The following is a 72,089-nucleotide window of genomic DNA, read 5'->3' on the forward strand; positions in this document are numbered from 1 at the left end:
ATGGTTTCATGGCACCCAAAGCGTGGAAAGTCCTAGCTGAATACTATAGTTCTCTGCAGAAGGACCAGTGAACACAAGACACTGGATGGACGGTATGCAGATATACAGTAAAGTTTTAAGAAAGATGCATTATTAACTACAATCCTGCATTGTAGTAAGTAGTTTTTTTACAAATAAATCTTTAATCTAGACTCATGTTCCATATTTTTAGATAAATGCTATCTATATTTATTCCCTGCAAATGACTTTAAAATACCATACATTTCATTTCCACCCAGCATAAAAGCATAGATGGATCAAATCTTACAGCTACTGCTGTTTCAGATATGTTATATTGTTGTAGTCTGATCAAAGTATGTCTGACAGCAATGGGACCAATATCTTGCCTACCTCAACTGGAGTTTTATTCGGATAAGTGCTTGTCTTGGAAGTTTTTCCACCAGTGGAGAATGCTTGTTCTCATTTTATACACAGATGATTCTATAACATTCATTATATGAATTTAAAAACATCAGTGCTGGCAGCAGAGTATAACCACAGTATTGTCTTGCACTTCCATGTCATTGTACTTCCATGTGCCTTAATGTAAATGTGGCATTACTGTTACATTCCCAAATGAACGAGTTACTGTAAAGAGTGATGTATGAATGTGAAAGATTTGTGCTGAATGCATAAACATGAAACTCTTGAGGAATCCAATGTGAAGGAACAAGAGCATATTTATTGTCTTGCCATTTTCTTATTGGACTAACCTAAACATATTTATTCTCTCACAGGAAATGTGTGTACTGCATTCTACTATTTGTGTAAATTTGTGAGATTTACACTTTGTCATTTCTTACCTTATTTGATATGTGCATCAGGTAGTAATTCCAATAAACTTAATTAAGAGTATGCAATTGTTTTCCAACCCTTGTACAGTGTAAACAAAACATTTTAAATATATTCTGACTTGATATAAACACATTTAAAACGAAGAGACCAATGGACTACTGCGGATTAGGAAACCTAATAACGGAAAAAGACTTTCAGCATTCTAAAATGGTGCATCGATCCATAAACATTTCTTCAGAAGAATGTTGTTTCTTTCCACTTATTCAATACTCCTTTACCCATTCAAACCCCAGAAATAATATACGTAACAGCAGTGGCTTGGCACTGGCCCCAGATATTTTGTGCAAGTATGTTTCGCAAATAAATATTTATACAACAGGCCATTACACTCCCTCTAATCTAGGCTAAATTCAACACTTAAAACATTTTATTCAATGTAAAAAGCCAAAAAATCTATACTCATCATTCAAATCATTCACTTACTGGGGCAAAACAGTTGAAAGTTGTTAAGTGTTACTGATCACACTTCATTCTTACAGATCAGCTGAAATGTTACATGGTTGGTGATGTAAAAAATAATTCTTGCAGGGGAAATTAGTTGCCTTATACATAACTGGTAATATTAACTACACATTTTTGAAGATGTTGCCCATCTTCTTAAACATCTCACGGGGTTCTAGTAAACAAACACAACCCAAACCAAACCTATAAAGACACAATGGACCTCATTCTTGGAACACAAGCAGAAGGAGTTTTATGTAAATAATTCATTCTTTCATAAACAGTCCCATTGACTCAAATGTGACTATTTACGGAAGAATGGTTTACTCAGATTTCACTCTTTTTTTTTTTCTTTTCTTTTTGAATAAGGCTCATTGCTTGAATGGCAAAAACAGAGTATGGAAATTACAGTGCAAAAAAAAGATGATTAGAGAAAAAAAACCTCTATTCCACCATTTGTAAATCCTGAGTTCCCCCTTTTACAAAACATGACATGATATGCCACAAAAAAAAGGACCGAATTTAGTTTTTTTTTTTTTTTTTAAATAGCAGCATCACATTCAGTCCAGTGGTACGTGCATAAATGCCTCTTGCACTCCTGCAGTTTTAGACTTCTTCATTTTCTCAATTGCCTTCTTCATGTCTTCCTGCCCGATGGGACGGATGAAGTCTTCCACTGGACTGTCATGGGATGGAGGAAGATTAACAAGTTAGCAGCGCAGATCAATTTCACATTAAATCAAATGTAAAATATTTACTCTCTAGACATTATGTAATACATTATTAATACAATATTAATAATACAAGCCTCAAATTTCAGATAAAGATGAAAAAAGAACCTGTTGTGTTCTGTGCTATTTCTATATATAGAGTCTGAGGCTATGTCTATATTTAAAGGGATAGTTCACCCAAAAATGAAAATTATGCCATAATTTACTCACCCTCAAGCCATCCTAAGTGTATATGACTTTCTTATTTTAGCCAAACACAATCAGAGTTATATTTTGAAGCCCAAAAAAGCGTATCCATCCTTCATAAAAGTAATCCAAACAGCTCCAGGGGGTTAATAAAGGCCTTCTGAAGCAAAGCTATTCGTTTTTGAAGAAAAATATCCAACTTTATAAACACAATGGACCTCATTCTTGGAACACAAGCAGAATGAGTTTTATGTAAATTGTTCATTCTTTCATAAACTATCCCATTGACTCACTTTTTTACTTAAGAATGGATGACTCACGATTTACATAAGAATGGTTTACTCAGATTTCACGTTTTGCCGCAGGACCGCAATTGTGAGTAATTCTTCTGTCTTCTTTGCAGTAATGTAATGTAATATCAAAGGAACATTTACCTTCTTCAGCAACACTATGAAAGTGAATAGCAGACACAACCATAGATCTCCAAGGGTCCAATATGCATCACGACTAAAGATGTGTCATTGTTTTAAAATACCTCCATGTTAACAGTCTACACTTCGACGTGAAAACAGCATTTTTCAAATTTACCCACTTGGGTGAGCACTTTCAAAAACCTCAGTCTCGTTGTGGACAGAAGGCCCAAACAAAAAATATGCATTTTCAAAAGAAAACGTATTGGTGTGGACAATGCCTGAAGACCTCTGATAAGTGTTTACCTTTCTTGGTGCACAAAGTCACGCACACAAAGCAGAGCAGCATCTCGGCACATCTCTCTGAGGTCACTTCCTGAGAAGCCATCAGTCTGTTTTGCAATGTCACCAAAGTCCACAGCAGACTCCACCTTCAGAAAATAAAAAAAATACTCTTTCAGCATTTGCAACTTTCAATAGAAACAACAATCCAATTAACTGAATACTTACATTTTCATTCTCCAGGATCAGTTTCAATATGTCTTTCCTTTGCTTGACATTCTAAATACACACATGACAAACAATCATTTATAAGAATCACTACAGAGTTTATTGATTCAACAGTAAAAGTGAACATTTCTTTAAAACCATCATATTTTGAGCTAAAATCAGTGGACTTACCGGCTGATTGATGTGAAATCTTGTAGGCATCCTTCGGAGTATAGCAGAGTCAAGATCTTGAGGCCGATTTGTGGCTCCCATTATTATGACCTTTGAGAACATAATCACAACACATCAGTGGGAAAAGGAAACTGACTTGGATCTTGGGTCACTGATCAAACCAGTAAACCTCTCAAGAACTGTACACAGATGCAGAATTGTACCTGGCAGTTGAAGTCAGTTTCCAGCCCATCCCATAAGCTCATGAACTGAGCCTTCATCATGGCAGTGGCCTCATGATCTGAACTTGAGCGATTCCTCAAAAAGGAATCTAAGATATTATGATGAATAGAAGTTAATTTAAAAAATGATAAATATACAGAATCTTCCACTTATTTACATATTATGTGATTGTAAAGGAGCAAAATGAACCAAGTTCAAAAGTAGATTTAATCCATAAATGTGCCATGAAGCTAAACTGCTGCAAAAAGCAAAGCGTAAAATTGATCACTACTGAGATGTGAATATTAGGGGTGGATGAAGGAAATGCAAAGCATAAAAATCAACATAAGTATTTACCAATCTCATCAATGAAGATAACAGAGGGCTGTAGTTTGATTGCCAGAGAAAACACAGCTGCGGCTAGTTTCTGGGACTCTCCGTACCATTTGTCAGTGAGAGTGGAAGGCTGCAGGTTAATGAAGCGGAATCCAGCCTCTTTGGCGGTAGCTTTAGCGATAAGAGTTTTCCCACAGCCTGGAGGCCCATACAGCAACACACCTGAGAAGATGACAAGCAAACCACCTTAGAATAAAGTGTGGAGTTGAGTTTTGAGTTGAGTGAAATTTTCCATCCTAGTGCCTACCTTTGGGTGGCTGAAGAAGCTTAGATCCTTCAAACAGATGCCTCTTCTGGATCGGAAGTATAACAGTGTCTTTCAGTTCAGTTATGACTTCATCCAGACCTGCAATGTCATGCCATGTAATCTGTGGACACACATAAATGATTTGTGTAACTTGAATTCTCTTAAAATACAAAACTAGACTGTGATAGAGAAAATGAACTGCTGGTAAAGAAAGTCAGACGGTGACATCATTCCTCACCTGCATAGTCAACGGATCCACAAGATGAGCTGCAATGCTCATCTCATATTCAGAAAGCTTCACATTCTGCACTCCAATCTGCCGCATAAGCTTCTCTGCCTGTCAGGGACCAACAAAACTTCACATTATTAAACTCCAGCCTTTGGTGATGCTAAAATATACTTAAAACTTGCAACATAATCCATTAAGTATGACTGTAAAAAAAAAACAAAAAAAAACAAGGCTTCCAAGCTTGTAAATAAACATGTGGCAAATAATGGAATGAATAACAATATAATGACTTTAGAAATGTTCTATCTACATGAAAAGGAGATCTGACTTTGTATGATAAAAGAAAAGAATCAACTAAAAAAGGGGCTACATTTAACTTGAGGATCCCACTTTGAGTAATTAATCCAATGTTGTTTTTTTTTATCATTACTGGTTATGTACTTTGAAAAATAATTTTGTACTTATACAAACTGACAGAACTCATCAAACCCTCCATTAAAGGGTTAATTCACCAAAAAAATGAAAATTCTTTAATTTATTACTCACCCTCATGCCGTTGCACACCTGTAAGTCCTTCGTTGATCTTTTTGTTGAAATCCGATGACTCAGTGAGGCCTCCATAGCCAGCAATGACATTTCCTCTCTCAAGATACATTAATGTACTAAAAACATATCTAAATCAGTTCATGTGAGTACAGTGGTTCAATATTAATACTATAAAGCGACGAGAATATTTTTGGTGCACCAAAAAACAAAACAAAATAACGACTTATAGTGATGGCCGAGTTCAAAACAATGCTTCAGGAAGCTTCGGAGCACAAATGAATCAGCGTGTCAAATCAGCTGTTCGGAGCGCCAAAGTCACGTGATTTCAGCAGTTTGGCGGTTTGACACGTGATCCGAATCATGATTCGACACGCTGATTCACAAGCAGTGTTTTGAAATCAGCCATCACTATATAAGTCGTTATTTTGTTTTTTTGTTGCACCAAAAATATTCTCGTCGCTTTATAATATTAATATTGAACCACTGTACTCACATGAGCTGATTTAAATATGTTTTTAGTACCTTTATGGATCTTGAGAGAGGAAATGTCCTTGCTCCCTATGCAGGCCTCACGGAGCCATTGGATTTCAACTAAAATATCTTAATTTGTGTTCTGAAGATGAACAAAGGTCTTACGGGTGTGGAACGGCATGAGGGTAAGTAATAAATTATAGAATTTTCATTTTTGGGTGAACTAACCCTTTAAGAAACTATCCATAATATTTGGAGTCTTGGACCCTCACCTAACAGTTATATTGCATTGCTTTTCCATGCTTGGAAATCACAAAAAAACTCCCTGATATTTCCAATAAATTACATTTAAACTGCATACCTGTTTTTGTGCCTCAACTTTCTGTTTTCTTGTTGGATCAATCGCATCAACCATCCACTTTATTGTAAAATAAGTGACCGCACCAAATATTGTGAGGCGGAAGAGTAAACCTATGACCTCATTCCTGCCCAAAGGACGAGTGATATTGTCTGTTGGAATCTCTTTTAATACCATCTTCTCACATTTACCTGCAAAAGAAACACAACACAAATAGTATTATTCAAAATCTAGCGGGTTTTAAGAACTGATTTATTTTACTTTTTATCTACAAAAAAAAGAAAAAAAAAGAAAATCATCTACAATAAATGAAGCCGTTCAGATGAGAGCATGGGCCTGTCCCAATACTCATAATCGCAGTCTTGGCTACTTAAAGGGATAGTTCACCCAAAAACAAGCATTCTGTCATCATTTACCCATCCTCAAGTTGTTCCAAATATGTATAAATTTCTTTGCTCTGCTGAACACAAAGGAAGATATTTTGAAGAAAGTTTGTAAACAGGCTGCTTTGGGGCACCATTGACTTCCATGGTAGGAAAAAAAATATACTATGGAAGTCAATGGTGTCCCAGAACTGTTCAGTTTCCCACATTCTTCAAAATATCTTCCTTTGTGTTCAACAGAACAAAGACATTTATAGAGGCTTGGAATAATCTGGGTGTCGTGAACTATCCCTTTAAGAGCATGTACACGACAGGTAGTAAGACTGTCCCAGGTCTGAAAATTGCCAAAGCTCAGTGGTCTTCAATCCACACTATCTCAAATACTTCATCGCAGCAGTATTTAGGCTAAGCGTATCCCATCATGCATCATGTTTAGGAACTCACGTGGCCTTAAATTGTGAGATGTCAAGAAAAGACTATTCAACGTAAGTTAAATTAATTACATATTACATATAATTTGATAGTAAAGTGTAGTTGCAAATTTTATTAGTGCAGAACGGCTTTTTATCTATTTAGAAGCACTTCAATTATTAAATTGTGTCTTCTGTTACATAAGGACTTCTAAACAGACATTTTGCTGACAAGTGCAAAGTACAGAAAATCAAACTGTAAATAAAGCAGAGTAAAAACGCTAAGATGTAGTGTCCCATTGGGTTATCAAAAAACGTCTACACACACGAGGGGACTTCACGCCCACTCGAACACTTGGGCCAAATACAGGAAATACATCATTTAAGTAGACAAGTGGCCAAGTGCAAAGACAGCAAATTGACAGATACAAGGACAGGCTCTATGTGATGGCAGAGGCAACAATTTCATCTCCGTGTTCAAAGCATTCAATAAAGTGTTCACACCATGGCACACTATTGCGCTTAATTACCGCTCCACTATTAAAAAGACGTTATGTTTTGAAATGTCCGGAGCATTTATTAAATGAAAATAGATAACGTTACACAGTACAGACGATCTCTACAAACAAAGCAGGAAAATTTCAGTAAAAAAATCACTTGTTATAATAATCAGATGATGTGTCAGCACAGTTTGCTTTCATTTTCACTGAGGAACTGATGTTACTGAAATGAGGATCTTGTGACCTTCCTGTATCTCAAACAGATCACTTACCAGAAGCGTCTTTGTTATTGGGTCTTGGAAATATTGTTTAAAAATGCAGCTTCCTTTTAATCAAACGATTCATTTGCTTCCAGAAATCAGACTTTTTTTTTCTTTTTACCACATATTATACTATTATTCTACCACCTTCTTCGTCGTCGTAGCCTTCTGCCTTCTTCTTCTTTTGTGTTTAATGGTGGTTGGCACACCAGATTAAGGTGCGTTTCCGCCACCTACTGGGATGGAGCGATGTTCTAAATGCCCCACTGAGATTAAATACCACTTAACGTACTTTCTTTAAAAGAGATAGTGATGCCGAACTATATACAAGGTTGAGTAATAAATGACAGAATTTTCATTTTTGGATGAACTAACCCTTTAATGACATTTATCCATGTAACGAATATCTAAGAGTAAGTTTTAATTTTGATAGTAGCCTACTTTCTGTAAAAAAGATGTTGAAACTCAGGAACATCTTTTTTTTTTAACAATTGTACTATTGTTAGGGTAGGGTGGGGGAAAATGCACTCATTAAGAATTGTGTAATTTTTTTCTGTGAAACAAAAGTTAAATGTGTCCAGAATAACTATCATAGTTTTAGTGGCAATGACATAAATTATAACCCAAGTATGAAAAATGTCCAGAGTTTTCATGTTATTAGATTTTTAATAAAAATTAAATTTGTAACAAGTTTGCCCCACAGGTGAGGTAAAATGCCCCCAATCTGACAAAGCAAAGTTGCTTTATAGATTTACAGCAAAATCAGAATACAGGCTTAAATGAAAAAGAATACATTCAATAATTATGATTTACAAAATTATAATATCTTAAAAATAATTGTTAGCTGATGCTAACTGGCTAGCTAATTAGCGACCTGATGCTAACTTGAGGTAATTTTTAAATATTAAGTCCAAATATTTTATTCAACCACATAGGTTACATTTGATTGAAAAACAAAGGGTTTGATTTTCAGAACAGAGTAATACAGTATAATAGTGGAAAGTGGACATTTTACCACACATACGTTCGAAAAAAAAAAAAAAGTCATTCTGAAAATATAATTATATTTTCCTTAAATAACACGTACTCCCTATCTACAGGCCTTACAATTCTCATATCATATATAACTGTGTTCTACAAAACAACAAGCTTTAAAAAACTTTATTTCTTACTGCTGAAAATGAGATAATTTACAGTGAAATCCATTTTTTTTCAGGTACGTCATCAGTGTAAGCTTCACTGTAAATACTTCTACATCACTCTTGTAATGTAGTCCATAGTTGCAACAAAAATGTATCCAGAGCTGGGTAGATTACCTATGAATTGTAATCAGTTACTGATTACAAATTACATGACAAAATTTGTAATCAGTAATATAATCTCTTAGATTACACATTTTTGGTAATGTAATCTGACTACTTTTGGATTACATTTAGATTACTTTTGTGCTAACACTTAACTGATGTCAGATATATGTTGTAGGATAATCTTTTTTCTATTTTGACTGACAAAGAAAAATATATTCAATTCACCACCAAGTGCCACAACAGATTCTTTTAAAAGTGCAATGTATGGATAGTTAATACTTCAAATACTAACAATAAGTTTGAAGCTATTTCATTCTAACAACACTGAACAGTTGAGGTCAGACACATGTACTGTAAGCAAATAAACATATGATTGAATCTTTTTTAGTCTTTTGATTGTTTTTGTGATTATTTAATGATTTAATTGATTATTAGCTTTTCAGCAACTCAAATGAAGCAGAAATTGTCCATTGAAAGACACTGACCATTTTTTCTATTGTATCATACAGGGGTCTAGCCATCATTTCAGAAGTGAGTGGGACAGAAATGTCAAAATTGTTTAACTTTTTTTTGTGTGTGTAGCTCTTACTTTTATTTGACTTAGAAATTAAATACACTGCTAGATCATTACCAATAATTTGTAGGCTATATTATTCATTGCATTTGTAATATTTTTCCTATATTTTCCTAATGCCAGTTTTATGGTTTGTTTATATACTACATGGCTCCCCATTTTTATCACAGAACAAGGCAGAAAATATATTTTATAGTTTCTATAGGCCACTGTAATAAATGCTATGTGAGTTAGCACTGCACTTTACTTTATTTATTACCTGGAGATCACTCGAAAAAAACAAAAACAACATACCAAATATATATTTTCCAATCGTGCATTTTTTGTCTTGATTTTTTTATTCAGTTTAGCTACAGCAATAGCTGGATGCCTTTATCCATATTAGGTATTTCCTGGCACGTCATAAGTTAGGGTGAATACAATAGGTAAAATAAGGTTGTAGCGTCATATCTCTTTAAATTTTTACAGCCAATCACAATAACTGATCTTGCATTGTTGCTTCAACACTTGTTGACATGTAACAATAGTTTTGACTGGTCTGAGTTTTTTAAGGCGGGCATGGCAGAGTGTTAAATGAAGCTTGTCAGAGAAATTGTAAGGAAAGTGAGACTGACAGTAAATTTCATTCATCACTAATAAGGGTACTATAAGGGTACGCTTACTAACAAAGCAAAGGTTTATGAACAATGTTTTGACATGCTCTTTCAAATAAAAAAGTTTAATTAAAAAAAAAAACTTTGATTTTTATGAAAAGGGTCATTTTATTAAGAAATGGCTGGTTAATATAAAATTTCCACAAGTTTCAGCTAAAATGGGCTGCATACACACTTTTACACAGAAATTGAGGGTGAAAATAGGTTTATAGGCCTAGATGTATCCATACAAAATCTAACAGTCTTTTAAAACACTTTGCAGACAGTGTGGCAGGAGGACAAGCAAAGAAAGGAAACAGAGAGATAAGAAGAGAGAAGAGAAAGGGAAAGAAAGGAAGATGTCAGTAAAGTACAATCTTAAGACCTATAGCTACAGGAAATGTGATTTTTTTTTTCTTTCTAATCTTTAACAAAACGTTTGACAGATATTTGACAAGCATATACATACATGCACACAAAAGACACCAATGCACAGAAACACATACCTATACAACATGATCAGTGTTGTTGCTATGGCACTACTAAAGACAATAGTGTCATTTTACTGTTAAAAATAAAATGATTTCCGCCTCTTTTTATATTGGCCCATTTTAACTGAACAGCCGGCCCATTTTAACTGAATGTTGTGCCGTGGCTCAAGAAGGGACCTGCTGATATACTCAACTCTCATAATTTTAAAAATATTATACTTTTTCACATTTAAAAAATACACATTTAAGAGATCCATGCTAATTTATAAAAATATCATTAGATCTCATGCATATCTTATTTGATGGTATTATAAGTCATTTACCAAAACATGGCCCATTTTAGCTGACTTCACCCCTAATACTTCTATGAGTCCATTTTGGACTTTTTGCACGAGAGCGCCCTCCAGCTTCAAATAAAACAGACTCTGTATGAGAGTGTTTAGCGATCCGTAATGTTCACATCTCATTATTTTGGATACGAATAAAACACCAGGCATCTTTTCTCTTAGAATTTAAATCTAGATATATTTACACTGGTCAGAGAAAACCTCTAAATGAACACACTTGCCTGAAAAAGTGTGGGGGATGAATTTACATTTTATTAAAAGTGGGTAGACACATCCCCTGCGTATTCTACGCCCACGGTATCATATACCTGAGTGATTCACAAGAATCACAAACGTATTATGAACAAAATTACAAAATTATAAACGTTAAAAAAAATTAGGAGAATCAATGAATTGTGAACAGCTTTCTGCCATTGTGTAAATAATATGTAATCATGTAGCTAATCCATAAAAAATTAACTGTATTCTGATTAAGAGTATTTTAGTTTACTCTAATTACAAGTACTTGATTTTTGGAATCTGATTATGTAATCCAGATTACATGTAATCAGTTACTACCCAGCTCTGAATGTATCTTGAATTTACCTAGTGGTTATTTTTGGAAAAACAGTAGGGGACGTTTTTATCCCACTCTACCCCCTCTCTAAGTCCTTTAGGGACAGATTGTGAGTGGTTGAAGACAAAAAAAAAAAAAAAAAAAAAAGTAATACCTGCCTTTGACTATCACATTGTTAAATTTGGTGCCTTCTTGGACAACAAAAATATTAAATTTTTGTGTAATATGTTTATCTACACAAATGTAAGTTTTATCTACACAAAAATAGATTTTTGTGTGTTTGTGTTTATGATATGCTGCTTGGTATCATTGTTAATGTGTTTAACAATGATTATATGTTAATGCCTGTTAGTTATTTGAAAAGATTTATTAAAGTTTAAAAAAAGCCTACTTTCAATAACCATCGTCACATGTGACAATCCGATCACTGCGCACCAACACTACCCTCTACTGGCAAAGAAGAGACAACAAAGAATGCAGAAAGACATTACACAATGGCAAATGGCATAGGCATAACAAATATGGATAGGCCTACCATAAGTGAGGAATGAGATAAAAGAAAAATCAAACATATCCAACATACAAATAAAACATAAATAAATTAGATACAGCACCAAATATACTATACAAATATAAAACTGTCTGCAACTGTAACATCTTTTTAAAAATAAGAAAAAAGATGTTTACATACATGTGTACGATTTATTGCATCCATAGATAAAATACGGAAGCAATTATTTATTTAAAATATTTTTTTTATTTTTATCAAAAAGGGAAAACATTTGTTAACATTTCTTTAACAATGTTCATTTGAAACCATTTAGAAAAGGCTGTACTGAAAAAGCATATATGGAAATGTGACATTATCCACGAACTTTCATTCTATATTTTTCTGACAGATGGCGCTGTACAATAACGATTTGCCACCTGAAACGCAGCTAGAACTCTCCGTTCCGTCCTTGGGGGCAAAATGCACGTCCGAGCAAATGGAACAGAACACGCTTATAACACTGATACATGGTTACATTAAATTTACATCATACATTTGCGCAATTAATTTCTATAATTTCATTTCTAATTGCCAAATGATGTGCTTGCGCCTTTATGCAGTAACTTACTTTTCTGCTTGCGTAAGCATTTCAGTAATTTCCTGCCTTCTATTGCAGGGTAGTAGAGGCATTGGTGAAAGGGGGGTAACTAGACGCATTCTGATATTTTCCCCGTATACAGTATTGTTTTAAAAATACAGCTACAGGTTGTTCTTTTCAGTCATGGTGTGCCAAACCAATAAATAATTATTTCAAAGTAAACGAGAATGCTGGTGCGTAATAACTACATTGATGAATTGACATCCGATATAAAATATTGGAAACTTCCCTCATTTCTGTACACACGTGACCCTGGAACAAAAAGTAGTGCGCTGTCTGTATTCTTCCGCTTGCTGTAACCATAAAAAATAGTTGATGTATTTATTAATTTAACGTCATAACAGTTCAACATGTGTACCTAATAATTTGTGTATTTATATTCTGAAATACAGAAAAAATCATTGACGTAATTATAAAATGATGCATTCATGGGACTATTTGTCACAGCGGATGAATATGTTGTCTGAACGTCACCTTTTTTCAATGGGAAGCCATGATGGAAGTTTGAGAGTTTAACAGGGGAGAAGTGAAGGAAAGGAACCGGATTGGAGACCGTTCCTACGCGACATTTAAATATCGAGGTTTTAATTTCTTGGTGGAGGCTGTCACCTTTCATTTCATGTGTTGGAACCTGGGCATCGTGGATTGTTGTATGTTCGATGGCTTTTATTTTTTAAGGATGTGTAGACGAGCTAGCGCGCTAGCCGTTGAAGCTAGCGGCTAGACGGGGCGCGAGCTGAGTGCGAGCGGGGCTCTGACAACCGTGGAAGCGCCCGGAGAGGATCCTCTCTCCGCCTTTGCGCTCAATCACGGCGGCTACGGTGCGACCAGAGACTTGTCGTGCTCTAGAAATTCTGCAATTCGAGACGTGGGAAGTTGCTTATCGTTTTAACCGAGGCTCGTCTGAGCCGAGGAGGGCATTTTGGAAGCCGGGCCTGTGGTGGTTTGGAGCGAGGCCCTTGATGAGAGAGACACAGCAGACTCCATTCTAGCTAGCAGGGGGACTGCGAAACCAGCAGAGCATAAAGACGACGTATCGTCGGAAAGCAACAATACTCCCTCTCACACTAAAAACCCTACAGACTCCTTTCACAGCAATGGCTGCGATCATAAAGGAATTTGTCAGTCGAAACAAAAGGAGATACCAGGAAGATGGGTTCGACTTGGACTTGACCTGTATCCTCTTTGATCAATCAAATGTCCCTGTTCTGTCTATTGTGTAGAAACCAGTGTCTGCATTGAAGGTAATGCCTTGCATCTTGTTCCAAATCGAGAAATCTCAGACGTTTCATCTGAAGATAAAGGGGGAAATTAGCGTTTTCTTGTTTTAAAATGATTGATTTTTTTTTTTTTTTTTTTTTTTTTTTTTTTTGCTGCTTTCCAAAAACTAATGGCACTGGCACCTAGTCGGCGACTGAAGCTTGACATGATCTAGATCTATTGGTTTTTGTTACTGGATCAAGTCGGTGCTGTATAGATTCATGTCAGTTGTCAATTTAACCAAGTTATCGAGTAGACGGAACCAACAGACTGCACGCATACTTATTTGTACAGTTGTCATTTGTACATTTTTTTTCTGGGCTTGTCCGCAAGTTGTATGTGTAAACTACGATAAAAGCAACGCCAGCGGAGGTTGTAAGATGTCATTTTCCCCTTCTTACGTAATCTGATATATCGATTGATGGCGAAACGCGTTCATTTCAACTAAAGGCTTCTCGCTTGAAAACTGCAGTTTGGGGGTTTAAAACAAAAGATGCGTCGCGTAGAGGTCTTGCTGGTTTATATAATGCGATGGATTAGATGAAATACACAAGCAGTGTCACACAAAGAGCCATTGCATCAGCTGCTCGCAGAAAATAGATCTCGCGCTCAACTTGGGTTTAGTTTTGATTGAGCAAAAACGAGTCCGTTCACACGCTTGCGAACAAAAGGAAACGCTTTTGTACGTGTGAAGTATGTCTTTTTCGTAATCGCAGGAAGGGATTCGAGCAGTCTTTTTAAAGAGGACTCCCTCTGTTGCGCTTTATTTTAGTAACGTCATTGATGCCTGCTCGCTGTTCTGTGGCATATGTCAATGTCATTTGTGACTTAAGCACAGCTACATTGTTATTTGGTGCTTTATATTCTTGAAGACAAAGTGCAAAGCACATGTGGTTTGATAGCTTGTTTTATTTCAGCTGGATTCAGTGTTATTGAAGATGCTTGTTGAGGTTCAGTCATAGTCCTTTTCACCTTCCTGCCCTATTCATTGTTGTCCTGTGATATACAAAAAGTCAGGTGTAAAACGTTAAGAAAAAGGTCTGGAAGGACAGTTAGAGGGCAGAATAAAATTATTCCAGAGGTGCTATTATTTCTGTAACACTATAACAATAGCAATAGGAATCTACCATGCTTTTGGTGCATGTTTTGTCAAGAATTTTCAAATGTTAAGTGTATTTAAACAAAACAAGGATGCTGTTTTGCTTTAGATTTAGTGTATTACATGAGTAACCTGTGAATGAATTGATTGAATGGACATTGATTTGCCCCTCTGTTCAGATGGCTTGTGGGTCCACAATATTGACACATTGCGTTGCATCATGCTATGCACTCATTCGGTTTAAAACACAAACACACACTGTCAGTTGAAGTGGAATGCAGGCCTCTAAATTCTCAAAGAAGTTTTCAAAGAAATATGATGAATGACTTCATTCTGTCAGGCCCTTTTTATGATACTGTTAAAGCAACATGGTCCACGACACTTGATAAAATAAAACTTGAATGACCGCAGTTTGTTAAATATGTTTACCAGACTTCAACTTACCATTTTTTTTTTTTTTTATATAACTTGTGTAAATTTATCCTAGATTAGATTAAAATTGGCACAACGCATCTATAGAAGGAGAAACTGGCCTTATGAATGCTGTACAGCTGTTGTTCTTAAATGCACACAGAGCTTAATGATGATTTTTTTTTTTTTATTCATGAATAATAGATTTTTAATTTTCATTAAAAAAATGAATAATTATTTAGATTTCTAATTTTAAATATAAGCTTTACATTTATACATGCTATAGAGTTAGGCTCAATCATGGCATACATTGTCATGATTTGTTAATACCCCCCCATTGAGTCTTACAGGACTTTCACAAATTATTATTGATAGCTGAAAAAAAACCCGCATTCAGGTCATAGATAAAGTTAATTTGGTAACTCCAAATATTAATGTTTGTGAGAAATAACCTTTTTTTTTCTTTTCTTTTTTTATTTAATTGTTGAGCCTTTTATTGTTTTGACCAGTGTGTGCCATGATTGCCTTATTCAGTGTATTATGTTTGTAGCTCATTTACAGTTATTCATGCCATGTATCTTAAGAGATATAGTCAGTTTCACTGTGACAAAAGGTCATGCTGATTTGAATTTGGATAATATTGTGCACATATCTTTGTAAGCTAAGTGTCTTTGGTATGCAGGTTTCTGCATATTTTGGTCTGACAATTTATATAGGGAACGCAAAAGCAACACATTTGTGTTATTGATGAATATCCTGACTGCTTGAATTTTATAAGATCTGGTGTCTACTAAACACATGTGCGTTTCTGTTCAGTGTGTTTCAGGCTTTAGTTTAAAGAATCCTTTTGTCTTCTGGGCCATTAAAATGCAGACCCATAGCATGTTTTACAAGTTAATATGCATATGTGTCATGGGTATGAATCTCTTAGCATCCTAACCTTTTTAATGTTTTATAACTTGATTTTTGGGTCAATATATATTAAAATGAAAGACCTTTCTATGGCTTATAAGAATCATACCATCTCTGAGCTCATATCCAGATAGGTGTCAATTTGTTTTTGCTGAAATGTCGTTTGCCTGATCAGGAGTGAGAACCACATGCTACACCATCTGAGAACACAGGAAGACATTTCTTACCGTCATCTAGTCCAGACCAGATGTTTCTTTTTTTCAAGAGCTTTCTGTCAGAAATCATCAAATGATTTTATTGTTGGAGAGAAGTTGTAAAAAAGGATACAAATTTGCTGTCAAATTAATGTTTTTTTTTTTATTTCCAAAGTTACATTTTGAAGTAAATATAAATAGTCATGAGTCCCTTTTCGGTAGAATTTTTCTGCTACTATCAAACTACTGTAATTCATCTGCTGTATCAAGGTCTGATTAGATTGTCTTTAATAATAAAGAGCTGCACGTGTATGTCAGGCTCAAGGAGTGATGCACTCGTTATGGAAAGGTGAGGAAGGAAAGTGATTCCAGGCTGGGTTGAGGCACAGTGTGATTTATTTAGTGCCCCTGTGTGGCCTTCTGGGTTAGAGGTCTATGCATTGGTCTCTTACAGCGAGAGCCATCTGTTCTATATTACCCAGAATTCTGTTATCTGAGCTCTCATTGCACAACTAAAAAGTAAAGCACTGCTTTAGTGGAAATGCTGAAGTTCTCTGCTGAAATGCTGTGCTGCTCTGCATTATTCGCTAATAATTGTGTAAGACAAGCAGCCAGTAGACTTTATAAATAGGTTCATGTTTAATCAGATGATTGTAGTTTTTTTTTTTCTTGTCCATATCAATTTCCCTAGAAAGACTTCTGTAGATTTCCTTAATGCTGCTGCCCAGATATATATCCTAATATTATTGCCATGGGCTTTCCTGCTGAAAGACTTGAGGGTGTCTACAGAAACAACATAGACGATGTTGTTCGGTAAGTATTCACTTTGTATTGTCTCGGGAGATTTGGTCAGTATAATCTTTCCATGTCTGTGAGTCACTTAACATTTACAACCCATGTTGTAGCAAAAAAAGCTAAAGCTGCTGTGGTCTTTACAGCTGTGTTGGACTAGGCCTGTTCTAAACCTCTGAAATTACCTCTTGCACTGCTTTATGAGTTTGCATTGTGGTGGTCACATTCATTGATGTTTTAAGAAATGTCTAACTAATGGTAGACACAGCAGTGTGTCATTCCACAGTCATGAATAAATGCATTTGTGATGTAAATAGGTTGAGAGTAAATATTAACCTTGTCTGTGCAGAAAAAGAAGTCTTTTCAGTTTAAAATAATGGTTTTGCTTAATTTCTTTCCAACAATTAAGTTCATTAGACATTTCTTTTCTAGTCATCCATAGTTTCTGTGACATTTATTTCTGAAGCCCAAAGTATACTTCGGTTTTTACACTTACGCGAGGGTCTGTGTACAGTACGCGTGACCGAAATTTCGTCATCAGAATAGTATGTTTGCTGCCCGATTTTTGTAACCGCTCAATGATGGCCTTGGCCGTTGTTTCACAGTAGAAAACGACACTAAAGTGACAACAACAACAAAATACCAGGGACCGCAACACCAGCAGACATGAGATCGATAAAAATGGCTTTGTATTCTGTCATAACTTCTGGAGAAAAATAGCGCAGACACTGGACAAAGATGAAACTTTCTAGAGCGTCTGCATCGACCGCCTGCTTTCGCTCACGCTATCAAATGGAGTATACTTTGATAGGCTATGGGTTCCACTGTATGCATATGCAAACGTACACTCAAAAAAGACAAACAAAGCAGCAAAATTACCTGTAGATAATTTTCTTAGGCAAAATCGTGCATTGAAATAGTTTGGCACAATTTGTAGGGTGTAGGAAGCAGGGATGAAACGATGCATCCAGAACCAGTTGAAAATCGATTAAAACGTGACGATTCAAGTCGGCTGGGATGATAAATGAATCGCGATACATTTGGGGGCGGGGGATTTTATGAATGCATAGCCGAGGGGAACTGACTGTGTTCAGAAAAGTTTATATGGTATTTTCTTTTCATCTTCTGTACAATGCATTTTAAAGTAGTTTTAGCGCACAACGCTACTTTGTTTATAGCGGTAACCATGGAAGCACTGTATTACTGCTGTTCCATAAACGCCACCTGCTGTCAAGACAGTGAATTTGCATTGACATGCAGCCTGCCTGCTGTTAAGTTTTATGTAGCATAATTTCACAAAGCTAAAGTCTAAACATTGTATCATTTTTAACACTGAAGCAAAAACACAATCTAATTTAAATTAAAAACAGCTCATTCTGCATGTAGGCAGCATTTTTGTTGGGATCCTGATTAAAATGCAGTGGTTGCCTCTAATTTTAAATGGCTACAGATAGTTCAACCTGTAATAGAGCAAATAAACATGTTGTTCATGCACTCATATGAAGAGATTTATTTTATTAGTATTTATTTTTTTATTTATGTGATTTGGCATTTGTTTTTTCAATTTAGTTTTGTTTTAAAGATATTTCAATTTCACAAAGAGAAATGCAGCATTTTGTCTGAGAAATGATAAAGACACTTTCTCATTTAAATCTCATTCTGTTAAAAAAATCGTGAGAAAATCGAATCGTGAAACCAGTATCGTGAATCGTATCGAATTGTGAGTTGAGTGAATTGTTACATCCCTAGTTGGCACCCTCATGTTGTCCCAAACCCATAAGAGTTTTGTTCATCTTTGATGAAATCACATGAAGATATTTTTTGTGAAACCTAAAAGGTTTTATTCTCACCTTTTTAAAGTCTGTTCCACCAAAACATTGTTTCAAAATGTTCATAAAGAGATAAGTAAAAGAAATCCATATAAATCGAGTGCTTTAATCCAAATCTTCTGAAGTGACACGATCGCTTTATATGATAAACAGTTAATTCAGGCTTTTAATCACATATAAACAATGATCAATGCACATGCATAAAGGACATCAAATATGTCAATCGTACTTGCTTGATGTCGAGAACCAATGAGGTTTGTTTTCTGTCATGCAAGCATGTTTGAGCTTGGAAGCACCTTTTGAAGCATCAGTTTTGGTGGAGGGACAGAAATCTGATTCCCAATAATAAAGGATTTAAAACAACATGGAGAGTAATTGAGTTTTTTTGTTCAAGGGTGAACTATAACTATAATAAAAAATTACATGTTTTTCTCCTCTTTCTGCAGATTCTTGGATTCGAAGCATAAAAATCATTACAAGATATATAATCTGTAAGTTTAAAAAAAAAACAAGTTCTGTAATAGCAGTTTTGTAAATGGGTTTTCATTTAACTGCTTTTACTGTTAGAACATTTCCAGTTTGATGTTATAAAAGCAAAAAAGCTGAAATAATGTTCAATTGAAGGTTAAAGAAAACAAGCTGTTTGATCATTGTGAATGGAGGGCATTGTCATTGCACATAGTTCTGTTATTTAGCTAAGAATGTTCTGTTGCTTTTGGCATTGATGCAAAGTTCTTAGCAGAAAAGTGTTACATTGAACTTTTGTACTTATCTGTTTTTCTTTGTATTATTTAGATGTGCAGAAAGACATTACGATACTGCCAAATTTAACTGCAGAGGTAAGATGCTCGGATTGCAGAAATCAGCTCTTTACAGATGGCTCTGAAATGTGATATCTTTTTTTGTGTGGTAATGATGATGAAGGTCTCTCAATTAACTCATTATTTCTCTCTTGCAGTTGCACAGTATCCGTTTGAAGACCACAATCCTCCTCAGCTAGAGCTTATTAAGCCTTTCTGTGAAGATTTGGATAAGTGGCTCAGTGAAAATGACAATCATGTGGCTGCCATTCACTGCAAAGCTGGAAAGGGACGTACGGGTGTCATGATTTGTGCGTACTTATTACACCGAGGCAAATTCAAAAAAGCACAAGAGGCTCTGGACTTCTATGGCGAAGTTAGAACCAGAGACAAGAAGGTAAAAGATATTTTTGCTTTGTTTCTTTTTCCAAAAAACTGTTCTCACTCAAGCTCTGAATGGTTTTTGTATAGAAATGTAAATTGCAACAACAAACTTTTTGATACATTTTCTTTTTAAAGAATTAGTAGAATAGTCCAATGCCTGTTAAAACCTGTTTTGATTATCTAAAATGATGACACCACAAGCTTTGTGATATCATTAAAGACAACATGAAATCACATTCCACCCTAATCACTTTTATGTCCCTATTCTTACTGTGAGAGAAGAAATGTTTTCAGCCTCATCAAATTGTAATTTTTTTTATATACTGATGAAGTCACACCAAGACTGTTCTATAAGTATTAACATCATATTAATAATACCATAGCCTAATGTGTTTCGATCCAGTCAAGCCCCAAAAATCAGCAATTTACTTTTTCAGTGGCCTTTCTTCTGGAAGTATTTTTCCCTTTAATTTCCCATACAGATTTTTTGAAAAGCATTTAAAGAGCTCTAAACCAACTACCTGGTGAATTACAAGCCAAAAAGTATTTGAAAAACAGACAAAAAGGCTTCAACAAAATCATATACTATCAGTTAACAACCTCGTAGCTCACAGTAGGTCTGTCTTTAAAGGTCTGTCTATCAGTGTTTCCCATTCATTTCCTAGACTCTGCTGACCCACCATACTATAATCTGTCCTACCACAGTTGAACCGAAAATATTTTAAAGTCCCCCTGCAGTCAATTTTTATCCCTTAACTTATCTTTGATAGTCACAATTAAAATTTTTTCCTTTGAAAATATTGTCATCATGCCTTTAAAATAGCTTGAATTTAACTCTACACAAATCTTTTCAAAAATATTGATATTAAATATTGATACTGAGATATCTGAAGTGATTACAGTACTCCTTTTCTGCAGTATCGATACACCGATACCAGCTGCGAGTTCTCACTCTCTCTTCTCTTCGACGGCAAATTGACACACACACCCATCTCCTTTTACTAACACCGTGTCTACACCAGACGCGACCCTTGTCGCGTCGCGTCGTGCTGCGCTGCAACAGCTAAAAGCTGTCTACATTGAACGTGACAAACCGACCATTGCAGAGCACTTGGACTACATCAGAAATAGATCTGGGAGTATATCACTGACAATATCACTGATTATAATGTGTTCTATTGTCTTTTGATGTGTCATGTCACGGCATAGACACGTGTAACTTGTTTCATTCGTTCCGGTTGAATAGTGTTTGTGTTACAGGGCCTGAATTTTGGAAAGGGGTTGCGGGTATTGTGCATAATTTCTTATTCATGCAGGCACGCACACCGTTGATCTAGCTGATTAAGCCTCCTCTCCTCTCCTCTCCTCTTTTTTTTTTTTTTTTTTTTTTTTTTTTTTTTTTTGTGTCTTGTTGCGTTAAAACGGTAAATTATGTCAAAATGCCTGTCTTGGCGAGTATTCAGGTAAACGCAGTCAGTTTTGGAATATAAATTTCATTTTTACAATCAAAACTATCCAGTGTTATTTTTACATTTGATTAGTTTAATTTCTGTAAATTCAGCTTTTATTTCTTAGCTGAATATTACTGTTAGACCCACCTGAAAAACTTGTTTTTTCATTTGTCTCTTTATTCTATTGTACAGTAGTCAACATTTGAAGTGGATCAAAAAAGGTTAATTAAAGTTGTCCTAAGAACTAAGTTGTCCTAAGAAGAAGGTTTTAGGACAACTTTGATGAAAGGTTTTGATCCATTTCAAATGTTGACTACTATATTTATTTGTGCTATCATTTGTCATTTGTTTATTTGTTCTTATTTTATTACTGACTGTTTACTTGTTTTTTTTTATTTGTAAATTTAGTTCAGAATTCTGACAACATTAGTGTACGCGGATAAATGAAAGTGCAAATTAGTCCTTGCCTCCACACAATCACACTTGCTCGGACTACCTGATCTACTTGATCAACTGTAGTAGACGCCTCACAATGGCAAGTGGAAATACTGGTTTAATTCAGCCATATATGTTTGAAACAGAAACTGATTCAGAAGAAAAAGAGGAAGAACAAATTATACAGGCAAGCCTGGTTCTACGGGCATGCTTGAGGTTGCTAAGCATAATCAAATGAAAGCAAGAGCACCCTCATTTGATACTGTAATAATATATCACCAAAACAGATTTCAGGGTTCCTATGCAGTTTGGAAAAGTATGGCATTTGTTTTGAGTAATTTCCAGGTCTTAAAGTATGGAAAAATATTTGTTTCCAGACTATTGGCTCTATTCAGTTTTCTAATTTATCATACCTGCAAACTAGTCACTTTTTGGCAAAATTAGCCGTTTTGATTCAAAATACGTCATTTATATGAATCGTTTAGATCCAAAGAGTTTTTTTTTTTTTTTTTTTTGGGGGTGAGTGTGTGTGTGTCACAAGATTCTCACAAGAATCGAAAATCGGCTACTTTCCCATAGACTGGAGTGAGTCGCGATCTTTCTTGGTGCTCTGTGGCGTGATGGATCGCTGTAGCGCTCGTGAACGAACCATCTCTTCCGCTTTACTAGTTACAACACAAAATAAACGTGATTGAACATCCTCAGGTATGTTGAAAGATACAGTGCAACTTACCGAAATCTGTATCATGTCACATGCAATCGATCAAGCAGTGTTTCAACCGCAGAAAGACGTCAATAAAATAGCTTGTAAAAATGACACATTTAGCCTACCTCAGAAAAGCCGTTTAATGTCCAAAAACTCATTGTGAACAAAAATGAAATTTGAGCAGAGCATTTTGCTAAATATATGCACACTAGGCAATTGCATATTCATTGTATTTGTACTTAACATGTGCTTCGATATTGAATGTATAAATCCGTTTTATGACATCCACCATTTAAATGTTTAGGCCGACATAAAAAGAGTAGAAAAATAATTGTCATTAAAAATGTATTATAACGTTATTATATAAACTTCCTTATGTGTAATTTAGCCTATATGTAAGTAGCTTACAAATCAATTTTAATGTAATATAAGGATGTACCAGCTTTTTTTTTTTTTTTTCTTTGAGGAAATTTGCCATGTATTGTACCTGATAGGCCCCAAATTAATCAATCCTGAATCAAAGCTAATCAAATCAAAATCAAATCACAAGCTTCTCAATTGTTCTTGTCAGAGTGCACCAGAATGCTTTGTTTACATGTTAAAATCACAAAAATCTTCTCCTGGGGGAGTATGTCCCCAGACCCCCTACAACTATTTAGTTCCTACACGTCACCTTTTTCACCTCTCTTCACTTTGCAGATATGTTTATAAAGTTATGAATTTCTAAATTATTAGGGAAACTGTCATACTGCGCTTGTGGATGAATCACCGATCCTTCTGTGATTTATCTATTCTGCTCTGTGTTTGCTCTGTTGTTGACATTGGTTGTTAAATAACATTGGTTGTCTATAAAGTAAATGTATCGAATTAATAGACAAATTAAATATTTACGCCTATGTAGCGAGTGGTATGGTCAGAAAGGGAAACAAAGTAAGTCACTACGCCACCCTGTTAAACAGGGAATATATTAATACTTGTAAATTAATCTCCAACAAAAGTCACACAGGGTATGTGGTTTTAAGAAGAGAAGGGCCTATACGTGAATACTAAATACAAAACTTTATTTCAACAATCAAACACTAATTTAAAAATCACTAAAAGATTGTAGGACCCAGCCTACAAACATGAAGCAGAGAAAACCAAAAAGGAGACCGAGGCTTACCAATGGCAGAAATTGTTTGGAAGGAGGTCTGGAAATTTGAGTATGGAAAAGTATGGAATTTTGAAATGGAAAATGTGTAGGAACCCTGAGATTTGGTAAATGCTTCAGTGCATATTTGTGTTTTCACTCTGGAGAACATCAAATGTTTCTATTTACAATGTGTTTTTTCAGCTATGAGCAATGTAGCCAATTACAGACATGTTTGTTGATCTTAGTGGCCAATCAGGGTTGTTTTAATTTAGTCCGAATCTACTCACCGCTCCAAACGCCTGAAAAGTTTGTTCGGCGTTGAGTTCTGTGTGATCGTGAATCCTCTCATCATAACAAAGTGTAGACATGAAGTAAATAGGAGGTTTATTATGCAGTATAGACAACTATTTTGATTGTAACACTTTGTGAGATTGTGAACTGACATGAGAAATTGTAATTTGCACACTTTTTTGGCTACATATAATACATTCAGAAATGAAATAAAATTTGGCACATGAGGGTTATTCATATGATTAGACTTTGGCTTGACTATATTATCAAAGGGCTAATAACGTGTTGCTAATATTACTTTTCTATTTGCCATCTCGAAGTCGGACCGCTGCCTTCTGAAATTCAGCATCTCTTAAAATAATGCCCCATCCCCCACATCGACTCTGTTGGTTACATGTTTGTGACAGAAGGAATTGGGGGTGGTTTCAAACCGTCTTAACGCATATTAAAAACACCACATAGACATTTAAACAACATTAAAAACTTGATTTTCATAAACTTCTCATAATAACAGATCTCTAACTTTGAATTTTGTGCTATTGCTTTGGCAAAGTATCTGTCAAATGAACAAAAATCGAAAGCACAATATGACTTAGTGCCCTGAAGTGCTGCAAACTCCATCTCTGCATGTGATGTGAGTTTAATGTCCATTTGGGAGCTCAACGAGCACCATTTATGCATTTTCACAGTTGCATAATTTCTAGCATTTTTTGTGGCTAGGTGATTACAGCATTTCGTTAGATTTGTAATGAGATGTTTGTAAACCTGTTTTCACAAAAATTGCCAAAATAAAAGCTCAGCAGCATAAAAGCTGAAGTGAGATGCAAATGAGAAATTCGAAAAAAGAAATTAAGTATTGTAATTTTCTAAATATGATTAAATATTTATTTATCTTTACAGTGCATTTGTTTTACATTGTCAATATGTTAAAATGGGTTAATAATGTAAAATAATTATTTTTAATAATTGTTTATAAAAATTGTTTGGCTTCCTAAAACACCAGTATGAATGTAATGTTGACTGAGACTATATCACACTATATCATGTACAAAAAATTTCATTAGAGGGGCCAAGGTTCCTGCTCCATAGTCTTACAAAGTCCTGTGTGATCAAATACGTTCCCCTATAGAGAAAATGAATTGGATTTTTAATCTTGGAACCCAAACCGTTGCATCCTGTAAACAAAGCTTCTTTATTGGCATCAGTGATTCCATGAAGATCCTTTAACATCCATGGATCCTTTACATTGCACAAAAGATTCTTTTAGATTTAAAATGTTTTTTGGGGAACCAAAATTATTGTTCTATGGCATAGCTTTGAAAAAAAAAAAAAACCCTCCCTTTTGGAACCCTTATTTTTAAGAATGCATTATGGAAATATGTTGTAAATGTGTCATGTTGTCTTTAATAACTCAGATCTGGTGTTGAGATCACAGAGGAGATGTTTGTATTAACACTGTGGGTTTGCTTTTTCACAGGGAGTGACTATTCCCAGTCAGAGAAGATATGTGTACTACTATAGCTACCTTCTGAAGAATAAGCTGGAGTACAAACCTGTGGCCTTGCTCTTTCACAAGATGGTGTTTGAGACAGTGCCTATGTTCAGTGGAGGTACCTGCAGTAAGTGCTCTTTCTCTTTTTGTCTGTCCGGCACTGTTGTTTATATTTTGTATTATCATCCAACTCGGGTGATTAGATCACAAGTTTTCAGGTGAGATGTATTGCTGTATACACCTGGTATTATTTTGCACTTCACATGTGTCTTGACTTTTCCAACGTTGTTGATCAGGTATTTTCTTTTAAATGTACATGTACTAGGGCTGCTCGATTATGGCAAAAATCAATATTGAAAACACTATTATTTAACATGATTATTGGTGGGAGATATGATCAGTCTTATTTCATGATATGAGTAATTTTAGATATTAAAATTTCACAATAATCGATGGCCTGCTTCAAAAACTAATAGGTTAACTAAAGTAAAGTAAAATAAAAGGTCCTCAAAACAGTTATAGAAGACAAGTAAACTGTCAGCAATACAATAAGAGCAAAAAAAAAAAATTGCAAACAAAATGGACAAATAAATACAACAGAACAAAAATACAAATTAAATAAACAGTGCTTTAAGTTTTAAGGAAGATGTACTAACAGTTGTATTCAGATAAGTAATGACCTACAACAGAAACTGAATAAAGTAATCAAATGTAAAATAACACACTATAGTCTTCACTGTATACATTAAAGGGTTAGTTCACCCCAAAATGAAAATTGTCAAATTTTTCATAATCTTTGGAAGCTGAAATTGAATATCAATTAAGGTTCGTTGCACAGCCCTAACACGTACCTTGAAAGTTTAAAACTCTTGTTTTAGTTTAGTGGATGATGAATAGGTTAGTAGGAGGTCCTTTATTTTCCAGGAAGCATTAGCTTTTACAGTACAAATGTGATGTTGGCACATGCGATTCTAAGTACAGGCCATTTCACAAGGGATGTGCAATTCTCAAATGTCTGTGTTTCGATGAGATGCACATAGTAAATCACAGGCAGTTTGCTGGCAGCGCACAAGCAGTGCTCGTACACACAAATTCTTGCTGTTTTTGCGTGCCCTAGAGAACACTTATCTGAGTTGTTTCGCTTTAGTTTCAGAATACATGGAGACAATAATACTGGATTGTATTAGTTACATACAAGCTTCATATTATTGATAACAGAAATGTCTCTGAAAAGTGCCATACAGAGACATGCATATTAAAAATCTGAGGAATGGGAGTGAATAAATTGGTCTACAGATACCAAAGTATAAAAAAAGTGTAAGATTCCAAATTTCAGCCAAATTCAACAATTTACATGGTTTAATCTTAAACTTTTTCATAAACACTTGACCCATTAATACTATCACTTACTATTCTATATATCTATTTAAAAAAAAACACAATGCTATTTGTGTGCTAGACTAACTGGGACTAGCACTATTGTTGGTTTGATTGCTTCTATTCTCATTTGTAAGTTGCTTTGGATAAAAGCGTCTGCTAAATGATTAAATGTAAATGTACAATAAATGTATAAATGACATATTATGGCTTTTTAGTAACAATTTTTTACTTTTGATATGAATCGGTCTCAGTTTTCAGATTTTGTCAATTTCATAATGAAATTCAAACAATTCCATGTTGACGCACTTCAATATGTAATAAATATACCAAATAAATATACCAATATATATTGTTATAAGTCTATTGCTGCCCATAGAACTGCTTGCAGGAAAGTTACGAAATTTAGCACAGTTAGAGGACAGTCTGAACATTAACCACACCAATTTTGTAGTTTCTAACTCAGTCACTCTAGTGCCACCAATTGTACAAATTTGCACTCAGGTTTGTTAATAACTTGTTAACCGAAAGGGCTAGAAAACATTTTTTTCCCCTCTGATTTCATTTTTATTCTATCATGAAAATTTCATGAACCAGATCACCTTCAGACCATGACAACAAAAAGTTATGGAATGGAATAGGCAGTTGATTCATGAAACTGTTCTCGAATAACACGCAAACTAAGTGCTGAAGTTTGACGAAGTGCACACCAAAATGGACGTGAAGCCTCACGTCCATTTTGGTGTACACTTCGTCAAACTTCAGTGTGACACTACCCTCCAAAAGTTTAGAAACGCCTCTGGCAAAGTGGCGTTTCTGTCTCAATCACAGAATCCTTCCAGGGCACTGAAACATTCGCTACCTAAAATGTCCCACAATTCACCATGAAAACCAGGGAGCATCAGTGCTCTCTATGTTCCCTTAACTGAAGTTCTGAAGTGCTGAGCCAACTCGCTACACAAAAAAAACAAAAAAAAGGAACTACTTTTTCAAACTCCTCCTAGACCGTTTGTCCAATTTTAACCAAATTGGAGTCAGATCATCTTCAGACCATGCCAGGGGAAAAAAGATGGATTTCGTGTCGATAGACAATCTTTTTCAGATCAACAAATTTGATGGCCTGGTGCCAAAATGACTGTATCTCTGCAATGCTTTGCATGCAACACTAGACAGGTAATGAACATCTAGCTAACATTTATAATTTATTTACATCTTAAATGTTGTACATAAGCCAACTATTTATCATAATTTAAATAACATTAAAACATATGTCAAAAAGATATCAGTTCTGCTGTTGTTCATAAATGGCAGTAGTGATGATGTACTATGAGGACATTGTCGTGTCGCCGGAAATACAAAAAGTCATCCGTGAGCCAGGGTCCTCACTGTCCTTACCAATGCCCAAATTCATGTAAACGATATACTAATTCACGTCCTTGGAATCTATGGTGCTGATTGTGATGCATCTATTGTCACCTTAATCTGACCACACCACATTGATTTGGTCACAGCGCCACCTATTGTTCGAGAGTGACCATTAAATCATATTACTATTGATTTTATATTTTTCAACCATTTGCCTAAAATCATCTTAATATGTCTTTAATTGCTCATTGATGCAGTTGGTCTGATGCTCCTACTAGCCATTATGGCATGACTTATCATACCGCCTTTGTTCTTGGCCCCTTAATTGCTGCTTGCAGCTATATTTCATTCTTGTTATGGTGCTAGGATGTCAAACTATCCTATAGGATGTTATGGGATATCAAATGATCCAATCGGCCACCTCTAAATTGCTAAATGTGGGCTATTAGGCACAATGGTATTAGAAATAATAACATCATGAATTTCTTGTACGTTTCCTCCATTTATACCTTCATTTTAGTGCCGTCCACTTGTGGTCGGATCATTTCAGACATTAATACCAGGTGTATACAGGGTTTCTGGAACTTGATCAAATCTTTCTCCTCCCAACCCCACCCCTCTAAGCCACACACACTTCTCCAGCGTTCACAGTTGCTTGCGGCTTACCTTTTTGCTTCAACTGCTGTAAATTCTACTTTACAAATTCAAACTTCTGTCTTTTTCTATGCACCTAGACATTTAACCTTTATCCAGATAGACCTAATGTACTTCCTGGACTATTATATGTACTTTAGGCGTCTAGCTCTGTCGTATTCAAAGAAAAGTGGCAAGAATGTGTAAAGATTTTCCAGGCTGCTTTACTTCAAGAGAGCCAACTCTTTACTTGGAGTGCAAGTTTGTCCAGTGGCGCTGTAGCACTGCATCCATGTCTCTCTGTCTCTGACTGTACCTCCTCCGGGCCCTATTCTGAACACGTTCTTGGTGACACTGACCAAGCCTGCCGTACTCGCTACAGACAGAAAGGTGCACAGCTCCAGGATGGATCGTTCATGATGCTTTTTAGACAACCTACTGTGTAAAATCTGAACTTTATCCTCCATTTATATTTTTATTTAACAACTTTGTGTGAATATTTTTTTTAAAGCGCGTACCTTGTGGCTAAATGATGTTGCACGTACGGTTTCCTTCATAGTTTTTATGGCCATTAATATTACAGTCCAGCTCTGTTAAAACTCTGCATACGTGTGTGTTGTGTATTAGCTCTGTTTAAACGTTTCTTCACCTCATAGTGCCCTCTCTCTTGCTCTGGCCAGGCCACTGGACAGTCTTTAATCTCCTTCTTTTTTTCCAAGGGGATTCTGCTGTAAAAAGCAAGAGTGAGCAGATTCCACATGGGTTCAGAAAAACCAATTGGCATTGGGGTAACATGAACTTTTTTTTTTTTTTTTTTTTAATAAATGTTTCTCATTTTCTGCTCTGTTAGCCTAGCCAGTGTTGCTTTGTAGAATGTGTTTGCCATGTACAAGTAAAAGCCCCTAATGCCACTTTTGGGTGGTCGTTTGTGATGTCTCATCCGAGGCAGATGGGAATCGTGGTCCTGGGTCAGCTGTTCTCAGAATAGGGCCCTTAGCATGCCACTGTTATTTTGTCTTTTCTGTATCAGTTTTTCTGCTGTTTCTGTTGTTTTCCTTCTGCTTCTCTTCAGTTTCATGCTAACAGATATGCATAAGCTCACATTTTGATTGTCGCACAGAGCTGGAATGGCAATTACACATTGTTTTGTTTTGCAGATCCTCAGTTTGTGGTGTACCAGCTGAAGGTGAAAATCCACACCTCCAACCCAGCGAACACAAGGCGAGAGGAGAAATACATGTACTTTGAGTTTCCACAGCCGCTGCCTGTGTGTGGAGACATCAAGGTGGAGTTCTTCCACAAGCAGAACAAGATGATGAAAAAGGTATGTGTCAGTTTCCTAACAGCCCAGTGCACTCTCACAGATCTTTATCCCTTTTCTTTATTGCATCTTCTAGTTGTAAATGTAGCATTGAAATTATAGTTAAAAGGAAGGATGAATGTTCCATTTATTTATTTTTCTCAGTATTTCATCGTTTCTTGTAGGCATGAAATGTTATGGTAGTAATGGATGTCATGTCCTTAAATTATTCTCACTATTCTTACTCATAAGATTATTTCATGGTGAGGGTATATATCACATTATAGTTCTTTTTGCTGGAAATTCAACCCAAATGTTGTTATATTTTATCATCACTTTTATTTATATTGCGCTTTATACAATACAAATTATTTCAGTGCAGCTTTACAGTGAGAAACAGGAAATAATCATTGATGCAACCAGAATTCAAACGATTATGTAAAAAATAATGCTATATATTATACAGAATAAATAGAATTAATGTATTAATATTAATGTATTAACTAACAATGAACTATATATACTTATTAATCTTTGCTAATGTTAATAAAACTACAGCTGTTTATGTTAGTGTATTAACTAATTAAAAACTAACAATTAAGAAATGCATGCTTTGTTAATTTATTGGTAAATGTTTAACATTACAAAGGTTAACATTACACACTAATAAATAATAAATACTAGAAGTATTGTTCATTCTTAATGTTAACTAATGTTAAATGTAAAGCGTTACCAGAGGTATAGAATAAACATTTTTGGTAAAGTGATCAAAAATACTACAGTACAAATGGAATGAAATGCAAAATGAATGAATACAAATGAGGTACTTGATCTCAATTTATTAAAATAACCTATTTTTGAACTTGATTGAAGAAATTAGTAACTCTGGCATCAGCAGCAGATCAGCTTCTTATATGGTTGGGCGGTATAAAAACAATCATGTATGAGTAATTGGATATCACAGTAATGGTATATCATTATGTAGTTATTTTTTTTGGACATTGAACTTAATGTGTTATGTATTACATAACCACTACTTTTATATTGAGCTAAATACTTCATCTCAAATACACTGGTTCACGCCCTTTCATTTGTTTTAAGTCTGGCATCAGAAACTGCTGTTGTGGTACAGCAGAATCTCCACCACACATTCACACAATGCATTTCAATAACTCCAATTTACAACTACTGTACGTATATCCAACATCACCCACATACATGGAGTACACGTAAAGCAACATGGGAAATCTCCACTGTTTGTTTATATTGTTGCCAAATACAAACTGTCCTATTGCCCAGTTCTAAACTGCTCAGTGTGGACTATAAGGCGTTAGGTATTCTAAACATTAATATGAATTCCTTTAAATATGCTTTGCAGTAATGTGTATTGTAAAAGCACTATACAAATAAAACTTGAGTTGTAATTGAAAAACTTATTTTATAAGATTTTTTGCATTTTCTTTTATGTTATTACACTACTTAATTGTATCTTTTATTTACTTATTTTTGTTAAATAGGACAAGATGTTTCACTTCTGGGTGAACACCTTCTTCATCCCTGGACCAGAAGAGAGCTCAGAGAAGGTTGAAAACGGAGGTTTAGTGAAGGAACTGGATGGAATCCAAACCCCAGAACGGGTAGAGAATGACAAGGATTATCTAATCCTGACTTTAACCAAGAACGACTTGGATAAAGCCAATAAGGATAAAGCCAACCGATACTTCTCTCCAAACTTCAAGGTGAGTTAAGCACTGATGCTATTCAAATGCTACCAAATGCTATTCATTCAGGTGTTAAACTGTGGTTGAAGGCTCATCCAAAGTTCCAATGTAAAAATGCTCAATTGGCTAAAATGTTCTTTTTTTCCCCCTCATTAGGTGAAGCTATACTTCACAAAAACAGTGGAAGAACCATCCAACTCGGAGGCCAGCACTTCTACATCTGTAACCCCGGATGTTAGCGATAATGAACCGGACCATTACCGGTATTCGGACACAACAGACTCGGACCCTGAAAATGAACAGTATGATGAAGAACAGATTACTAAAGTTTGAAATATTTTTATGGGAAGAAAAAAAGAAACCATACGTAATAGAGTTGTATAAAGGAGAAAACTTGAATATGAACTGAAAGCAAGTACTATTTTCCCCCCACCCGTTTTTTTTTTTTTTTTTTTTTTTTTTATAAATCTTTTTCCTCAAGCAGAAGTAGGACACACGTCACACAAAACGGCACCAGTTTTAGGGACAAAAATGCTGACCAATTTTTCTTTTGTTCATTTGCCCCTTTCCATGAAGTATCAACACTGATGTTCCGTGGAAAACATCATCAGTAGCTATTATGTAAATACATGTTCATGCCGTAACACAAGAAAGGAAACCCAGTCAGGATGGGAGATTGTTTATGGGAGAAATCCAGTGGAGATCGAAATTTGCTGCTCCATCAACCTGTTGACACCAAGGCCAGTGCTTTAATCAGCATTCATGCCCCCATGTCTGTCCTTCTTTAGTCTGTCCTACCTACTGTGAAACTCTTCTCATGCTGCTGGAAGGCCGCCACGTGTCAGTCGGGCTCTGTTGTGCAGTGGAATTTTTCAGTCTGCTTTCATCATTATTACCACTACTAAAGTGGAGGTGGTAATGATTCTTTTAAACTACATGACACCTTGGCAGTAAACACAACAAATAGCTCCATGTATTATTATTATTATTATTTTTTTTTTTTTTTTTTTTCCTTTTTTTTATTTTTTTTTAATGCAAACACAACACAACAGGGTTGCAATAATGTTGATCGAAGGTGTGCATGTTATTGGAATCAGTTTCCATGTTGTAAAATAAATAGTATACAATGTTTTTCTAAAAGAGGTTTCTAAAGTCATTTACAATTTGATTGTATGTGGGAGGAAGTCATTGCCATCACTCTTTCTTCTGCAGATGGGATTTTAATCTATTAACAGTCCCTCAGTGGCATTTCATTTTTACAATTCACAAGTTTCCCTTTTAAAATTGGCACTTGTTTAAATCAGCTCTCCACAGGATGGTTTTGTTTTCTGTTTCACTTCTTAAAGGTTCATGGTTTGAGCTCACATTAGCTTCAGTCATAAAACTGTTGTGGGATACGGGTCAATCTTGCGTGAGGGCTCCGCGTGGCCACGGTTCATTACAGCGATCACAGGTCAGATCGGGTTGATGGGGTACAGCATCTCACGTAATGCATGTCAACACGGAGGACGCCCTTTTCTGAATGTATCAACCTTGGATGCAAGTTTTGATTTGAATTCAACAGCATTCCCATTGTTTTTTTTCTTTCTTTCTGGCTGTGTCAGACATCAGATCTTTGGCTCCCTATAAACATGTTTGTAGCCTTATCGTGCATGATCTAATGAAATCTGTATCATTTATCCAGCAATGGTGCTTGCTAAACTGCAAACTTACAATGCACAGTACAGCCGTTTCGGAGTGAAGAACCTCATGGTGCAAGCGTTCAAATGCGCTGTGGTGCGTGCCGTAACTGTTAGTTGCACTTTGATGTGCGTAACCAATTAGTCTCCAACAGTTTGGTGTCCCTCACTAGCTAAAATTCATTTAGAATTTTTTTTTTTTGTTTTTAGTTTTTTTTTTGTTCTTGAACAGGCCTCGTTCCCTTTGGAATGAGCATAGTGCAGCTACGGATTTTACACACAGTCTTGTGCTTGCTTCAGAAATATTAAAGCCCTATATATGAGAATATTTAAATGTATAATTTTCTTTTAAGCATGCCAAATCTTTTTTTTTAACACCTGGCTGATGTGGCCAGACCAAAAAAAAAATGAATAAAAAATACACACAAAAAAAAACAACCTTTCTCAGTCTCTTGGGCAAGAATCTTCACTAAGGGTAGTGAGTAAGCTGCCTTTCTCGTACTGTTAACGTTCAGGCTTCACTCTTCTCACCAGCCCTCTGCACACACCGTACATCTCGCCTTCCTTTAGAGAAAGATTACGTTTCCCTCATATGAGGAGGAGACCTGGCCTTCCTTCATGAGATTGTACACTAACCAATCCAGGAATTAAAGCAAGCCTATCAAGGATTCTCATTTTGTTTACATTTTATCACATCACTGAAAACCTGCCAAAATTAAGCTTGATCATTTTTGTTTTATAATTTTCTTTGTGTTCAGAAGAGGAGGCGGGGCCCACGGGAGGTATTCTTTGCCTTACTTGAAGTTGACAATGCTTACTCTTCTACTGCTTTGATACCTACCATTCTGCCCAAGCACTGACTTATTTAAAGCTACTATAATAGAGCAACATATTGTACTAGACATTTGCACTGTTACAGGTCTTTGCAGGGTTTCAGTCAGCGGTCCACAGTATTTGTTTGTTTTTGTTTTGTTTTTTTCTCTCTGGAAATGCTTTACAGCAATCAAAAGTAGGAGAATAGAGGTGAAAGACGTAAATATTGTCTCTGTGCATCCCAATAGAATCAAATGTTTTTATTGACTGAAAATATTTTGTTTTTGTTTTTTTTTAAGAAAGCATAAAATAGAAAAAAAATGAATAAAGCGACTATTTATGAAAGTATTCGTTAACATTCTGGCAAAGACCCTCTGCAGGTAGTCCTTGTAAATGTACGCTGAAGTCTTTTGGATGTTTAGCGGTTTAATGTGACTCTACCGAAGAGTATCACATGATGAGCTTTGATTTGAAGGGATAGTTCCCCTAAAAAAATGTCATTTCGTCACCCTCGTGTCATTCCAAACATGTGTGAACACACAAGAAGATATTTTGAAGAACCGTTTTTGTTCGTACAATGAAACGCAGTGTTGTTTTGGACCCCATTGACTTTCTTTTACTTCTATTGTCCATATAATTAGTCATACAGGTGTGGAACAACATGAGGATGAGTAAATGATGACAGAATTGCTCATTTTTAGGTGAATTATCCTTTTAAGCCTCAGCCCATCTCTTTGAAATGTGACGCATCACCTGCCATTTTGACAATTTAGCCACAGTACCTTTACACACAGACCCTCAGACATCCTGTACGTGGCACGGGTGTGTGGAGCTCACAGGCAGCATGAAATTAATTTTCAGCTTTAATGAAAAACAAAACGTCTTCAAAGGTGCCAGTGTATATGTTTCACGTCACTCTTTCTTAGCTGATTTGTGCAATATGTTATGATGCCTGTGGTTGCCACAAAGTGCCTCTTGTTTACAGTTGAAGAAAAGAACTCGCTTTAAAAACTGTCGTATAGGACATCACGTCATGCGTGCGGATGGATGGGGTGGTACTGTGCACTAAATCGTCCAGCTAGACTTGCAGCAGGGGGCCCTTTGGACTTCGGCCATGCTCCATTAGAAACCGTTCTCCTCCTCAGAGGGTTTTTACAGTCACGTAATGTAAACGCGGTATATTTTCAGTCTCTTAAGCAAACAGCCTTACTCCGTTTCAGCCTGTTCAGATACTATTGTGCTGTGCAACAGTTGCTCTGTGTGTAATGCCTATGCACTGAGAATACACAAACCAACCATGTATGAAATATTGTACAGGTAATCATGTTGCTCATACAAATCACATGTTTGTTTGTAATTGTATGTGTAAACTGCCCTTTATCTTAGTGTTATAAACTCCACATAAATCCAATAAAGTCTCATTCTTGTCAGTTTGTTGTTTTTGACAGCATTTGATATTTGTGCACTGAAGTTGCGTGGCATTTATTAGGGATGATTTTTTTTTGTTTGTTTTGTATTTAAGGATAATTTTCATCTTTATTAACTTTATTTTAGTGCACACGACATGTTTGGGTCAAATATGGACAAACCCAACTGTTGGGTTTAAAATTTAACTTAAAAAATGTAAAATTTAACTAGTTGGGTTTGTCCATATTTGACCCAAACATAGGTTGAAAGAACCCAGCTTTTTTTTATTTTTTAAAAAGGGTGTGTCCTTGTTACTCGTTACATGGAGTTGTTATAGGAATAACTATTAATAATTACATGAAACTAACCTAAAGCGAACCCTAAGCCTAACTCTGTAGTAAGTACTCGTGTTATAGTCAAAGCCAAGATAAGACCAGCACATTCATATTTACTGCCTGAGAAAACATATTTCATCAATCATTACAATTAGAATAAGACGTATAGAGCTTTTACCAATCAAATAAAATCACTAACAACTGCAGAGGTGGCACAGAAGATGCATCTGAATTGGTACAATTACAACTGCATAATAAATGATGTTGGGATTTATGTTGTAAATATAACATTTTGTTTATTGAATCTTTGGATAAAATCTGTATCATGTTTGCAAACTTGCTCATTTCTGTGAAAACGGCCTTGCTTGTGTGATATTGCATATACACTGATCAGGCATAACATTATGACCACCTTCCTAATATTGTGTTGGTTCCCCTTTTGCTGCCAAAACAGCCCTGATCCGTCGAGGCATGGACTCCATTAGACCCCTGAAGGTGTGCTGTGGTATCTGGCACCAAGATGTCAGCAGCAGATCCTTTAAGTCCTGTAAGTTGTGAGATGGGGCTCCTCCATGGATCGGACTTGTTTATTCAGCACATCCCACAGATGTTGGATTGGATTGAGATCTGGGGAATTTGGAGGTCAAGTCAACACCTCAAACTCAATGTGCTCCTCAAACCATTCCTGAACCATTTTTGCTTTGTAGCAGGCTGCATTATCCTGCTGAAAGAGGCCACAGCCACCAGGGAATAGCGTTTCCATGAAGGAGTGTTCATGATCTGCAACAATGCTTAGGTAGGTGGTATGTGTCAAAGTAACATCCACATGGATGGCAAGACCCAAGGTTTCCCAGCAGAACATTGCCCAAAGCATCACACTGTTTATGCCGGCTTGCCTTCTTCCCATAGTGCATCCTGGTGCCATGTGTTCCCCAGGTACGCGACACACGCACCCGGCCATCCATGTGATGTAAAAGAAAACGTGATTCATCACACCAGGCCACCTTCTTCCATTGCTCCGTGGTCCAGTTCTGATGCTCACATGCCCACTGTTGGTGCTTTCGGTGGTGGACAGGGGTCAGCATGGTCACCCTGATTGGTCTGCGGCTATGCAGCCCTATACACAACAAACTGCGACGCTCTGTGTATTTTGACACCTTTCTATCAGAACCAACATTAACTTCTTGAGCAGTTTGAGCTGTAGTAGCTCATCTGTTGGACCACACGTACATCAATGAGCCTTGGCCACCCATGACCCTGTTGCTGGTTCACCACTGTTCCTTCCTTGGACCACTTTTGATAGATACTGACCACTGCAGACCAGGAACACCCCACAAGAGCTTCAGTTTTGGAGATGCTCTGAGCCAGTCGTCTAGCCATCACAATTTGGCCCTTGTCAAATTCGCTCAAATCCTTACGCTTGTCCATTTTTCCTGCTAACACATCAACTTTGAAGACAAATTTGTTAATTTTGGTGACATTTTTCACACAATCCTTGGTTGATTTCTGACTCGGTATCTCAATCAATAACATTTCTAATTCAGTCTCTTTAGTTACTGTTGTGTTCGAAGAAAGTTATGAATAAGTTATAAATAAGTTATTGATTGCACTTAAAGCAGGATGTTTTACATCCAATGATATTAATGATGTTAACAATTAAATCAGACAATGCACAGGCAATTTAGTGATATGCCTGCATGCAGTTGTGGTTTTGACTGGTCTTGAAATAAAATCTAGAGTACTGTAAATGTACAATGTACACTGAATCACATGATGGACTTATTTCACACAATCGAAATGAGACTAGTCTTGAGTACTTAAATAATTAGTACTTATATGTATAATTAAACTGTAACAAGGACACCTTAAAATAAAGTGTAACCTCAGGTTCAATACAATTTAAGAGTATTTCAACAGCATTTATGGCAGAATCTTGATTACCACAAAAATTTCAACTCATACCTTGTTGTTTTTGTGTAAAAAAAAATCAAGGTTGCGGTGAGGCATTTGTATGGAAGTGAATGGGACCCTTTTTTGGAGGCTTTTACAGCAGAAATTTAAAGCTTATAGTTTTATAGTAGAACCTGCTTTATTCTTCTGTGTATCATTTGAAGTGTGCAGCTGTTTAAATCCTTTTGCATATAGCTTAAAAAGATATGGTTTGTAAAAATAAATCCACACTAAAATCATGTAGGATTGTTTTGTTACTAGTGTTCATAAATTTCATTGTGTCTCACTGAAACAGATTTTTGAAGAAAATAAGGTGAAATCGAAATGAATTATGGTGATCCAAAGAATTATTCTATATAACTTGTATTGAACCTATCCTATAAGGAGCCCTGAATTAAAACTGTAATGTGAATATTCATAAAAACAAATCAGCAGTGTTCATTCAAATAATGAAATGATTGTCTCACTCATGAAAACACTATTGGGGAGTCTTGCTTTTCCTGGCCTTATGCATTAGCATGATGACTGTTTTACTTGAGTAGGCCTCACTTTTTGTTGCCAGCTGCCAATTACAGCTCTGGTAACTGGCTGAACTCATGACTTCAGTCTCATGCTGAAGGTTCTTTTCATGTCAGATGAAGAAAAATTTAGTAAAATGAATGTAGTTCTGTTTTTTTCTTCTTCTTTAACTTCTCTAAAACTACTCTTGGGGACTATTTAGATTTTCTCAACAGCACGAAGAAATATTTATTACCTACTGTAAATAAACTGCCTTATGGGATACATCTTTGTGCCCAGAAAATAAACTTAGATTTTAAATATATCTCTATTAGGTTTAAAAAGAGGTCCAAGTGAAAACCCCAAACCACACTTTGTGTCTGGAGCCTGACTGGAGATCTGTTAATGTTAATGACCTCAGATTTACCCTTCTGCCCGGTTATCTATAAATAAAGGCCTCACTGTCGGACCTACAGGAGCCATAGAGACACTGCTTACATAAACTGCATGCATGAATCCCACTAATATCCAGGAGAAATTGGTTTAATGTACAGACTGATGAACTCAGTCATCTTCACTACTGATCTTTGATATCGACGCATCCTCTGTTTGAAATGAATGTGCCATGACAAACTCTTTTAAGAGGAAATAATTTGAATTTTGTATTTTATTATTCAAGGTAGAGGTCTGTTTTTGTCAGTTCATATTTGTCTGATCTTTGGGCTGAGATTAAGCGCTACATTAAATAGATAATTTAATAGAGAATCCCCTTTAAAATTGTCTAATGAGAGATCTACACACTGTCTAGGACACAGATGACTCAAATAAGTTGCTACTCTGAAATGTATTACATTACATTATTACATTACACTAACTTTATTTGTCTTGGCTCATTAGCAAATAGTTTATTTGTTTATTGTTTTGTTAGTTTTAAGCAAAATAATAGTACAAAAACAAATACAGTGAGTTGAATAAAACAGATTTTTAGCAAAATTTTTAGCAAAATTATGACACTGTTTTGTGATTTTATTGATGAGTTTTTTATGATTACTTGTTGCCACTGTTTTAATACACAACACTCCCATTCTGAATATACCAATACACTGCAAATACCTTTTTCTTGATACATATTTTCATCTTGTTTTCCCATACAACATTGAAATAACCCTAAAACAAGTTTTATTTATTTTTGCATAAAATATACTTGTTTTCAGAGAATTTATCCTGAACACTAAAAAATGTTGTGTTTTTTCAATGCATGTTTGGTTAAATATGGATAAACCCAACCGTTGGGTTTAAACATTTCATTTAAAAATTTAAACAAATGGCTGGGTTTGTCTAGACTGGGTAAACCCAGCATGATCTGCCGGTGATTTGATTTCGCCCGGCAACTCAGTCTGGAAACCTGTACATTCATTTCTACTGCTTCTGTTACACTTTTGCGGGAACCAATCACAGACTGGCTTATCCACCTTGCTCGCTATTGGTGGGTAACAAGATGACAATAGAGAAGCAACCCCTTTTAACCTCTTGACGATGCTGAATGACTTCTTTAGTTTAGCAAACAAATGACTCGAGTGGGTGTATATACCACTCGCTTTCATGTTTTTTTTTGCACAATCTGCAAAAATCGCTCGATGCCATTGCTGCTTCTGCAAACCATTGATCAATGCTACAAACCAATACAAACTAAACCTGTCTGGAGTTTTCGCGTCGCTCTGCAAAGTACGTCACCCGGATCGTTGATCTGATTGGTTGAAGAACTATCCAATTCCGTGAATAATGCTCGTTGATCACGCCTCTTGTGCAGTAGAAAATACATACAGACTCCCCAGACCAATGTTCAATTTTAAATTGAGCTTGGTCTGGTGAAAGCCAGACAAGGATTTGTCTGTATTTGACCCAAACATGGGTTGAAACAAACTATGTTGTCAGTGCACTACAAATAAACTGGTTCTGTTTATTTATTTTGTCATTAAATCATCATTAAATTAGCAATGTTGGTCCTGGTGTTCTGCTGCCCTGCAGAGATTAGCTTCAACCCTAATCAAACACAACTGAACAAGCTATTCACTGTCTTCAGAATTAAGGCTACAGGCAGGTGAGTTATTTTTTCAGGGTTGGAGCTAAATTCTGCAGGACAGTGGCATCCAGGACTGACATCGCCTATCCCTGTCCTAAGAGATTTCTTGTAACACAGGAAAAACCACACAGCAACGAAAGGGTTCAACTCTAAACCATCAAGAGTGTAAAATAGACTTTTCTCTCTCTTTCTTTCTCTCTCTGTCTCTCTGTCACAGTTTATATAGAATATAAACTGTGACAGAATGTAGATTTGGATAATGACTAATATATATCCAAATGCAATACCTAATAAAAGCAAGTCATTATGTCTAAACACTGTTCTCAGTAACATAGGTCAATTTCAAATAAGCGTGGAAGTTATCATTTGCAGCTCAAAATTTTGTAAGTCAAGTTTTTATCTAACCTATTTAACCTAATTATTAAACTAATTATTTAAAACTATGTTGTCAATGCACTACAAATGAACTGGATCTATGCCTTTGGCGCTATGACTTTGACTCACAATAGTCATCCATGTGATCGGCCTCCTACAACAAACACGTTGAAGTTTCATCAAAATCTGTAAATGTATGCAGATGTTATAACACACTTCCTGTTTCCCTTTTCTCACCTTAAATTTGTTGCTTCGCCATGGCCAAACCATTCAAGATATCAAAAATCGGCTCAGAATTTAGCATCCTCAATGTCTTGACTTCATGCTGACCGAGTTTGGTGGCGATCGGATGAATCCTCTTGGAGGTGTATATCAAATTCCAGAGCATGTGTTTATCGAACAACCCATAATAGCTGACTTCCTGTTAGGCTGCCATTACTGGTGTATGACTTAAGAGTGCGAAAGTTGTTTGGCCCGATGAGATCTATAAGTGTATGAAGTTTGGTTACTGTAGGTGAAAAGGGGTGCGCTACAGGGCCTCTCAAATACAACTATATAAAATGGTGCTCTTCCCCCCACATGACCATGTCAACTTATGGATTTGAAGATCATTGATGGCCAAGGATTCAAATGTGTGTGCCAAGTTTCAAGAGTTTTTGAGCATGTTAAGGCCCCAAAAATGCTCGAAAGGTTGGGAAAAAAAAAAAAAATTATCTAAGAAAAACAATAGGGTCCCTTGGACCCTAATGAGTTAAAATTCAACATCTCAAAATTCATGACATTTATTTATGATTTTAATTATTTGTTAAAGACCTTTTACGGTGGGACAAAATCCTCAATTTAAGAGGGGATACAAGTTTAAAACAAATGACTTTTAATGATAAGTTAGGGATAACAGATTTTGTTCAACATATCTAATAATTATCACAACAAAATAAGATTTGTGCCTCTAATGCTTTAATTGTGGCCACGTCATTTAATATACAGTGCAAATTGTCCTGTTTGCTGATGAAGGAAGAGCCAGCAGTGACCCAGGACAAACTCAGCTCAGGACAGGAATCAAAAGCAGAAGTAAAGGTTTCAACACCACCTCCCCTTTCCACATTCACACTGTGACCGTGACATGATGGACATCCTCTACCAGGCTTGATCTCACAACCTCGTGATGAATCACTGTGTCGCACTTTCCTTTCTATTTCTCTCTTTCTCTGACATATATTTGCACTATTTTGCATCTTTACACATTCATTCATGCTGTTTAATTTTCAACAGTTGCCCTGAACATGTGTTTGAACCCTCATCAAACCAAAAACTGCATAAACATTTTATAACGGATACGTTATAACCAGTGGTTAAGACACATTTTTAAAAATGATACATGATCAAGGTTTCAAGGAAAGTTTACTGCAATTCCAAAACTAAGTACTGAGTGTCATTGCTATAATCAGTGTCAATGCTGTGGTCTTGAAAGCTAAACAATCAGACCTGATGGCAGGCCTGGTTCTGCGGTATGTTTTCCACTTGTGGCCCTGATCATCAGATGTAACGGATGGATTTGAAGTTCTGCTTTTCTTTTCAGTGAAGTTGACTGAAGCTCAGGGCTGTGCCGCAGTTACCTAACAACAGCAGCAGCATAGTAACTCCCCAAGAGGAGCATGACATAACCGCCTCCCACACGCTCTTGCCTTAGTAGCTACAGAGAGGGAAAAAGCTGTTCTTTGGGAGCTGGGGAAATTTTGCTTAAAAAGAAAGTTACATTGAACGTAATTTTGTGTGAAAAATCATGCCTTTTCTTGGAGTTTGGGAAAATGGCAATAAGAGACTTTGCTGCTTTACATTTTTTTCCCCCACATTAGACTCTCACAAGAGAAGCAAATAAGAGGATGAAACAGCCTGTCTGTTTCCAGCCTGTCACAAGCGTCTCATTGTGAGACATGCTGTTGGACAGTCTTGCATAAGTCGTATATACTTCAGTGTCTTCCAGCATGAAGACCAGCATCAATGTTTGTACTTAAAGCATGTGTAGGAGCTGCGGTCGGTTCTCGCATACATGATAAAACTGTGACATACCAATTCACAAGTCTTCAATTCTGAATACTCTCTTTCTTCTTCATCTTTTTTTATTATTCATCATTATTTCTTATCATTATTTTTGTCGTTTTCTATCATCCCGAAAACAACTTACATTTAATTAATTACAACAATATAATATATATATTTTTTTTATAAAATATTTGCATTTTACATATACTTGTTTTCAGAGAATTTACACTATATTGCCAAAAGTATTGGGGCACCCCTCCAAATCATTGAAATCAGGTGTTCCAATCATTTTGATGGCCAAAGGTGTATAAAATCAAGACCCTAGGTATGCAGACTGCTTCTACAAACATTTGTGAAAGAATGGGTCGCTCTCAGGAGCTCAGAGAATTTAGGCGTGGTACCGTGATAGGTTGCCACCTGTGCAATAAGTCCATTCATGAAATTTTCTCACTACTAAATATTCCACGGTCAGCTGTTAGTGGTATCATAACAAAGTGGAAGCAATTGGGAACAACAGCAACTCAGCCACGAAGTGGTAGGCCACATAAATTCACAGAGCGGGGTCAGCGCATGCCGAGGCACACAATGCGCAAAAGTCGCCAACTTTCTGCAGAGTCAATAGCTACAGACCTCCAAACTTTGTGTGGCCTTAAGTTTAGCTCAAGAACAATGCATAGAGAGCTTCATGGAATGGGTTTCCATGGCAGAGCAGCTGCATCCAAGCCTTACATCACTAAGTGCAATGCAAAGCGTCGGATGCAGTGGTGTAAAGCACACCGCCACTGGATTCTAGAGCAGTGGAGACGTGTTCTCTGAAGTGACGAATCACACTTATCTGTCTGGCAATCAGATGGATGAGTCTGGGTTTGGCGGTTGCCAGGAGAACAGTACTTGCCTGACTGGATTGTGCCAAGTGTAAAGTTTGGTGGAGGGGGATTACGGTGTGGGGTTGTTTTTCCGGAGTTGGGCTTGGGCCCTTAGTTCCATTGAAAGGAACTCTTAATGCTTCAACATACCAAGACATTTTAGACAATTACATGCTCCCAACTTTGTGGGAACACTTTGGAGATGGCCCCTTCCTGTTCCAACATGACAGTGCACAAAGCAAGGTCCATAAGGACATGGATGAGCGAGTTTGGTGTGGAGGAATTTGATTGGCCTGCACAGAGTCCTGACCTCAACCTGACAGAACACCTTTGGGATGAATTAGAGCGGAGACTGCGAGCCAGGCCTTCTCGCCAACTTCACTGTCTGACCTCACAAATGCGCTCCTAGAAGAAAAATTCCCATAAACACACTCCTAAACCTTGTGGAAAGCCTTCCCAGAAGAGTTGAAGCTGTTATAGCTGCAAGGGGGTGCCAACTCCATACTAAAACCCACGGATTAGAATAGGATGTTCATGTGAACATAAAGGCAGATGTCCCAAAACTTTTGGCAATATAGTGTATCTTAAAATAATGCTGCCTTCACGTGCTCTCAGAATGATTGGAAATTTGAGTTTCCTAGGTAAAAAATTGCACATGAACACCCTCTCATGTCGAAACTTGAATGCGATAAGCTTGTAATCATGACTTCAGAAGTGGGAATTTCAAATTATCAAATTATCAAAAAACATGAAGGCAGCATAAGGGGCCGTTTACACGACACCATTTTCAACTAAAATGGAAATTTTTTAATGCATTTTGGCCGTTCATTTACATGACAATGGTACTTTGGTGGCCTGAAAACACGAACGTTTGAAAACGGGTTTCAAAGTGCAAGTTTTTGAAAATCTTTGAGTAAACAACAAAAACATGAATGATGATGACGTCATGCACATGCGTGTTACATGTTCAGTCAATGTGTTTCATTGCCATATAATGGCCTGCCAGCAGAATACAGCGTTTTTAGTCATTTTCACTGATTTGTATGAATGGGGATCATTTTGACAATGGTGTTGTCTGTGTGTCGATAACTAAAAGGAAAAACTTTTCCATTTTAACCATATCGTTGTCATGTAAACGTACCCTCAGTTTACATGTTGAACTTGTCTTACCCTGTTGGCAAATTGTTTTAGTCTTGTTTTAAGCATAATAATAATAATAATAATAATAATAAACTACTATCATAATTAAAATAATCATAATAATAATCTTAATTCATGAAGAAGGAGTAGAGAAACAAAAACAGTCTTTTATAAACCAACAACAGCACATTGAGCAAGATTGCAGGACAGAAAGAACTCAAGGCTTAAATACATGGAAAATAATCAAGGAGAGCAGAAACAGGTGTGTGGAAACTAATTAACAGCCAGGGAAATTAAATAGGAACTCGGGCAAACAAGAACAGAGCAAACACAGTGAAAACAAAACCAAAACAGAACATATATACATTGTACAAAATATTGCAATTGCATTGGTAAAAAATCCTTACAAAATATATATTTTGTAAACTACTCATTTATCATGTGTTCTCTGATCCACAGCTCTGTATACAGACATGAGACAGAGAGGCCAGGTAGAGGTCGTGTGTCTTGGCTGGCTCTGGCAGGAGTGGAGGGTCTGCTGACAGACAGACAGGTGGGCCTTGTTCCTCTCCATCTCCAGCCAAGACATTACACAGTCATCAGCACTTCCACTGCCAACATGGCTGAGTGCAGACAGACAGAAAAATGGAGACCTCTCAGTCTGTCTGGCACCTCTGTCATTACAAAGGGTCATGGGTAATGAGAAGTAATCTCAGTTTTATCTATGGATAATCTAAAGAGTTGTATGGGTAAACAAACGTACACATGCTGATAATCATGACGTAGAACAGTGCAAGAGAGCAATAAGTGAGTATACCAGACTGAGCATAAAGTCAAACACTGCTCGACTGTGACAGGACAGCATGCTTCTGAATGTATTTAATTTGGCTGTGATGAATGAGGAGCTTACTCATCTCTAGCAGAGGGCAAGTGTGATTCACCACTACTCTTTGGTTTTTACTAATTAGCATTAGAAAATGTTCCTAAAACTTTAAAATTGTGCCTCAAACATCTTTGACATGTTGTTTGTTTTGGTGTTTGTTTTTTGGACAGGATAGTGAGTTGTTGTTTGTTTAGTTGAATTAGAAGAATAGAGGGAAAGCGTAGGTAAGTGAGCTGTCCTGATTGATTCTTTTGTTTTTCTCAGTTGTTAGGAAACTTTTAACCCTGTGGGAGTTGTAGTTTAGATTAGTTAGCTCACTAGTCCTTATTTAAGTCTTTTATAGGTTTATATATTCTTTGTTTGTTTGTTTTGTTACTTTTCTCTGCCAGTTAATTTTCTTTTTGCTCTGTCCCTCAGTTGTCCTCAGTGTGAAAAGATGGATCTCAAAATCTTACTGTCACGGCTGGAAAGAGTTCAGATATACAAAAGATGCTGGAAAACATCATCCAGGTGGATCATCTAGGTAATGACAGTGTTAAAGGGTTAGTTCACCCAAAAATAAGACCTTCGCTAATCTTCGGAACACAAATTTATTAAGATATTTTAGTTGAAATCCGATGGCTCCGTGAGGCCTGCATAGGGAGCAATGACATTTCCTCTCTCAAGACCCATAAAGGTACTAAAAACACATCTAAATCAGTTCATGTGAGTATAGTGGTTCAATTTTAATATTATAAAGAAGCGAGAATATTTTTGGTGCACCAAAAAAAAAAACTAAATATAATGACTTATTTAGTGATGGCCGATTTCAAAACACTGCTTCAGGAAGTTTCGGAACGTTATGAATCAGCGTATCGAGTCATGATTCGAATCGTGTGTCAAACCGCCAAACTGCTGATATCACGTGACTTTGGTGCTCCAAACAGCTGATTCGACAAGCTGATTCATTATGCTCCGATGCTTCCTGAAGCAGTGTTTTGAAATCGCCCATCACTATATAAGTTTTTTTTTTTTTGGCGCACAAAAATATTCTTGTCGCTTTATAATATTAATATTGAACCACTGTACTCACATGAACTGATTTAAATATGTTTTTAGTACCTTTATGGATCTTGACAGAGGAAATGTCTTTGCTCCCTATGCAGGCCTCACGGAGCCATCGGATTTCAACAAAAATATCTTAATTTGTGTTCCGAAGATTAACAAAGGTCTTACGGGTGTGGAACGGCATGAGGGTGAGTAATAAATGACAGAATTTTCATTTTTGGGTGAACTCTCCCTTTAAGAATATGTTTTTTTTTTTTTTTTTTTTTTTTTTTAAATTTAACTTTTATTTTGTCTATTGGACTATATGTAAACATCTTTTATGTTAAATATCTTATTCAGGACAGTACCTAAAAAATAACATGCATTTTGTATGATACCTCTTATTTTGAGCACAACTGCACACACACACACACACACACACACACACACACACACACACACACACACACACACACACACACACACACACACACACACACACACACACACACACACACACACACACACACACACACACACACACACACACACACACAGGTTTGTTTTTGTGAATTGTGGGGACATTCCATAGGCGCAATGGTTTTTATACTGTACAAACCGTATTCTCTATTGCCCTACACTACCCCTAAACCCATCACAGGAAACTGTGCACATTTTTACTTTCTCAAAAAACCTCATTCTATGTGATTTATAAGCCTTTTGAAAAATGGGGACATGGGGTAATGTCCTCATAAGTCACCCTCTCCTTGTAATACCTATGTCATAGCCATGTCATTATACAAATTTGTGTCCTGATATGTCACATACACACACACAATAGTGTTCAAAAGTTTGGGATCAGTGTTTTTTTTTCTTTTTTTTTTTCTTTTTTTGCGATATGGCAGTAACATGGCAGATAGTATATCAGACTAACTTCAGCAGGTTTAGTGTTCACATTGTGTCTTGGCTGCTCCTGTGCCACCACTGTTGGTCTGACTTGGTCTGACACTTGCCCTTAAACATTGTGGCCATCTGTAATGAATCAAGTCCTTCCCTTCAAAAGTGCTGAGTACAAACTGAACATAACAAGACTCCATTGTTTTGGTTTAATCTATCCAATAAACAGCTAGTCTAGGGTTATTGACAAAAATTATAGTCATTGTTTGCTGAAGGCTAGGTTGTGTGTGGTCTGAAAGTTGACGAAAAGCACTTTCTCTTGTACTTCATTAAATTGGTTTGATTGCTACATCTGTTATATAATCACATTTAGAATGGCAGTAATTTGCCTCGCTCTTCTCAATTCATACCGCACAAATACAGATCAAATTTCCTCATCTGTGTAAAGTTTGAGTTTGTCCTTAAAATATTTTTAGAAGTTAATCTGAAGAGATATTTGATCTCAATGCTGTCTTTGTGGTGTATCTGATACATTTCAGTCATTTTTAAATAGAGAATCATGAATATCCTTAATAATATCAACCAAAACCCCTCAGTCTGAGATAAATAAGAGTTTTTTAAAAAGCGATAGTTCAACCAAAAATGAAAATTCTGTCATTTAATCACCCTCATGCTATTCTACAGCTGTCTGACTTCCTCTGTTCTGTGGAACAGAAGGTGCATTTTTAATAATGTGCTGGTTGCTGCAATTACAAAGGAAGTTTTCAAGGTTCAAAAAGAATACAAAAGCACCATTTAAAGTATCATAAAAGTAGTCCATATGACTTGTGCAAGTCATCTGAAGTCATATGATAGCTATGATAGAAACAGCTGTCATAATTCATTTTAATTTTCTTCTCTGTTCTTCTTCTATGTAATTTTCTAATGGCATCGGATCATAAAGTGAGTCAGTTGAACCTGAGACCTGGATTAGAAAGATACTTGAACAAATCATCCACACTAGGGCTGCAATCGAAATCGCATACTTTCTGAGCAAGTACTTCTTTTAAATAAGAAATTACTTTGCGATATGTAAAAAGTATGTTCTATAGTATGAATGTATGTATGTATGTCCTGTGACCTAATGTGAATTTTGAAATACTACTCTTTTCACATAGCCTATTGTTATTCACCAACTATGGAATTATGCATATTTGGATACAGCTTAGTCTTGTCCTCACTATTACAGTAAATTGAAAACAGTAGCAAGAATATTCTTCAAAAATTCCCTGTTTGTGCTCCACAGAAGAAAGTAAGTGAAAGTGAGGATGCTAACAATAGTAGGTGAAGTATCCCTTTAAGAAAAAGCCACTTGTTAGACCCATAGACCAAAAAGCCCATCTGGAAGAAGGTCCCTACGGTCTCCAGAGCCTTGCTGGGAGAGATAGATGTCCTGTCTGGGCTGGCCAGTTTAGAGCTCACCCTGTGCCCTTAACCCAATGACCCTGGGGAGGTGAGGGGACACACTACAGTCGCTTCCACCCCCAACCCCTCGCAATCCCCCTACCCCCTCTTAAGAAGCCAGAACAAGGTTCGAAGAGAGCAGACACAGACACGAAGCTTCCCCTGGGGAGCCCTACTGAAGCCTTTCAAGTTCTCTACAAGACTGCACTATGGACAACATGAACTGAGGATGTATAAAAATATTTTTTTCTTTTTCTTTCTTTCTTTCTCTTTCTTTCTTTCTTTCTTTCTTTCTTTCTTTCTTTCTTTCTTTCTTTCTTTCTTTCTTTCTTTTTTTTTTATGAAGGAATGACCTTGCAGGAGCATTTGATCAAAAACTCTGTATATGGATGGAAAAAACAAAGAAAGGGAAGATGAAAAAGAGACAAAGGATCCATATTTAAATGTGAAGTTCACTGAACCTTCAATGAGTCAGTTGTTTTCTCTTCCTTGCCCCAATGTCTTTAGAAAATCACTTCTTCCCACTGCTTGTGTGCTTTCAATTTACTCAAGCTACTTTTTTCAGGTCCTGTTGCCTTATAAAAGTTCCTTTGATTTTAAAAGAGCAGTAAACAAATAGCAACACTTCTGCCATATGGGTTTACTTAAATAATTTATTGATTAGATGAACATTACCATTAAAGACATAAAAAAAAAAAAAAAAACATTCTATCATTTTGTACATGCAGTGGTTAAAATATGGCTCATGGTGAACTTAGCAATACTTTGGTCACTAGGCACAACTATTTTTTTTTTTTTTTTTTTTAGTATAACGCTTTTCACAATACACATTGTTTTAAAGAAGCTCATGATGTTAATGTATATAAAATCTTCATGCCTTTGTCACATAAAGCAGATTAGTGCTGGACAATAATATATATAAGATGTTTGAAAGAAGTCTCTTATGCTCACCCTTTATTTTGCTGGATTTATTTAATCAGGAATTCAGTAAAAACAGTAATATTGTGAAATATTATTACAATTTAAAAGAACTTTTTATGCTGCGTAATACTAATGTGGAAACTGTGGTACACTACCATTCAAAAGTTTGGGCCAAGTAAGATTTTTTTTTAAAAGTAAACAAACAAAGCAAAAAAACAAAACAACAAACAAACAAACAAACAAATAATTAATAATTGTGCATTAATAATATGTGAATAATACTGAACACAAAATTAGTATATTTGCATGATTTCTGAAAACAGTTATTTTAAATTACATTCGTATTTCACAATATTACTATTTTCACTGTATTTTTGTTCAAATAAATGCAGCCTTGGTGAGCATAAGTGACTTCTTAAACACTAAAAAATATTTTAATTATTACATTATTGTCACAGACACGCCAGGCTCCACCTCACCACAGTACCCACGCACTCAATCACCAGCTTATTAATCACCGCCACCTGCACCTCATTCACTCTACAATCACCAGCACTACAAAGCCACCACTCTCACACACACTCACTGTCCGGTCTCGTTTGCACTACGCCATGTATATGCTTACCTTAAGGACTCCCCTTCAACATACTTACCTGCTCCAGCGATCTCCTTCATCTCCTTCGTCTCCTGGTCCCTTCGTGTGCTTACCCATCTGTGTGTGTGAGTGTCTCCAACGTCTCCCTCCATCTCAGCTCAACTCCTGGATCCACAAACCACACAAGGACAGTATTACTTTATATTCATCTCTCAAGAACCTGATAACAGCCATTACCACTCTGTGTTCCACATATTGTTCCAATAAACTCACCTGGATTGCTTTTATCTCTGCCTCCGTGTCTATATCATAACAGAAGACCGGACCTTAACAACTAACGGCATGAGTACAAACGATCCATTCCAGGAACTCGTGGACGTGCTGCGTCGAGCACTCACACCACAGCCCTCGACATCGTCATCCCACAACACGGCTGTCTCCGCACCCACCAGCACCACTCCTTCACCTGCATTCACCGCCAGTCCCATGGCCAAACCGGCGCCCTACTCTGGATCGGCGGAGGAATGCAGCGGATTTCTTCTCCAATGTGAGCTGGTCCTGGAGATGCAGCCGCACCTCTACACCACAGACACGGCTAAAATAGCGTTCATTATTTCACAACTGCAAGGGAAGGCTCTGCAATGGGCAGATTCGTTGTGGACCCAGAAAGGCCCAGTCGTCCAATCCTATTCGGCGTTCGTCTCCCACTTCCGGGAAGTATTCGGGAAACCTCTGACTGATTCCTCGACTGGTGAGAAACTTTATAATCTAAAGCAAAGAAACCTATCTGTTAACGAATATGCCTTGCAGTTTCGAACGCTAGCCGCCACCAGCGGATGGAACGAGCAAGCCCTCATCACCACGTTCCGTCAGGGGCTGGAACCCTCCGTGCGGCTGCATCTCGCTGCATACGAGGACTCCATGGGATTAGAACGCTTCATCCAACTCGCCATCCGCGTGGGGTCCCGTATGCAGTCGTGCATTCAAGAACACCAGGGCCAGTCATCCACCACTAACCTCCTCCGTCGGTCCGAACCCGTCAGCTCCCCAGAACCAGCCAACGAACCCATGCAAATTGATCACTCTCGTCTCACCCCTAACGAAAGACAAAGAAGGCTGGCCCTGAATCTCTGTCTCTATTGCGGAACAATGGGGCATAATCTCTCCACATGCCCAATCCGTCCTCCTCGACCCGTGGTGAGTGCAATATTTCCCTCCATTCAGAAAATGAAACCACTCACCACAACTGTAACTCTTACTGCTGCTAACATCTCTGTTCCAGTGGTGGCGCTCCTTGATTCAGGGTCAGCCGGAAACTTCATCTCAGGCACCCTCTGTAGACAACTCAACCTTAAGATCTCTCCTTCACCGACGAGCTATCAAATCCACTCCATCACGGGCAAACCCCTAAGCCGCAGACACATCCGTCACTGCGTGGGCCCACTACAACTCAGCATCGGTATCCTGCACACTGAACACATCCATTTGCTGGTTCTGGAGGAATCCACCGCTGACGTGGTTCTAGGGCGCCCGTGGCTGGAACAACACAACCCCAACATCTCCTGGCGCACGGGCGAAGTCCTGAAGTGGGGCGATCACTGCTTCCCAGACTGCTTCCCAGCGCTTCCTGTTCCAAAACCTCCACTCTCCAAGTCTCTTCTCGTGAATGCCACGTCCATCGAGAGCCCTGTTGAGAAGCGCTCCGTGGATGTTCCCCCTGACTACGCCCCCTTCAGCGACGTCTTCTGCCCGCAACGCGCCTCCAAGCTTCCTCCACACCGGCCATGGGACTGCGCCATCGATCTGCTGCCGGGTGAACCAGTGCCCAGGGGACGCATATACCCCCTGTCCATACCGGAGGAGAAGGCCATGGAGGAATACATCAAGGAGGCACTCGAACAAGGTTACATCCGCCCGTCTACTTCCCCTGCTGCTTCAAGCTTCTTCTTCGTGGCAAAGAAGGACGGAGGCTTGAGGCCATGCATCGATTACCGTGCACTCAACAAGATCACCATCAAGTTCCGATACCCACTTCCCCTCGTCCCAGCGGCCCTGGAACATCTCCGCGGTGCCACTGTGTTCACCAAGTTGGACCTCCGCAGCGCGTATAACCTCATCCGGATACGTGAGGGGGACGAGTGGAAGACCGCCTTCGTCACGCCCACTGGACACTACGAGTACCTCGTGATGCCGTATGGCCTGGTCAACGCCCCCTCCGTATTCCAGGATTTCATCCACGAGGTGCTCCGGGAGTTTCTCCATAAGTCCGTTCTGGTTTATATAGATGACATCCTCATCTACTCCCGGAGCTTGGCCGAACATCGCCACCACGTTGCGGAGGTCCTCCAGCGCTTACGGCAGTTCCATCTCTTCCTCAAGGCTGAAAAATGCTCATTCCACCAACCCTCCGTCCAGTTCCTGGGGTACGTGATTGATCACAGTGGCATCCGGATGGACGAGGGGAAGGTCTCCGCCATACAGTCCTGGCCCACTCCTACCACCATCAAAGAACTCCAAAGATTCCTAGGTTTCTCCAATTTCTATCGCCGGTTCATCAAAAACTACAGCACAATCGTCAGTCCACTCACCAACCTCCTCCGTCACCAGCCCAAGTCTCTGTCCTGGTCTCCATTAGCCACCGACGCCTTTGAGACCCTGAAGAAGGCCTTCACCACCGCTCCCCTCCTCGTCCACCCTAACCCGGACCTCCCGTTCATAGTAGAGGTGGACGCATCTACCACCGGAGTGGGAGCGGTCCTTTCACAGCAGCAGGGGACACCAAGTAGACTCCATCCATGCGCCTTTATTCTCCCGCAAGCTCAACCCGGCGGAGGTCAACTACGACATCGGTGACCGCGAACTCCTGGCCGTCAAGCTTGCCCTTGAGGAGTGGAGGCATTGGTTGGAGGGAGCTACTCACCCATTTCAAGTCCTCACTGATCACAAGAATCTCGAATATCTGAAGGCCGCAAAGAGACTCAATCCTCGCCAAGCTCGCTGGGCTATGTTCTTCTCTAGATTCAACTTCTCCATCTCCTACCGTCCTGGTTCAAAGAATACGAAGGCTGACGCCTTATCTCGCCTCTATGCTCCTGAGGAAAAGCCCGAAAAACCTGATACTATTCTGCCGGAGTCCATCTTCATGAGCCCCATCCAGTGGTCCGAAGATACCATTCCCTCCGCCAATGCCTCCACACGCACTCCGCCGGGTTGCCCACCGGGCTTGCAGTACATCACACGGACACGTCGCACTCCACTCCTGCACAGCGTTCACTCTTCACTTGGCACTGGTCACCCGGGGGTCAAGGAGACCCTCTCGTTGCTCAAACAACGCTTCTGGTGGCCCAACATGGCCAACGACGTCAGGAGGTACGTGCAGGGCTGCAGGGAGTGTGCCATCTCCAAGAGCCCACGCCATCTTCCCACCGGCAAGCTCTTTCCTCTGCCCGTTCCTGAGAGACCCTGGTCACACCTGGGAGTGGACTTCGTCACCGATCTCCCCGAGTCTGACGGTCACACATGCATCCTGGTGGTGGTGGACCGCTTCTCAAAGTCCTGCCGTCTGATACCCCTGGAGGGTCTACCTACCGCCATGGCCACCGCAGAACTAATGTTTAATCATGTTTTTCGCTATTATGGATTACCTGAAGACATCGTCTCCGACAGAGGACCCCAGTTTGTCTCACACGTCTGGAAAGCCTTCTTCTCCCTCCTGGGTGTGACCGTCAGCCTATCGTCTGGATACCATCCTCAGTCGAACGGGCAGACGGAACGGAAGATCCAGGAGATCGGCCGCTTCCTGCGTACCTTCTGTCACGGCCACCAGAACTCCTGGAACCAGTACCTGGGTTGGGCCGAGTACGCACAAAACTCTCTCCGCCAAGCCTCAACGGGACTAACACCCTTCCAGTGCGTACTCGGCTACCAACCCCCGATGTTCCCCTGGGACGGGGAACCCTCCAACGTTCCGGCAGTCGACTACTGGTTCCGGGAGAGCGAGAGGGTGTGGGACTCAGCTCACCACCAGCTGCAGAGGGCCCTGCGCAGACGCAAGATGGCAGCCGACCTTCGACGCTCCGAGGCTCCTGTCTACCAGCCGGGGCAGAAGGTCTGGCTGTCCACCCGGGACATCAGGATGCGTCTGCCCTGCAAAAAGCTGAGTCCCCGCTTCATTGGCCCGTTCACCATCCTTCGGCAGATCAACCCCGTCACCTATCGTCTCCAACTCCCGGCACAGTATAGTAGAATCCATCCTACATTTCACGTGTCTCTACTTAAACCTCACCACCCTTCTGTTGTTCCCTCCACAGAGCCTGACGTGGCAGCCGCCGAGCCCCCCCTTCCACTTCTCCTAGAGGACGGCACAGCCTACGTGGTCCACGAGATCTTGGATTCCCGGCGCCGTGGTGGTAAACTCGAATACCTCGTGGACTGGGAGGACTATGGTCCCGAGGAACGCTCATGGATTCCCAGGAACGATATCCTTGATCCTCTTCTGTTACAGAACTTCCATACCAACCATCCAGACAGACCTGCCCCACGACCCAGGGGAAGACCACCACGACGTCGGGGTCCGCGGCCCTCAGGAGCGGGCCGTGGGAGGGGGGGTACTGTCACAGACACGCCAGGCTCCACCTCACCACAGTACCCACGCACTCAATCACCAGCTTATTAATCACCGCCACCTGCACCTCATTCACTCTACAATCACCAGCACTACAAAGCCACCACTCTCACACACACTCACTGTCCGGTCTCGTTTGCACTACGCCATGTATATGCTTACCTTAAGGACTCCCCTTCAACATACTTACCTGCTCCAGCGATCTCCTTCATCTCCTTCGTCTCCTGGTCCCTTCGTGTGCTTACCCATCTGTGTGTGTGAGTGTCTCCAACGTCTCCCTCCATCTCAGCTCAACTCCTGGATCCACAAACCACACAAGGACAGTATTACTTTATATTCATCTCTCAAGAACCTGATAACAGCCATTACCACTCTGTGTTCCACATATTGTTCCAATAAACTCACCTGGATTGCTTTTATCTCTGCCTCCGTGTCTATATCATAACAATTATATATTATTACGTTATAATTATTCTTTTGCTTTTTTTATTTGCTATATAGTATACATAACTTTATATATAGTTTACAATTTGAGATTATATAAAGATTTTTCTATGTAGTGTATATAACTTTACCTGAGTATACTGTATGTATGCAGATAAAGATGGATATACTATATCCACCTTTATTTATTTTTATATAGTCAGAGTTGTGGAAAGTTACTTTTAAAAGTAATGCATTACTTCCTAAAAAAGTAACTAATTGCATTGCTTAGTTACTTTTTATGGAATGTAATGCGTTACATTACTTTTTCATTACTTTTTCTCAGCTAGGCTGGGCTTGTTTGTTTTTAATAACAACAAAAAAAGTCTAAGTTTGGCAAATGTAAAGGCCCTTTCACACCATAAAAGAAATGAATAAGTTACAGTCTGATCACAAATGTGATGTTTAGTTTTGCTTATGGTTAAATTGGATCATCGAAAATCAGCAGTGTTGCTTAATAAAGTGAGATTAAACAAAGTATATTTGTTTAATTTAATATATTTAATCATTGCAGATTTGTGCAGTATTCTGAGATTGCATTTCACTGTTTTATTCATTTTGAGGACTACTGTTTTTGTGCTCACATTTAGTCTAGGTCTAGAATAATCATGTCATGTTTACACACAATGCCTCTGCACTTTTGATTTCTCTCAACATGGGAGAGCTGTCAGTCAATACATGGGAAAACAAAGTAACGTGCGTTACTTATTTGAAAAAAGTAACTCTGATTATGTAACTCAAGTTACTTGTAATGAGTTACCCCCAACATTGTAGAATAGCTGTGCAATAATATAGTTAACATTTTGCAATGATATGAATTGAAATCACACACAGAAGGCTGGAAACACGGCCGCTGCTGCTGCGCTGCCATGCATCAATAGTGCTACACACCAGCGCACACTCTGGTTCCCACAATCTGTTAAAACAGTTGAAGAGGTCACTTTCTCTCATATAACCCACCCCCTCGCTCCGCTGCACAGCTGTCTTTCGTTTGGATTAAGCCAAGAATAAAGCAGGAAGTGGAAATTAAACAAGGGCAGAGTCATGTAAGTTATCAAGGAAGGAGAAACCTGAATCCAACAACCCATGGAGTGGGTGGGACATCAAAGTTTGCTCATCAACGGAAATTATAGCAGAAAGCAGAGAAATGATGGCTGTATCTTCTTTCATTACTGCTTTCATTCTTTAGTTTTGTATCCAATCAAAGGATGTTTCTTCAACTATGGGCATTTTTTTATATCATTTTGAGGTGAAAATTACATTTTAAAAGAATTTATGTTCTTATATATGAGTTTATGTATTCTAAATACAAGCAAAAATAATGTTTGTACAACTTTTTGACAAATACAGCTTGTTTGGACATTGTCATTTATACGTGACATTCACCAGTCTTCACACATCATGGCTCATATTTCATCTCAAGTTCTATCTTTTTTGACTAGTACTCTAACTTAAAAAAAATTTAAGCCTATTGGGACAACATGTTTGTTGTGGTGTTAATGCTATCAGTAATCTGAACTTAAATAAACAGCTGATCTTAATACATTTTCAAAAAAATATTTAAATGATGCATTATATGCTTATATGTGTCACAGACACGCCAGGCTCCACCTCACCACAGTACCCACGCACTCAATCACCAGCTTATTAATCACCGCCACCTGCACCTCATTCACTCTGCAATCACCAGCACTACAAAGCCACCACTCTCACACACACTCACTGTCCGGTCTCGTTTGCACTACACCATGTATATGCTTACCTTAAGGACTCCCCTTCGACATACTTACCTGCTCCAGCGATCTCCTTCATCTCCTTCGTCTCCTGGTCCCTTCGTGTGCTTACCCATCTGTGTGTGTGAGTGTCTCCAACGTCTCCCTCCATCTCAGCTCAACTCCTGGATCCACAAACCACACAAGGACAGTATTACTTTATATTCATCTCTCAAGAACCTGATAACAGCCATTACCACTCTGTGTTCCACATATTGTTCCAATAAACTCACCTGGATTGCTTTTATCTCTGCCTCCGTGTCTATATCATAACAGAAGACCGGACCATAACAACTAACGGCATGAGTATAAACGATCCATTCCAGGAACTCGTGGACGTGCTGCGTCGAGCACTCACACCACAGCCCTCAACATCGTCATCCCACAACACGGCTGTCTCCGCACCCACCAGCACCACTCCTTCACCTGCATTCACCGCCAGTCCCATGGCCAAACCGGCGCCCTACTCTGGATCGGCGGAGGAATGCAGCGGATTTCTTCTCCAATGTGAGCTGGTCCTGGAGATGCAGCCGCACCTCTACACCACAGACACGGCTAAAATAGCGTTCATTATTTCACAACTGCAAGGGAAGACTCTGCAATGGGCAGATTCGTTGTGGACCCAGAAAGGCCCAGTCGTCCAATCCTATTCGGCGTTCGTCTCCCACTTCCGGGAAGTATTCGGGAAACCTCTGACTGATTCCTCGACTGGTGAGAAACTTTATAATCTAAAGCAAAGAAACCTATCTGTTAACGAATATGCCTTGCAGTTTCGAACGCTAGCCGCCACCAGCGGATGGAACGAGCAAGCCCTCATCACCACGTTCCGTCAGGGGCTGGAACCCTCCGTGCGGCTGCATCTCGCTGCATACGAGGACTCCATGGGATTAGAACGCTTCATCCAACTCGCCATCCGCGTGGGGTCCCGTATGCAGTCGTGCATTCAAGAACACCAGGGCCAGTCATCCACCACTAACCTCCTCCGTCGGTCCGAACCCGTCAGCTCCCCAGAACCAGCCAACGAACCCATGCAGATTGATCACTCTCGTCTCACCCCTAACGAAAGACAAAGAAGGCTGGCCCTGAATCTCTGTCTCTATTGCGGAACAATGGGGCATAATCTCTCCACATGCCCCATCCGTCCTCCTCGACCCGTGGTGAGTGCAATATTTCCCTCCATTCAGAAAATGAAACCACTCACTACAACTGTAACTCTTACTGCGGCTAACATCTCTGTTCCAGTGGTGGCGCTCCTTGATTCAGGGTCAGCCGGAAACTTCATCTCAGGCACCCTCTGTAGACAACTCAACCTTAAGATCTCTCCTTCACCGACGAGCTATCAAATCCACTCCATCACGGGCAAACCCCTAAGCCGCAGACACATCCGTCACTGCGTGGGCCCACTACAACTCAGCATCGGTATCCTGCACACTGAACACATCCATTTGCTGGTTCTGGAGGAATCCACCGCTGACGTGGTTCTAGGGCGCCCGTGGCTGGAACAACACAACCCCAACATCTCCTGGCGCACGGGCGAAGTCCTGAAGTGGGGCGATCACTGCTTCCCAGACTGCTTCCCAGCGCTTCCTGTTCCAAAACCTCCACTCTCCAAGTCTCTTCTCGTGAATGCCACGTCCATCGAGAGCCCTGTTGAGAAGCGCTCCGTGGATGTTCCCCCTGACTACGCCCCCTTCAGCGACGTCTTCTGCCCGCAACGCGCCTCCAAGCTTCCTCCACACCGGCCATGGGACTGCGCCATCGATCTGCTGCCGGGTGAACCAGTGCCCAGGGGACGCATATACCCCCTGTCCATACCGGAGGAGAAGGCCATGGAGGAATACATCAAGGAGGCACTCGAACAAGGTTACATCCGCCCGTCTACTTCCCCTGCTGCTTCAAGCTTCTTCTTCGTGGCAAAGAAGGACGGAGGCTTGAGGCCATGCATCGATTACCGTGCACTCAACAAGATCACCATCAAGTTCCGATACCCACTTCCCCTCGTCCCAGCGGCCCTGGAACATCTCCGCGGTGCCACTGTGTTCACCAAGTTGGACCTCCGCAGCGCGTATAACCTCATCCGGATACGTGAGGGGGACGAGTGGAAGACCGCCTTCGTCACGCCCACTGGACACTACGAGTACCTCGTGATGCCGTATGGCCTGGTCAACGCCCTCCGTATTCCAGGATTTCATCCACGAGGTGCTCCGGGAGTTTCTCCATAAGTCCGTTCTGGTTTATATAGATGACATCCTCATCTACTCCCGGAGCTTGGCCGAACATCGCCACCACGTTGCGGAGGTCCTCCAGCGCTTACGGCAGTTCCATCTCTTCCTCAAGGCTGAAAAATGCTCATTCCACCAACCCTCCGTCCAGTTCCTGGGGTACGTGATTGATCACAGTGGCATCCGGATGGACGAGGGGAAGGTCTCCGCCATACAGTCCTGGCCCACTCCTACCACCATCAAAGAACTCCAAAGATTCCTAGGTTTCTCCAATTTCTATCGCCGGTTCATCAAAAACTACAGCACAATCGTCAGTCCACTCACCAACCTCCTCCGTCACCAGCCCAAGTCTCTGTCCTGGTCTCCATTAGCCACCGACGCCTTTGAGACCCTGAAGAAGGCCTTCACCACCGCTCCCCTCCTCGTCCACCCTAACCCGGACCTCCCGTTCATAGTAGAGGTGGACGCATCTACCACCGGAGTGGGAGCGGTCCTTTCACAGCAGCAGGGGACACCAAGTAGACTCCATCCATGCGCCTTCTTCTCCCGCAAGCTCAACCCGGCGGAGGTCAACTACGACATCGGTGACCGCGAACTCCTGGCCGTCAAGCTTGCCCTTGAGGAGTGGAGGCATTGGTTGGAGGGAGCTACTCACCCATTTCAAGTCCTCACTGATCACAAGAATCTCGAATATCTGAAGGCCGCAAAGAGACTCAATCCTCGCCAAGCTCGCTGGGCTATGTTCTTCTCTAGATTCAACTTCTCCATCTCCTACCGTCCTGGTTCAAAGAATACGAAGGCTGACGCCTTATCTCGCCTCTATGCTCCTGAGGAAAAGCCCGAAAAACCTGATACTATTCTGCCGGAGTCCATCTTCATGAGCCCCATCCAGTGGTCCGAAGAAACCATTCCCTCCGCCAATGCCTCCACACGCACTCCGCCGGGTTGCCCACCGGGCTTGCAGTACATCACACGGACACGTCGCACTCCACTCCTGCACAACGTTCACTCTTCACTTGGCACTGGTCACCCGGGGGTCAAGGAGACCCTCTCGTTGCTCAAACAACGCTTCTGGTGGCCCAACATGGCCAACGACGTCAGGAGGTACGTGCAGGGCTGCAGGGAGTGTGCCATCTCCAAGAGCCCACGCCATCTTCCCACCGGCAAGCTCTTTCCTCTGCCCGTTCCTGAGAGACCCTGGTCACACCTGGGAGTGGACTTCGTCACCGATCTCCCCGAATCTGACGGTCACACATGCATCCTGGTGGTGGTGGACCGCTTCTCAAAGTCCTGCCGTCTGATACCCCTGGAGGGTCTACCTACCGCCATGGCCACCGCAGAACTAATGTTTAATCATGTTTTTCGCTATTATGGATTACCTGAAGACATCGTCTCCGACAGAGGACCCCAGTTTGTCTCACACGTCTGGAAAGCCTTCTTCTCCCTCCTGGGTGTGACCGTCAGCCTATCGTCTGGATACCATCCTCAGTCGAACGGGCAGACGGAACGGAAGATCCAGGAGATCGGCCGCTTCCTGCGTACCTTCTGTCACGGCCACCAGAACTCCTGGAACCAGTACCTGGGTTGGGCCGAGTACGCACAAAACTCTCTCCGCCAAGCCTCAACGGGACTAACACCCTTCCAGTGCGTACTCGGCTACCAACCCCCGATGTTCCCCTGGGACGGGGAACCCTCCAACGTTCCGGCAGTCGACTACTGGTTCCGGGAGAGCGAGAGGGTGTGGGACTCAGCTCACCACCAGCTGCAGAGGGCCCTGCGCAGACGCAAGATGGCAGCCGACCTTCGACGCTCCGAGGCTCCTGTCTACCAGCCGGGGCAGAAGGTCTGGCTGTCCACCCGGGACATCAGGATGCGTCTGCCCTGCAAAAAGCTGAGTCCCCGCTTCATTGGCCCGTTCACCATCCTTCGGCAGATCAACCCCGTCACCTATCGTCTCCAACTCCCGGCACAGTATAGTAGAATCCATCCTACATTTCACGTGTCTCTACTTAAACCTCACCACCCTTCTGTTGTTCCCTCCACAGAGCCTGACGTGGCAGCCGCCGAGCCCCCCCTTCCACTTCTCCTAGAGGACGGCACAGCCTACGTGGTCCACGAGATCTTGGATTCCCGGCGCCGTGGTGGTAAACTCGAATACCTCGTGGACTGGGAGGACTATGGTCCCGAGGAACGCTTATGGATTCCCAGGAACGATATCCTTGATCCTCTTCTGTTACAGAACTTCCATACCAACCATCCAGACAGACCTGCCCCACGACCCAGGGGAAGACCACCACGACGTCGGGGTCCGCGGCCCTCAGGAGCGGGCCGTGGGAGGGGGGGTACTGTCACAGACACGCCAGGCTCCACCTCACCACAGTACCCACGCACTCAATCACCAGCTTATTAATCACCGCCACCTGCACCTCATTCACTCTGCAATCACCAGCACTACAAAGCCACCACTCTCACACACACTCACTGTCCGGTCTCGTTTGCACTACACCATGTATATGCTTACCTTAAGGACTCCCCTTCGACATACTTACCTGCTCCAGCGATCTCCTTCATCTCCTTCGTCTCCTGGTCCCTTCGTGTGCTTACCCATCTGTGTGTGTGAGTGTCTCCAACGTCTCCCTCCATCTCAGCTCAACTCCTGGATCCACAAACCACACAAGGACAGTATTACTTTATATTCATCTCTCAAGAACCTGATAACAGCCATTACCACTCTGTGTTCCACATATTGTTCCAATAAACTCACCTGGATTGCTTTTATCTCTGCCTCCGTGTCTATATCATAACAATATGATGCATTGTCATATTTTAATTTTTAGGGAAAAACTGCAATTCTGTCATTTTGTATCTTTTTTTTTTTTCTAAACCATATCTTTTCTCATTATGCATTGATTTTTAAGTTATGCATTGACACATGTGATAGTCATTTAACAAAAAAGAAAAAAAATGCTAGTAAAAAATATATTCAAATATTAAATTTGTTGACAAGCATTCGATGAATGATACTGAACTGTCTTGGATAGAAGCTCCTCATTTTCCCACACTGATGCTTGACATGCAGGGAAACATTTTGTACCACTTAAGTAAAGCCATGATTGTATATTCCAGTAATACAGACAGGATCTCTTCATTTTGATCCTGCCTCCAGTAATAGAAGTGACTGAAATGACTGACAAGACTTACATAAAAGAATTCATAAATCAAAACTGTAGCATTTAAGCTGCTGGATGGCTAGATTATTTCATCAGATGCAAAAATGAGGCATTTTGTGATTATGCAAACCGGAGACATCATTATTAACAAGATAATTTTACATCCTCTAGTTGGACCTAATAATGTGTGTTCAGTGTGTTTCTCCTTTTCTGTTCATTTGCTCTGTTTGCTTTGGCTGGCTATCACTGAAGGAAAAGGATCTTTTTTCCCCCCGCAAGGCCGGAGGAGGCCTGTATACTCGTGTGCTCTCTGCTCAGACCAGTGAGATGTTGGCCAACACTGCCTCTCTTGTTCTGCCTGTGTCTGTGTTACCAGAGGTCATGGGATGAGTCACACATGAAGGCAATGCATAGAAGCAACACGGCAGACCTTTACAGCCTCTGCAGGTGGATAAATACCACACAAAAGTAATGACGGAAAGATATGTGTGTTTGTGTTGTAGTCTGCTTCAGACCATGAAGCACCATCAGAAACAGGAGGGTTCAACTGTTACTGATGGTAATGTGCTGGAACTTGTGCTGTTTATCTTCAAACTCCTAAATAGTGATGATATTGTAAATAGCCTTTTCCTATACAACACTTTTTAGCTTGGCCGATGAGCTTTCAAACACATTCTTTTTGCAATTACTTTTAAGCATTTGCTCTCAGGGTGTTTTTAGTGGATCTTCGCACAGGTTCAGCTCATATCATCTGATATCTGATATTTTTTCTGTTCATTTTGAACAGAATATGTTATTATCATTTCAGCAAACTTTTGTTGTGCTTGAAAAGTGTGTTGCCCTTTTATAAATGCCACTTGGTTGATATTTTGTATCTCATGCAAAGATATTAATGAATTTTTAAAGGGTTAGTTCAACCAAAAATAAAATTCTGTCATTAATTACTCACGCTCATGTCGTTCCACACCCATAAGACCTTCGTTCATCTTTGGAACACAAATTAAGATATTTTTGATAAAATCCAATGGCTCAGTGTGGCCTGCATCGCCAGCAAGACAATTAACACTTTCAATGCCCAGAAAGCTGTGACTACAGTGGTTCAACCTTAATGTTATGAAGCTATGTGAATACTTTTTGTGCGCAAAAAACAACAAAAAAATGACTTTATGACAATATCTAGTGATGGGCGATTTCAAAACACTGCTTCATAAAGCTTCGAAGCTTTACAAATCTTTTGTTTTGAATCAGTGGTTCGGAACTTGTATCAAACTGCCAAAGTCACGCCCCCCAGTGGTGAACCATTGAAATTTCGAAACACCTAACGAAGCCTCATTTACTGAAATCACATGACTTTGGTGCTCCGAATCCCTGATTCGAAACAAAAGATTCGTAAAGCTTCATGAAGCAATGTTATGAAATCACCCATAACTAGATATTGTCATAAAGTCATTTTTTTGGTTGTTTTGGTGCACAGAAAGTATTCTCATTGCTTCATAACATTAAGGTTGAACCACTCTAATCACATGAACTGTTTTAATTACATCTTTAGTAGCTTTCTGGGCATCTGAAAGTGTTAATTGTCTTGCTGGCAATGGAGGCCACACTGAGCCACTGGATTTGATCAAAAATATCTTAATTTGTGTTCCGAAGATGAACGAAGGTCTTACGGGTGTGAAATGACATGAGTGTGAGTAATTAATGACAGAATTTTCATTTTTGGGTGAACTAACCCTTTAAGTATCCATATTTTTTGATGTCACTGTACTTATTAAGTGTTTGTGGTTTCTTTAATCAAGTTCTGTTTATTCAAGAATTTCACAGTATTCAAAATATAGAAGAGCATACTATATACAGTAGGTCACAGTGATTTTGCCAAGATATGTTCCTGGCTCAACATATTATGTTGATCCTGGAACAACATTTCTGTCAGAAAATTTAGTCTTAACCCTATCTCTACCCCTAAACCTAACCCTACCTATAATTTATCCCTAAATCAGAGTGAAATTATAGGTGAATAACACTGATGTAGGAGCACCTAACCCTGGATGTAAGCCTAAACTTTACATAAAGTGTAAACTTGCCCCTTAAACCTGATTGATTGATTGATTGATTGATTGATTGATTGATTGATTGATTGATTGATTGGATTGTTGTTCCAGGAACATGTTGAACTTGGTGAAATCACATTCACTGCATTCATTCCAGCACTGAAGAAGTTTTCTGAACAGAGTCGGATCTGTGCCTAACTGTGCTCTTAAAACCAGGATGAACCAAAAGAACTCGGGTCCCAGTGAACTCCAGCACTCCCCTGACAGTTCATACAGCCTTCCATGTGTGTCTCAAAGTTCATTGCAAGTGCACCAAAAATAGAAACAGTGTGTATGTCTTACATGTGTGTTTGGATTTGAAAAGTGCATCAACCACATGAAAACAAGATAAACTGGTGTTAAAAGGTGTTTTTCATTCAAATGGTGTGTTCATAATTTAAAATGCCTCTATTATGCTTTTTTAAAGGTTCCTGATTTTGTTTTGGAGGTCTACAATAGATTTACATGCGTCAAAGGTAAAAAAACAAAACAAAAAACACTTTAATTTTCTCATAATATACACTGCACATCAACTAATTCCTCAAAGAGTCTGAAAATGGTTTGTTTGAAGATTCATTCTCTCTAAACCCTTCCTTTCTGAGAGCCTACTCTGCTCTGATTGGTCAGATGGCCCAGTCTGTTGTGATTGGTCTGATGGTTACAGCGCATGTCGGAAACGAAACTTCCATTACTGTATCTGAATTTCAGCTCCAGAGGCTTCCTCAGCACTCAACAAACAGTGATACGACCAGTAACGTTTCCCGTATCAATTCCAGCATGAGTCCTCATCCTTTTGAAGTACATGCAAAGGATTCACAGCACAGAAAAAAAGCGTCTTCTTGACATGTCAACAACACGAACCAAACACTTCCAGGCCTCAGCAACAACAGTGTTAGAGGGCGGGTCAAAGTAGACGTTCACAGGCAGCAAATGATGACCATATACTGTGCTCAGCATAAATGAGTACACCCCCTTTGAAAAGTAACATTTTAAACAATATCTCAATGAACACAAAAAAAGTTTCCAAAATGCTGACAAGAATAAGTTTTATATGACATCTGTTAAACTTATAACATGAAAGTAAGGTTAATAATATAACTTAGATTACACATTTTTCAGTTTTACTCAAATTAGGGTGATGCAAAAATTTTAGACTACAAATGTCTAATTTAACAAGAATTCTACCACAGGTGAGTCTAATTATTCATTACACAGGTGTCCAGCAGACAGTTGACTATAAAAGAGTGTTAAAACCCCTTCCCATTTCATGCTGTCAGCAATGGCACCACATGGAAGAGAAATGTCACAAGCTACAAGGCTACAAGAAGATCAGCAAAGCTTTACTTATCAGTCTGAATACTGTAGCAAAAGTGGTACAAAAATGTAAAAAAGATGGAACCATCTCACAGAGACGTCCAGGCCGTCCATGGAAGTTAACACCTTGACAGGAGCATCTTCTGATGAGAAGGGTTGAAGACTATTTCCCATGACACAATACAGTGCACGCTGCAGAGGAATGGCATGCGTGGGTGCCGTCCACGAAAGAAGCCTCTCCTAAAGCCCATGCACAAAAAAGCCCGCCTAGAGTTTTCCAGGGCCCATGCTGACAAAGATGAAGACTACTGGTACTCTATACTCTGGAGTGATGAGACCAAGATAAATGTTTTTGGAACTGATGGCTTCAAAACTGTATGGCGTCACAAAGGTGATGAATACAAAGAAAAATGCATGGTGCCTAAAGTAAAACATGGTGGTGGCAGTGTCCTTATGTGGGGCTGCATGAATGCTGCTGGTGTCGGGGAGCTGCATTTCATTGATGCCATCATGAATTCACAGATGTACTGCTCTATACTGAAAGAGAAGATGCTACCATCACTCCGTGCCCTTGGTCGTCGTGCACTTTTCAACATGACAATGATCCTAAACACACATCTAAGGCTACTGTTGGATTTCTGAAGAAGAACAGGGTGAAAGTGATTCAGTGGCTCCTGATCTGAACCCAATCGAACACCTATGGGGAATTCTGAAGAGACAAGTTGAGCATCACTCTCCATCCAGCATCCAGTCTCTAAAAAAGGTCATTCTTGAAGAATGGAAAAAGATAGATGTTGCAAAACATCGCCAACTTTTATCATTCCATGCCTAGAAGACTTGGTGCTGTCATTAAAAATCATTGAGGCCATACAAAGTACTAGATCTAGTAGTTTTACTCATTGGTGTACTCATTTTTGCATCACCCTAATTTGAGTAAAACTGAAAAATGTGTAATCTAAGCTATATTATTAACCTTACTTTCATGTTATAAGTTAAACAGATGTTATATTAAACTCAGTCCTGTCAACATTTTGGAAATTGTTTTTGTTTTCATTGAGATATTGTTTAAAATGTTACTTTTCAAAGGGGGTGTACTCATTTATGCTGAGCACTGTATGCTGGCATTATGTTACATTATTAAGTATGTTACAGGAAGTGAGACTGGAATTGCTGACAACTCATTTCGACAGTTTTGAATTGATTCTTTCATTTACGAGACTATAACTTTATTTGTCATGCACTTTGATCTTTGAAACTTTGTACACATTCAAATACAGCTATATTACACACTGTATACCAAAAGTACAATAGACGCACTTTAAATGATGTTAACATGTTATTACATATTTATGTTCTTTTGCCTCACTTTGCATTTCCGGTTTCCACATGTTTATAATACGAAGGACTAACCAAAATAATACAAAAACAAGTAATGATAGCAAATATTCCTTCAATACATTAAGAGGACAACAACTGCAAAACATTACAGACCTGCATTTCCAAAGTGGTTTTCTTTTCTTTCTTTCATTTTTTTTTGTTTTTTTTTTGTGAGAAATATGAGAGTGGCTCTGAAGGTCAAGTGTGCAGTGGGGGTGGAGGTTGGTGGCAGGGGTTAATGAGGATGACAGAGGGGGTCTTAAGCACAGACATGAGTGTGTGAAAGGGTTAAAAAGGTTTTAGTCAGGGAGCGCAACCCCAGATTAAACGGCCAGTAGAACAATACCATGGATTTACTTCAGATAACCCACATTACCAACCAGCGAGATGGAACCTTTTAGCCCCGAAACAAAATAATAAGTATCTTTACAACCAGCCTATTAACTACCATCTGTTGGGCCGCTGACCAGACCCTCTGGCTGCAAAGAGCGTGTCGTTTAGCGTGGGAGCGAGAGGTGGCTGGAGGGGGAGGAAAGAAAAAGAGCGATTAAGAGAAAGAGTCAATCTGTTTCACAAAAGCAATTTATTTATAATAGAATTTATATAAAAAAAAGAAGCTAAAGCATAGCACCAATAGTGGAGGCAGCAGATGGCAATGGCATTATGAAAAAAAAAAAAAAAAAACGAAATAGTTACAGTTATTCTTATTAATATTCACATTAAACATTTTTTAGTCAAATAATTTAATTTATTTGTCTAAGACTGTTAATCACATGCTTAAAGCAATATCAAGTAAATTTGAGTTTTTAATCCTAACTAGCCACGGCCATGGCAAGTGATACAAAAATGGTTTAAATTACCAATCCACATGTATTAAACATCAAATATGTTCTGATAATAGTAATTGCGATACATCACATTTTTCTTCATTTTGATTCCAGACAGACATACTGTACATTCAGGCTGCTTACAGTTGTCAAGCAACATAACAACTTGGCACATAAACAACCATCTGCATTTTGCAACGGCTTCAAACGTGGCTCATCCAATTAGAATTTAGAGCCAAACTATGTGTATCACACCACTGTGTCCCAATTCACCTACTTAGAATATGCAGTAAAACTATATTGTGTTTTTGAGATGGTGAAAGTACATTGAAGATCTGCCAGTCGCGGCCTTTTCATACATCAAGTTCTGCTGATGCTTTTGAATAATGATGCATTTGCAAGTTAATGCAAGCCAAACATCCCTCTTGTGAAATTTTACAATCCGCATCTTTATTAAATGTGTGTTCTCAATGTGTTTCAGATGAAATATAACATGGATAACAGCAAATAAATCATTTTAATGAAGTTCAAAATTTGATTCACATTATAATTTTAAGTAAAAATGTAGTATTATGCATTAAAAATGACACAACACATGGCGCTATACTGGAGCTCTTTATTGATTTCTGGTTTTGGCAGCATCACATCTGTCAGATCAATATAACAGCCCTCATCTGACCCCCACCACATTTGAGTGATACAATAAATGGCAAAATAAATACGGCTATTATTTATTAAATCCATGAGGCTGACAATTTTCCTTAAAGATTAAAGGCACACATTTACTTAAAGGTGCCAGAACTTTTTTAAAAAAAAAGATGTAATATAAGTCTAAGGTGTCCCCTGAATGTGTCTGTGAAGTTTCAGCTCAAAATACACCATAGATTTTTTTTATTAATTTTTTTAACTGCCTATTTTGGGGCATGATTATAAATGAGCCGATTCAGGGCTACTGGCCCTTTAATTCTCGTGCTCCACGCCCACGGAGCTCGCGCTTGCCTTGAACAGGGCATAAACAAAGTTTACAGCTAATATAACCCTCAAATGGATCTTTACAAAGTGTTCGTCATGCATGCTGCATGCATACATCGGATTATGTGAGTATTGTATACTGTTATATTGTTTACATTGATTCTGAATGAATTTGAGGCTATGCTCCATGGCTAACGGCTAATTTTACACTGTTGGAAAGATTTATAAAGAATGAAGTTGTGTTTATGCATTATACAGACTGCAAGTGTTTAAAAATGAAAATAGCGACGGCTCTTGTCTCCGTGAATACAGTAAGAAACGATGGTAACTTTAACCACATTTAATAGTACATTAGCAAATGCTAACAAAAAGACAATTTACAAATATCACTATAAATGTCATGATATCATGGATTATGTCAGTTATTATTGCTCCATCTACCATTTTTTGCTATTGTTCTTGCTTCCTTACCTAGTCTGTTTATTCACCTGTGCACATCCAGACGTTGATACTGGCTGCCCTTGTCTAATGCCTTTCATAATGTTGGGACCGTGGGCTGGCATATGCAAATATTGGGGCGTACACCCCGACTGTTACGTAACAGTCGGTGTTATGTTGAGATTTGCCTGTTCTTCAGAGGTCTTTTAAACAAATGAGATTTATATAAGAAAGAGGAAACAATGGAGTTTGAGACTCACTGTATGTCATTTCCATGTACTGAACTCTTGTTATTTGACTATGCCTAGATAAATTCAATTTTCCAGGGCACCTTTAAGCATTAAAGCACAGTAGATTCACATAAAATCACCCAGTTTGATTTACAGCCTTTAAGAGCAGCATTTAAGTTCCCTGGAGCAGTTGATTGTTAATTTAATAAATCAAGTAAAGGCGAATTAGTATTAACCATTATGCACAATTATGCTCAATATAGTTGCACCTTATCGGTTGTCAGCCAGTATTAGATATTTTTTATTTTAGTAGTATTGACACATATAAAAGAAAAAATATTGGATATTTAATTGTACTGCTCATTGTTACGTGTGCTGTGCTGTGTTCAATTTATATTACCATTGCTGTCATCTATTGCTCAGTCAGTTAATCTAATAACTAATAATTCAGTTCAACACTGTAAAATATAATCTTTAAATAAAATTGAAAAAAAAAAAAGTGAAATTAATAACATTTTAAATTAAATAAATATAAAATAAATATTTAAATTAAAAATTATAATTATATCAATTAAATGTTTAGTTTAATAAGAGTACATTAATGGGTCATAACATAAAAATAATTGTCTCCTTATTGGTACTGGAAAACTTCCAAAAAGTAATGACACATGGTTGGTCTCACACGTAACATTGTTTGTCATTCAAAGGGTTAGTTCACCCAAAAATGAAAATTATGTCATTTATTACTCACCCTCATGTCGTTCCACACCTGTAAGACCTTCGTTCATCTTCGGAACACAAATTAAGATATTTTTGATAAAATCCGGTGGCTCAGTGAGGCCTGCATAGCCAGCAAGATAATTAACACTTCCAGAAAGCTACTAAAGACATATTTAAAACAGTTCATGTGACTACAGTGGTTCAACCTTAATGTTATGAAGCGACGAGAATACTTTTTGTGCGCCAAAAAACCCCCAAAATAACGACTTTATTCAACAATATCTAGTGATGGTTGATTTCAAAACACTGCTTCAAGAAGCTTCAAAGCTTTACGAATCATTTGTTTCTAATCAGTGATTTGGAGCGTAAATCAAACTGCCAAAGTCACGTGATTTCAGTAAACGAGGCTTCTTTACGACATACGTGTTTCGAAATTTCAATGGTTCACCACTCAGGGATTTGTAAATATTCAGTGCTTCATGAAGCGGTGTTTTGAAGTCGGTCATCACTAGATATTGTTAATTAAAGTCGCTATTTTGTTTTTTAGGTGCACAAAAAGTATTCTTGTCACTTCATAACATTAAGGTTGAACCACTGTAGTTTTTGGATGAACTAACCCATTATCGTTTGTAGCTCTCAAGTGAACCATCATACTCTTTTCAACACATGACTCAGGACATGCTAATTCCAATATCGCAAACACTGTTTAGGATGCAAATAAGGATGCAGCCTTCTTTTAGAACAGCCTGATTATAAGTAACAAAACGGCACATTAGTGTATATTTATGAGTTTTTGTGTGTATCTGATTGTGAATGTCTGTGCGGTTTTTCCCAGCAGAGGCAGTGGGGCCAGATACGGGTTAACCCACTTTTCCAGACGCCCTGTGGCTGTTCTCCCCCATGTTGCCATCAGTCA

At 38.8% G+C, this 72,089-nt stretch overlaps 3 protein-coding genes across 5 annotated transcripts in view; 2 read left to right on the top strand and 1 right to left on the bottom strand.

The window, feature by feature from the left end:
* papss2b (3'-phosphoadenosine 5'-phosphosulfate synthase 2b) overlaps nucleotides 1–71 on the top strand; it is an 8,523-nt gene extending 8,452 nt beyond the window's left edge. Inside the window, exon 12 of the mRNA XM_067368872.1 lies at nucleotides 1–71. This exon is cut by the window's left edge and continues 71 nt beyond it. Coding sequence (XP_067224973.1) covers nucleotides 1–71 — 71 coding nt within the window.
* A 1,806-nt stretch (nucleotides 72–1,877) lies between these two features.
* On the bottom strand, nucleotides 1,878–7,541 carry atad1b (ATPase family AAA domain containing 1b). Its single transcript, XM_067368873.1, has 10 exons — nucleotides 7,357–7,541; nucleotides 5,795–5,982; nucleotides 4,426–4,524; nucleotides 4,188–4,308; nucleotides 3,902–4,102; nucleotides 3,547–3,653; nucleotides 3,344–3,433; nucleotides 3,173–3,223; nucleotides 2,969–3,093; nucleotides 1,878–2,016 (listed from the first exon to the last, which is right to left on the bottom strand). The coding sequence occupies exons 2-10, from the start codon at nucleotides 5,966–5,968 to the stop codon at nucleotides 1,896–1,898; spliced, it is 1,089 nt and encodes a 362-aa protein (XP_067224974.1). The 5' UTR covers nucleotides 5,969–5,982; nucleotides 7,357–7,541; the 3' UTR covers nucleotides 1,878–1,895.
* Nucleotides 7,542–12,903: 5,362 nt separating this feature from the next.
* Nucleotides 12,904–35,899, top strand: ptenb (phosphatase and tensin homolog B). Of its 3 annotated transcripts, none has more exons than XM_067369268.1 (10): nucleotides 12,904–13,575; nucleotides 17,004–17,088; nucleotides 19,343–19,387; nucleotides 19,692–19,735; nucleotides 19,855–20,093; nucleotides 25,573–25,714; nucleotides 29,682–29,750; nucleotides 30,120–30,286; nucleotides 31,780–32,001; nucleotides 32,140–35,899. In XM_067369268.1, the coding sequence occupies exons 1-10, from the start codon at nucleotides 13,497–13,499 to the stop codon at nucleotides 32,314–32,316; spliced, it is 1,269 nt and encodes a 422-aa protein (XP_067225369.1). In that variant the 5' UTR covers nucleotides 12,904–13,496; the 3' UTR covers nucleotides 32,317–35,899. The 3 variants fall into 3 exon arrangements, with proteins under 3 accessions (XP_067225369.1, XP_067225370.1, XP_067225371.1); XM_067369269.1 differs by having other exon boundaries at nucleotides 25,573–25,705; XM_067369270.1 differs by lacking the exon at nucleotides 29,682–29,750.
* The last annotated feature ends 36,190 nt before the right edge of the window (nucleotides 35,900–72,089 follow it).

This window comes from Chanodichthys erythropterus, chromosome 19, assembly GCF_024489055.1.
Source record: "Chanodichthys erythropterus isolate Z2021 chromosome 19, ASM2448905v1, whole genome shotgun sequence".
Classification (NCBI taxonomy): Eukaryota; Metazoa; Chordata; class Actinopteri; order Cypriniformes; family Xenocyprididae; genus Chanodichthys; species Chanodichthys erythropterus.

Coding starts and splice junctions, on each gene's coding strand:
- atad1b (XM_067368873.1), bottom strand. CDS start 5,968: ATGGTATTAAAAGAGATTCCAACAGACAATATCACTCGTCCTTTGGGC. Junction 3,434..3,546: donor AAACTGACTTCAACTGCCAG/GTACAATTCTGC, acceptor ATGTTCTCAAAG/GTCATAATAATGGGAGCCAC. Junction 2,017..2,968: donor GACTTTGTGCACCAAGAAAG/GTAAACACTTAT, acceptor ATCCCATGACAG/TCCAGTGGAAGACTTCATCC.
- ptenb (XM_067369268.1), top strand. CDS start 13,497: ATGGCTGCGATCATAAAGGAATTTGTCAGTCGAAACAAAAGGAGATAC. Junction 13,576..17,003: donor GTTCGACTTGGACTTGACCT/GTATCCTCTTTG, acceptor GCTGCTGCCCAG/ATATATATCCTAATATTATT. Junction 25,715..29,681: donor GTTCAGTGGAGGTACCTGCA/GTAAGTGCTCTT, acceptor TTTTTTTCCAAG/GGGATTCTGCTGTAAAAAGC.